Below are 72,089 nucleotides of genomic sequence, written 5' to 3' on the forward strand. Positions count from 1 at the left end.
GATAGAGCTTATCCAAGACTCATCTTATTATTTTGATTTACTTTTTGGTGTCTATAACTGTTTAGAACACTTGTATTAAAATTATATATTTAATGCAATGGATGATGTTGTTTGCTTATTTACTGTTATACTCTGTTGTTATACTTTACATGACGTCCTCCACCTCAGAACGTTTCCGCCGTTCTTGGTTTTGGGATGTGACACACCTACCTTTCAAATATGTTATAGCTTGGATTACGGCATAACTCTTCTAAGTTATAATATATGGTGATTGGATCCTAGCCTTAATATTACATTTGGGTGTTTTATTAAGGACTCTCTTAATATCTAAACTAATCTTGTTCTCTTCTTTCAGATGTCTTCAAACAATGTTGCTTCTGAATCTAATCCTAATGGCTCCATTACCCTTATGAACTTATGTGGGAAAGTCACTTTTGATGGATCCAGATTCAATGAATGGATTAGAAACATCAGGATGATTACCCGCTACAAGGACAAAGAATATGTCCTTGATAAGGAGCTTAAGGAGATTGATGAGACCACTACAACTCCCCAGGAGATTGCTGACTTCTAGGCACATGAAAGGGATGCTACCAAAGTGACATGCATCATGTTGGCCTCCATGACAGCAGAACACCAAAAGTCCTATGAGGACTTCTACCCTTTTGAAATGCACCAAGATTTGATGAAAAGATACCATCAAAGTGCTCGTCAAGATGGGTATGAAATCATCCCCTCCTTCATAACAACCCGAATGAACGATAGTGACTCCGTCACAAGCCACATGCAGAAAATGCAAAGGTATGTGGATCGTTTGCTGAAGCTTAATGTGAACTTCCATTAAGAACTTGCAATAGATATCATTTTGCACTCTTTACCCTCGTGCTATGATCAATTCCGCATGACATATCACATGAATAAGGAAGAGGTCACACTCAGCAAACTTCAGGGACTCCTCAAGACCGCAAAAACAGGTCTTAAAGGTAAGTCGGTTGTTAACACTCCTACTCCTACTCCAAACTCCACCGCTGTCTTGGCAATCGGGAAAGGTAGAGGGAAGAAGAGGAAAAGCTCTTCGAAAGGGTACCAAGGCTAGGAACCTTGATGGCCCTTCTTCAAGTGGAACTAAGAAAGGTTTCGTCACTCTTTCTTCTGACCCAAAAGAGGCTGAATGCTTCTATTGCCATGAAAAGTCGCATTGGAAGCAGAACTGCCCAAAGTACCAGCAAGATGTTAAGGATGGGAAAGTTAAACCCAACCATGCAGGTATTTACACTGTCTTATCTAATAACTCACCATATTCTAACTCTTGGGTCCTTGATACCGATTGCGTGGAAGTGAGAATCTGGAGCATGGAAGAATAAACTTGATCATGGGGAATAGGAAAGCTTTACATGTCACCAAGATTGGAGTTTATACTTTATTTCCAAGTAGTGGGTTTACTTTAGATTTGAATAAATGTTGTTACTCGCCAGAAATGTCAAGAAATATTATTTCCTTTCATGCATTGTATAAACAAGGTTTTACCTTTTCATTTGATACTGAAATTGGTTCGATTAATGCTTTCTTTAATAACATTCTTTATTTTAAAGCATTACCTTGTGATGGTGTGTATGAAACTGTATCTGTTGTAGATAACTTAGGAAATAATGTATTGTGTATTGATTCTGTTATTGATAATAACTTGGATAAATCATTATGGCATTATCGTCTTGGACATATAAGCAAGAAATGCATAGGCCAACTCCAAAAGGGTGGAGTCTTGGAGTCATTTGACCTAAATTCAGATGATAGTTGCGCATCATGCTTACTTGGAAAAATGACAAAGTCACCCTTCACAGGTTCTTGTGAGAGGGGTGAAGGTTTGTTGGTTCTTGTACACACAGATGTGTGTGGACCCTTCAAACATGCCACAAAGGATGCTAATCGTTATTATTTGAATTTCACTGATGATTACAATAGATATGGATATGTCTACTTAATCAAGCATAAGTCAGAGACTTTTGAAAGGTTTAAAGAATTTAAACAGGAAGTCGAGAATCAATTGGTCAGGAACATTAAGATGCTTCGATCCGATCGAGGTAGTCAGTATCTTAGTTTAGAGTTCCTCGACTATCTTAGGGAATGTGGGATTGTCTCACAATTGACACCTCCCAGGACACCGCGGTTGAATGGTATAGCTGAGAGGCATAATCGAACCTTGTTGGATATGGTTCATTCCATGATGAGTCGAGCTTCGCTACCAATCTCATTTTGGGGGTATGCCTTAGAGACTGTCGCCCATATCCTTAATCTAGTCTCTATAAAGAAAGTTGCCAAAACTCCTCATGAGATGTGGACTGGTAAAGTACCCAAACTAGACCACATTAAGATTTGGGGTTGCAAGGCTTTCATGAGACACGAGACTCATAATAAGCTCGAACCTCGAAGTGAGAGGTGTATTTTCATCGGCTACCCACAGAAATCCTTTGGTTACATCTTCTACAGACCTAGTGAAAATGTGGTCTTTGTAGCTAGGAGGGCTATCTGTTGAGAGAGACAGAGTTCATAAGCCAAGGAAATAGTTGGAGGCAAGTTGACCTTGAAGAAATTCAAGATTCAAGTGGTGAAGGAACTTCAAACCCTAGCACTCAACTTGAGGAGGAAACTCTTGTTGATCCAATTGAAATTTTTGTACCTCTGAGGCGTTCCACAAGGGTTAGGAATGCACCTAAACATGGTTATGGTTTCCATATTGCTACAGAACGTGAGACACTTATCAGTGATGATACATTGGTAAGTCTAGATGAACCTAACAGTTACGCGGAAGCCATGGTAGGCCCCGAGTCTACCAAATGGAAAGAGGCAATGGAAAACGAGATACAATCCATGTATGACAATCAAGTTTGGAACTTGGTTGACAATGTACTAGGTCGGAAGACAGTTGGGTGCAAGTGGATCTTCAAGAAGAGGACAAACATGGATGGTAATGTACACACTTATAAGGCACGACTGGTTGCAAAGGGCTTCTCTCAAACTTCGGGAGTTGATTACGATGAGACCTTTTCTCCAGTAGCGAAATTAAGTCTATTAGGTTTATGTTAGCCATAGCTGCATTTCATGACTATGAAATATGGCAAATGGATGTCAAAACCGCTTTCCTTAATGGAAAGTTGGCTAAGGATGTTTACATGAGTCATCCAGAGGGTTTTGTCAATACAAAGTACCCTAATAGAGTGTGTAAGCTTGAGAAATCCATTTATGGATTAAAGCAAGCACCTCGCAGATGGAATCTTTGCTTTGATGAGAAAGTCAAAGAGTTTGGATTTTCTAGGAGTGAAGATGAATCTTGTGTATATGTCAAGGCTACTGGGAGTATAGTTAGCTTTTTGGCATTGTATCTGGATGACATACTACTCATAGGAAATAAAATCCCAATTCTGCAGGAAGTTAAGTCTTGGCTTGGGAAATGTTTCTTTATCAAGGACCTAGGAGAAGCTGCCTATATTCTAGGGATAAGGATCTTGAGAGACCTGAGTAAAAGACTAATTGGTCTTAGTCAGAGTACCTAATTGGAGAAGGTGCTAAAGAAGTTCAGCATGCAGGACTCCAAGAAAGGAGAGTTACCCATCCAGAGTAACGCCAAATTGAGTAAGACACAAAGCCCGAGTACTGAGGCTGAGATAGCATAAATGACTCGAGTACCTTATGCTTCGGCTGTAGGATCGATCATGTATGTTATGACATGTACTCGACCTGATGTAGCCTTTGCTTTAAGCATGGTTATTAGGTATCATGGGAACCCTGGCAAGGCTCACTAGACCGCAGTAAAGAATATCCTCAAGTACTTGCAGAGAACTAAGGACTGGGTCCTTACACTCGGTGGGAGTGATGACTTAAGAGTTGTAGGGTATAGCGATGCTAGCTTTCAAACTGATTGGGATAATTTCCGCTCTCAGTCGGACTGGTTCTTTACCCTAAACGGAGGAGTAATCACTTGGAGGAGTTCCAAGCAGGAGACAGTGGCTGATTCCACTTGTGAATCAGAGTATATAGCAGCAAGCGAGGCAGTAAAGGAGACGATATAGCTAAAGAACTTCATTGGAGACCTTGGAGTTGTACCAGCTATAAAGGAGCCAATGGAAATTTTCTGTGATAGTGAAAGTGCAGTTTCCTTAGCCAAGGAACCAAGGGATCACGGGAGATCTAGACACATCGACCGAAAATATCATTTCCTCAGACATTGAATAGAAGAAGGACTCCTCGTGGCAAAGAGGGTATCATCGGATAAGAATCCAGCAGATCCCCTCACAAAGGGACTGACTCGGGTTAAGCATCTCCAGCATGCTTGGAGCATAAGGTTGAAGGATGATATTAGTTTTAGTAGTAAGATAATTTTGAAATTTGTAAAGTGTATTTGAAATTTGATGATGAATAAAAGTTGTGTTTATTTATGAGAAAAGTGTTGCTATCTCTTGTCAATCGTTTACTATATTTCCTTTTCATGTTTTGACTTCCAAAATAATTATGTTTGGTACATCATATTATTCGAACCTCCACAGTCAGTCATATGTCGGCAGTAGGTATGAATCAAGACTGTCATGAGTGGTTGCAGAGGTCTAAGTTGTTGGACATGGCTACAACACTCTTGAGTGCTCATAAGTTCTGAGCATTGGACTCAACCCACGCTCACTGGTATCACTTCATGGAATTTATCTCGAGTGATCGTGAGACGGTAATATCATATAATTCTTCAAACCTAGAGATATGATTTGTTGCCTATGAGTTGGTTATGCATTGATTGTACGAAAACGTAATGGTAACCCGATGTTATAAAACGTGCTTTTATGTATAATTCAATAAGTAGTAGAGCAAACATATGAGTCGAAGTTTATCTGTTCCTTCTTGGATTAGAAGCTGATATCTGGGCCCCTCGGTGATTGTGTTTTGATCTATGTATCGGGCCGGTCAGAACTAAGTTGATGTGTTCAATTAAGTTCTTTGTCAAACAAAACGGAAATCGGGAAACAAACTGCTGGACAATAAGTAAATCATTGTTCCATGTATTTTTCCGACTGATATCTAGAATAGAGGATTATATGACCACTTATCTTAAACGGCGTATCATCATCTTCTTAGTTCCGAGAGACCTTGAAAGAGCTACAATTGCTGATCGGTTCCATAAGTCATACTTGCAGTTATAGTTATTAGACTTATCAAAGTGGGAGACTGATGGATAAGGTGTCTAAGTCCATAACTATTTCTAGTATGTACTTGACCCAACCCAGCATGGTCCATTTGGGTTGCATGGCATCATGCATTTGGATAGACTAAATGAGAGAAATAACACTTGTGGTTTATTAATATATTATAAGTTCTAATATATTAATAGTATTATTTAATTAGTATTGATAACGAATTAATTTGGAATTAATAAAGTGATCAAAAGATAACTAATTAAATATATGCGTTGATTATGTAAATCATCCATAACTTGTATAGTGGGCTAAAAGGCTCCATGGATTATCAAGTTGGGTTAAACCCATAGGATGCTCCATGGGAGTTACAAACCCATGGGTCATGGAAATGAAGAGTCATGACACATTAGGGTTTACATGGTGTAACCCTAGATGTGTCACACTACATAACGATTATGTTATCTACCAAAATCGGGGACACTAAGAACATACGAGGGTAGGCCAATTTACAAGTGTGTGCATTCTCTCAAAAGTCCTCCCAAAGGCATTTGGTGTTGTGTGAAGCATTTGAGACATCACACTTGGGGTGCTAGGCTCACAAGGTTTCAAGGAATCAAAATCAACTACAAGGTATGTAATTCTAGCCATCCTTTTAGGATAAAAGTTCCCATGTAAGCTAGATAGGATTATGAACCTTGGAAACCATATTTTGCCTGTCTTGTAGACAAACATAGATCCAAAGTTTATTAGGGTTGCATGTACACTTAGGAACTGTTAGAATGCTCAAAACCCATTAGTTTTCACATGCAGCAGACTTCGAGGACGAAGTCTAAGACATGTGGGGGAGATTTGTAAAGCCTGATTCCTGGTACGTATTTAACTTAATTAGCAATTCATATGGTAAGGGCTACTCGACGAGTTGGTGGCCCTAACTCATCCAGTAGAAGGCAACATATGCGTGGGTTTTAAGTAAGCTACTCGACGAGTCGGGGTCTTGACTCGATGAGTAGGACAACCTCGATGAAACCTTAATCTTTAGGGCTTGCACCCCATTTAAGCATCATATATGGCCTCCACCCCAGCCTCTATCACCTCCAAACCCTAATCTCGAAACCCTAATCAACCTTGGGTGATCTTGAGCTTTTCTCTTGCCATTTTTTTGATTTAAATCTGAAAGAAGGAAGCTAGGACTTGGAGTTGCAGAAGGAAGGCTGGAGATCCAGAGATTAGGACTAATTTACAACTTGATTGGGGTATAAAGCTTATACTTTGGCTTCTATTCGCTTAGATCTTCTTATGACCTTGCATATTGTCAATTTTAGGCAATTTCAAAAGTCATTTCCGAGATTTGAACTCTTAGGGATGTAAGGACTTCATATCTGGGCACTCTTGAGCTTTAGAAGCTCAAAGTTGCCACCTTTCTTTAGCCTTGCCCATATTTCATGACTTAGACCTCCATTCTTAGCTTGTGGTGGTGTTTTAGCTTCATAACATCATGCATACACTTAAAGTTAGCAACTTTACGTGTAATGCTTGTCTAAAGAGCCCAGATCTATGAATTAGAAGAATTAGAATTAATTAAAATCGATTGTATGGATTTGGTATATGAGGGACTCAACGAGTTGTTCATGTGACTCGGCGACTCAGGTCATGAAACCCTAACCCCCTTTTTATGTTTTGAGTGGAACCGTTGAGTCTAGGAGATGACTCAGTAAGTTGGGTAAGATTTGGACTCAGAAACTAAAGAACTCGACGAGTCCAAGGAAGGACTCGACGAGTTAATACGTTGTGTCCAGATGTTATGACAGGAAGAACTCGACGAGTCTAGGAAGGGACTCAATGGGTTAACTCGGTTGACCACAAGTTTGAGTAGTGCATGAACTCGCTGAGTTAGGAGATAACTCGACGAGTTGGAGTAGACTGGGAGTTGACCTTAAATTTGACTTTGACCTTTTTGTTGACTTGGATCAAGTGTAAAATGGTCATTTTACCCTGTGAAGGATTCTCAGATTTCTTAATAAGTATTATTGTGATATTGATAGTTGGGGAGCCTTTGGAGCAACTATCAGATATTCCTCACCGCGAGTTTTTGCAGACAACCTTGCAAGGTGAGCTTTCCTCCAATAGAACAGGTCTAAGGCGCCAAGGCGACCCATATATGCATGTTTAGTAGCCGAGTGTGGGCGGGGCTCATATATCATTGTTTAGTTGATTATGGATATATGTTTGACTGATAGTTATAGTTATACTTGTTGTCTGTGTGATACTCATATGTATGTTTAGTAGCCGAGTGTGGGTTGGGCCCGTATTTCATAGCAGCTGAGTGTGGGCGAGGCCCATATCTCATAGCAGCTGAGTGTGGGCGAGGCCCGTATCTCATAGTATTCGAGTGTGGGTAGGACCCATATCTCATAGCAGCTGAGTGTGGGTGGGGCCTATATCTCATAGTAGTCGATTGTGGACGGGCCCGTATATCGTAGTAGTTGAGCGTGGGTGGGGCCCGTATCTCTGAGTTAGCAGAGTGTGGGCAAGGCCGGTATCTCCATTAGTGTGGGCGGGGTCCGTATCTTTTAGTTGCATGTTATATGATTTTGGTATGTGGTAGTTTGGGATACTCACTAAGCTTCGTGCTTAAAATTTTCAGTTTTGGTTTCAGGTACTTCCACTAGCAAGGGGAAGGGATCGAGATGATCGCATGGCGCACACCACAATTTTAGCTTCGGAAGTCTAGACTCTGATATTTTTCTCATATGATTTTGTACAATATTTGACATGATATTTTGAGATACATGATTTCTTGATTTTCCTTATGATGATGGATGATTTATGGCTTTGATATTAGTTTTAAAAACTAAATTTTTGGACAGTATTTTTGGGATGTTTCACTTTGCGGGAAAAGAAGAATGAAGACGATCACAAATGGGGTTTGTACTTAGAGATGTGAAGAATTTTTTGATCTGTTCCGAGATTGAAATATGCGTGCTGTTATCGGATCATCTGGTTGCACCTTCAATTGGTGACTTACGGTTTGCGTTTTCTTCTCGATACTCCTGAGTTTTTATTAAAATGATTCGTTTTGAAGATATTTTTTTATTTTCTTTCTTCCCCATGCACAAATTAGGGGGAGAAATCAGAATACAAAAAAAATTATAAAATCAAAAATAGAAAAATATGTCCTTATAGTTTTTTGTTTGTAGGTGTTATTTGGGAAGTCATATCAAAATTGAGTGATAACAGGCAGTTTAAACAAGTGTAAGGCACTGAAGCTGAATTGTCTAGACTCCGTGTTTAATGTGTTGGTAGGCACGAAAGATTTAAAAGGACTAGTCATAGATTGACAATGAAAGGACTTGATAATGTGGACTTAGATAGTTTCATTTGGACTGACCATATGACGCTCGAATAGATTGAGCAGTGAGATAAACATGGGAGCCTACGTGATACATTAAAGTCATATGTATCTAGAATTATGGCTCAATGTTTCCTCGATGTATGGACTCATGTCCTTAATTCTGGTACTGATAGGGTGACTAGGGGTTCTGATAAAGTAGGTATGTAGGAAATTATTTTCTTGCTTTCTATATGTCAGTCATATGTTGCCTCCTTTGCGCGATTGGAACATATCCGAATAGTTATGTTTGGTACATCATATTATTCGAACCTCCACAGTCGGTCATACGTCGAAAGTAGGTATGAATCAAGACTATCATGAGTGGATGCAAGGTCTAAGTTGTTGGAGATGGCTACAACACTCATGAGTGTTCATAAGTTTTGAGCATTGGACTCAAACCACGCTCACTGGTATCACTTCATGGAATTTATCTCGAGTGATCGTGAGACGGTAATATCATATAAGTCTTCAAACCTAGAGATATGATTTGTTGCCTATGAGTTGGTTATGCATTGATTGAACCAAAATGCATTGGTAACTCGATGTTATAAAACGTGCTTTTGTGTAGAATTCAATAAGTAGTAGAGCAAACGTATGAGTCGAAGTTTATCTGTTCCTTCTTGGATTAGAAGCTGATATCTGGGCGCCTCGGTGATTGTGTTTTGATCTATGTACCGGGCCAGGTCAGAACTAAGTTAATGTGTTCAATTAAGTTCTTTGTCAAACAAAACGGAAATCGGGAAACAAACTGATGGACAATAAGTAAGACATTGTTCCATGTATTTGTCCGGTTGATATCTAGAACAGAGGATTATATGATCACTTACTTAAATGGCGTATCATCATCTTCTCAGTTCCGAGAGACCTTGAAAGAGCTACGATAGCTGATCGGTTCCTGAAGTCATACTTGCATTTATAGTTATTAGACTTATCTAAGTGGGAGACTGATGGATAAGGTGTCTAAGTACATAACTATTTCTAGTATGTACTTGACCCGACCCGGCATGGTCCATTTGGGTTGCATGGCATCATTAATTTGGATAGACTAAATGAGAGAAATAACACTTGTGGTTTATTAATATATTATAAGTTCTAATATATTAATAGTATTATGATAAAGAATTAATTTGGAATTAATAAAGTGATCAAAAGATAACTAATTAAATATATGCGTTGATTATGTAAATCATCCATAACTTGTATAGTTGGCTAAAAGGCTCCATGGATTATCAAGTTGGGTTAAACCCATAGGATGCTCCATGGGAGTTACAAACCCATGGGTCATGGAAATGAAGAGTCATGACATATTAGGGTTTACATGGTGTAACCCTAGATGTGTCACACTATATAAGGATTATGTTATCTACCAAAATCGGGTACACTAAGAACATAAGAGGGATAGGCCGATTTACAAGTGTGTGCATTCTCTCAAAAGTCGTTCCAAAGGCATTTGGTGTTGTGTGAGCATTTGAGGCATCACACTTGGGGTGCTAGGCTCACAAGGTTTCAAGGAATCAAAATCAACTACAAGGTATGTAATTCTAGCCATCCTTTTAGGATAAAAGTTCCCATGTAAGCTAGATAGGATTATGAACCTTGGAAACCATATTTTGCCTGTCTTGTAGACAAACATAGATCCAAAGTTTATTAGGGTTGCATGTACACTTAGGAACTGTTAGAATGCTCAAAACCCATTAGTTTTCACATGCAGCAGACTTCGAGGACGAAGTCTAAGACATGTGGGGGAGATTTGTAACGCTTGATTCCTGGTACGTATTTATCTTAATTAGCTACTCATATGGGAAGGGCTACTCGACAAGTTGGTGGCCCTAACTCATCCAGTAGAAGGTAGCATATGCGTGGGTTTTAAGTAAGCTACTCGACGAGTCGGGGTCTTGACTCGACGAGTAGGACAACCTCGATGAAACCTTAATCTTTAGGTCTTGCACCCTATTTAAGCATCATATATGGACTCCACCCCAGCCTCTATCACCTCCAAACCCTAATCTTGGAACCCTAATCAACCTTGAGTGATCTTAAGCTTTTCTCTTGCCATTTTTTTGATTTAAATCTAAAAGAAGGAAGCTAGGAATTGAAGTTGCAAAAGGAAGGCTGGAGATCCAGAGCTTAGGATGCATTTACGACTTGATTGGGGTATAAAGCTTATACTTTGGCTTCTATTCGCTTAGATCTTCTTATGAGCTGGCATATTGTCACTTTTGGGGAATTTCCAAAGTCATTTCCGAGATTTGAACTCTTAGGGGTGTAACGACTTCATATCTAGGCACTCTTGAGCTTTAGAAGCTCAAATTTGCCACCTTTATTTAGCCTTGGCCATATTTCATGACTTAGACATCCATTCTTAGCTTGTGGTGGTGTTTTAGTTTCATAACATCATGCATGCACATAAAGTTAGCAACTTTACGTGTAATGCTTGTCTAAAGAGCCCAGATCTATGAATTAGAATAATTAGAATTGATTAAAATCGACTGTATGGATTTGGTATATGAGGGACTCGACGAGTTGTTCTTGTGACTCAGCGAGTCAGGTCGTGAAACCCTAACCACCTTTTTCTGGTTTGAGTGGAACCGTTGATTCTAGGAGATGGCTCAGTAAGTTGGGCAAGAGTTGGACTAAGAAACTAAAAAACTCGACGAGTCCAAGGAGGGACTCGACGAGTTAATATGTTGTGTCCCGATGCTATGACAGGAAGAACTCCACGAGTCTGGGAAAGGACTCAATGGGTTAACTCGGTTGACCAGAATTTTGAGTAGTGCATGAACTCGCTGAGTTAGGAGATAACTCGACGAGTTGGAGTTGACTGGGAGTTGACCTTGAATTTGACTTTGACCTTGTTGTTGACTTGGATCAAGTGTAAAATGGTCATTTTACCCTGTGAAGGATTCTCAGATTTTTTATTAAGTATTATTGTTATATTGATAGTTGGGGAGCCTTTGGAGCAACTATCAGATATTCCTCACCGCGAGTTATTGCAGACAACCTTGCAACGTGAGTTTTCCTCCAGTAGAACGGGTCTAAGGCGCCAAGGCGACCCATATATGCATGTTTAGTAGCTGAGTGTGGGCGGGGCTCATATCTCATTGTTTAGTTGATTATGGATATATGTTTGACTGATAGTTATAGTTATACTTATTGTCTGTGTGATACTCATATGTATGTTTAGTAGCCGAGTGTGGGTTGGGCCTGTATCTCATAGCAGCTGGTGTGGGCGAGGCCCGTATCTCATAGTATTCGAGTGTGGGCAAGACCCATATCTCATAGCTGCTGAGTGTGGGCGGGGCCTATATCTCATAGTAGTCGATTCTGGACGGGCCCGTATATCGTAGTAGTTGAGCGTGGGTGGGGCCCGTATCTCTGAGTTAGCAGAGTGTGGGCGGGGCCCGTATCTCCATTAGTGTGGGCGGGGTCCGTATCTCTTAGTTGCATGTTATATGAGTTTGGTATGTGGTAGTTTGGGATACTCACTAAGCTTCGTGCTTAAAATTTTCAGTTTTGGTTTCAGGTACTTCCACTAGCAAGGGGAAGGGATCGAGATGATCGCAGGGCGCACACCACAATTTTAGCTTCGGAAGTCTAGACTCTAATATTTTTCTCATATGATTTTGTACAATATTTGACATGATATTTTGAGATACATGATTTCTTGATTTTCCTTATGATGATGGATGATTTATGGCTTTGATATTAGTTTTAAAAACAAAATTTTTGGACAGTATTTTTGGGATGTTTCACTTTGCGGGAAAAGAAGAATGAAGACGATCGCAAATGGGGTTTGTACTTAGAGATGTGAAGAATTTTTTGATCTGTTCCGAGATTGAAATATGCGTGTTGTTATCGGATCATCTGGTTGCACCTTCAATTGGTGACTTACGGTTTGCGTTTTCTTCTCGATACTCCTGAGTTTTTATTAAAATGATTCGTTTTGAAGATATTTTTTTATTTTCTTTCTTCCCCATGCACAAATTAGGGGGAGAAATCAGAATACAAAAAAAAATTATAAAATCAAAAATAGAAAAATATGTCCTTATAGTTTTTTGTTTGTAGGTGTTATTTGGGAAGTCATATCAAAATTGAGTGATAACAGGCAGTTTAAACAAGTGTAAGGCACTGAAGCTGAATTGTCTAGACTCCGTGTTTAATGTGTTGGTAGGCACGAAAGATTTAAAAGGACTAGTAATAGATTGACAATGAAAGGACTTGATAATGTGGACTTAGATAGTTTCATTTGGACTGACCATATGACGCTCGAATAGATTGAGCAGTGAGATAAACATGGGATCCTACGGGATCCATTAAAGTCATATGTAACTGGAGTTTTGGCTCAACGTTTCCTCGATGTATGGACTCATGTCCTTAATTCCGATAATGATAGGGTGACTAGGGGGTTCTGATAAAGTAGGTCTATAGGAAATTATTTTCTTGCTTTCTATATGTCAGTCATATGTTGCCTCCTTTGCGCGATTGGAACATATCCGAATAATTATGTTTGGTACATCATATTACTCGAACCTCCACAGTCGGTCATATGTTGGAAGTAGGTATGAATCAAGACTCTCATGAGTGCTTGCAGAGGTCTAAGTTGTTGGACATGGCTACAAAACTCATGAGTGTTCATAAGTTCTGAGCATTGGACTCAACCCACGCTCACTGGTATCACTTCACGGAATTTATCTCTAGTGATCGTGAGACGGTAATATCATATAAGTCTTCAAACCTACAGATATGATTTGTTGCCTATGAGTTGGTTATGCATTGATTGTACGAAAACGCATTGGTAACTCGATGTTATAAAACGTGTTTTTGTGTATAATTCAATAAGTAGTAGAGCAAACATATGAGTCGAAGTTTATCTGTTCCTTCTTGGATTAGAAGCTGATATCTGGGCCCCTCGGTGATTGTGTTTTGATCTATGTATCGGGCCCGGTCAGAACTAAGTTGATGTGTTCAATTAAGTTCTTTGTCAAACAAAACGCAAATCGGGAAACAAACTGCTGGACAATAAGTAAGACATTGTTCCATGTATTTGTCCGGCTGATATCTAGAACAGAGGATTATATGATGACTTATCTTAAATGGCGTATCATCATCTTCTCAGTTCCGAGAGACCTTGAAAGAGTTGCGATTGCTGATCGGTTCCTGAAGTCATACTTGCAGTTATAGTTATTAGACTTATCCAAGTGGGAGACTGATGGATAAGGTGTTTAAGTCCATAACTATTTCTAGTATGTACTTGACCCGACCCGGCATGGTCCATTGGGGTTGCATGGCATCATGCGTTTGGATAGACTAAATGAGAGAAATAACACTTGTGGTTTATTAATATATTATAAGTTCTAGTATATTAATAGTATTATTTAATTAGTATTGATAAAGAATTAATTTGGAATTAATTAAGTGATCAAAAGGTAACTAATTAAATATATGTGTCGATTATGTAAATCATCCATAACTTGTATAGTGGGCTAAAAGGCTCCATAGATTATCAAGTTGGGTTAAACCCATAGGATGCTCCATGGGAGTTACAAACCCATGGGTCATGGAAATGAAGAGTCATGACACATTAGGGTTTACATGGTGTAACCCTAGATGTGCCACACTATATAAGCATTATGTTATCTACCAAAATCGGGTACACTAAGAACATAAGAGGGATAGGCCAATTTACAAGTGTGTGCATTCTCTGAAAAGCCATTCCAAAGGAATTCGGTGTTGTGTGAAGCATTTGAGGCATCACACTTGGGGTGCTAGGCTCACACGGTTTCAAGGAATCAAAATCAACTACAAGGTATGTAATTCTAGCCATCCTTTTAGGATAAAAGTTCCCGTGTATGCTAGATAGGATTATGAACCTTGGAAACCATATTTCGCATGTATTTTAGACAAACATAGATCCAAGGTTTATTAGGGTTGCATGTACACTTAGGAAGTGTTAAAATGGTCAAAACCCATTAGTTTTCACATGCAGCAGACTTTGAGGACGAAGTCTAAGACAAGTGGGGGAGAATTGTAATGCCTGATACCTGGTACGTATTTAACTTAATTAGTTATTCAAATGGGAAGGGCTGCTCGACGAGTTGGTGGCCCTAACTCGTCTAGTAGAAGGCAGCATATGTGTGGGTTTTAAGTAAGCTACTCGACGAGTCGGGGTCTTGACTCGCCGAGTAGGACAACCTCAATGAAACCTTAATCTTTAGGGCTTGCACCCTATTTAAGCATCATATATGGCCTCCACCCCAGCCTCTATCACCTCCAAACCCTAATCTTGAAACCCTAATCAACCTTGAGTGATCTTAAGCTTTTCTCTTGCCATTTTTGTGATTTAAATCTAAAAGAAGGAAGCTAGGACTTGGAATTGCATAAGGAAGGCCAGAGATCCAGAGCTTAGGACTCATTTATGACTTTATTGGGGTATAAAGCTTATACTTTGGATTCTATTCGCTTAGATCTTCTTATAAGCTTGCATATTGTCACTTTTGGGCCATTTCCAAAGTCATTTCCGAGATTTGAACTCTTAGGGATGTAAGGACTTCATATCTGGGCACTCTTGAGCTTTAGAAGCTCAAAGTTGCCACCTTTATTTAGCCTTGGCCATATTTAATGACTTAGACCTCCATTCTTAGCTTTTGGTGGTGTTTTAGCTTCATAACATCATGCATGCGCGTAAAGTTAGCAACTTTACGTGTAATGCTTGTCTAAAGAGCCCAGATCTATGAATTAGAAGAATTAGAATTGATTAAAATCGAGTGTATGGATTTGGTATATCAGGGACTCGACGAGTTGTTCTTGTGACTCGGCGAGTCAGGTCGTGAAACCCTAACCCCCTTTTTCTGGTTTGAGTGGAACCGTTGAGTCTAGGAGATGACTCAGTAAGTTGGGCAAGATTTGGACTCATAAACTAAAGAACTCGACAAGTTAATACATTGTGTCCCGATGCTATGACAGGAAGAACTCGACGAGTCTAGGAAGGGACTCAACGGGTTAACTCGGTTAACCACAAGTTTGAGTAGTGCATGAACTCGCTGAGTTAGGAGATAACTCGACGAGTTGGGGTTGACTGGGAGTTGACCTATAATTTGACTTTGACCTTGTTGTTGACTTGGATCAAGGGTAAAATGGTCATTTTACCCTGTGAAGGATTCTCAGATTTCTTACTAAGTATTATTGTGATATTGATAGTTGGGGAGCCTTTGGAGCAACTATCAGATATTCCTCACTGCGAGTTTTTGCAGACTACCTTGCAAGGTGAGTTTTCCTCCAGTAGAACGGGTCTAAGGCGCCAAGGCGACCCATATATTCATGTTTAGTAGCTGAGTGTGGGCAGGGCCCGTATCTCATAGTTTAGTTGATTATGGATATATGTTTGACTGATAGTTGTAGTTATACTTGTTGTCTGTGTGATACTCATATGTATGTTTCGTAGCCGAGTGTGGGCGGGGCCCGTATCTCATAGCAGGTCAGTGTGGGCGAGGCCCGTATCTCATAGTAGTCGAGTGTGGGCGAGACCCATATCTCATAGCAGCTGAGTGTGGGCGGGGCTTGTATCTCACAGTAGTCGAGTCTGGACGGGCCCGTATGTCGTAGTAGTTGAGCGTGGGTGGGCCCGTATCTCTGAGTTAGCGGAGTGTGGGCGGGGCTCGTATCTCTTAGTTGCATGTAATATGAGTATGGTATGTGGTAGTTTAGGAGACTCACTAAGCTTCTTGCTTACAATTTTTAGTTTTGGTTTCAGGTACTTCCACTAGCAAGGGGAAGGGCTTGAGATGATCGCATGGCGTACACCACAATTTTAGCCTGGGATGTCAAGACTCTGATATTTTTCTCATATGATTTTGTACAATATTTGACATGATATTTTGAGATATATGATTTCTTGATTTTCCTTATGATGATGGATGATTTATGGCTTTGATATTAGTTTTAAAAACAAAATTTTTGGACAGTATTTTTGGGATGTTTCACTTTGCGGGAAAAGAAGAATGAAGATGATCACAAATGGGGTTTGTACTTAACGATGTGAAGAATTTTTTGATTTGTTCCGAGATTGAAATATGCGTGTTGTTCTCGGATCATCTAGTTGCACCTTCAATTGGTGACTTACGGTTTGCGTTTTCTTCTTGATACTCCTGAGTTTTTATTAAAATGATTCGTTTTGAAGATATTTTTTTTATTTCTTTCTTCCCCATGCACAAATTAGGGGAGAAATCAAAATACAAAAAAAATCATAAAATCAAAAATAGAAAAATATGTCCTTATAGTTTTTTGTTTGTAGGTGTTATTTGGGAAGTCATATCAAAATCGAGTGATAACGGGCAGTTTAAACAAGTGTAAGGCACTAAAGCTGAATTGTCTAGACTCCATGTTTAATGTGTTGGTAGGCACGAAAGATTTAAAAGGACTAGTCATAGATTGACATGAAAGGACTTGACAATGTGGACTTAGATAGCTTCATTTGCACTGACCATACGACGCTCGAATAGATTGAGCAGTGAGATAAACATGGGAGCCTACGGGATACATTAAAGTTATATGTATCTGGAATTTTGGCTCAACCTTTCCTCGATGTATGGACTCATGTCCTTAATTCTGGTACTGATAGGGAGACTAGGGGGTTCTGATAAAGTAGGTCTGTAGGAAATTATTTTCTTGCTTTCTATATGTCAGTCATATGTTGTCTCCTTTGCGCGATTGGAACGTATCCGACCTGGAATGCAACATATGCAACTTTATTTTTATGCACCTTCTTATCTATGCAACTCTTTCTATCTGTTAGTCATATGTTGTCCCCTCTGCGTAATCGGAAGATCCAACCTGGGACACAACATATGCATCCTACTATCTCTCTAACCCTTCATCTATGTTAGTCATATGTTGTTCCCTCTGCGTGATTGGAAGACAGCCGATTTGGGATACAACATATGCATTTCTATATCTATCTTCTCTCATAATGATTGAATACTTACCTAAAGTAAAGAGTTCTTTGGAAGTTCTTGATTATCGGGGTATGTTGGGAAGTGGGGAACTCATTCTACTGCATCTAAAATTGAACCAATTAAAAAGGTTATTTGTAGATCATGCTGCTGAATTTAAGTGGACAACAATATCATTGGTCGTCATCAACTAAATGGTCTATTTAGGAATATAGGTACAATGTCTTTTCACTTATAATTTATCCAATTTTTCAATATCCTTTGTGTTTAAGTGGATCACAATACCAGTGATTGATAACATCTAGACATGAGAGAAAACTGCAATAAAGTCTCTACATATTGGCCTCATAATCGATTTAGTCTGTACATATTTTTTTATTCAATTAAGTCCCAAATACCGGTAATCGTATTCAATTTAACCCTTTGACCCGGTCAACAGGTCATCCAACTTTTAAAAATTACATTTTTGGCCCAGATTTCAAAATTTATTATAAATTTGGTCCAAAATTTACACTATTGGCCCAGATTTTAAATTTTCTTACAAATTTGGTGCAACCTTTACCCTTTTTCCCAAATTTTAGAATTTTATTATGAATTCATCCTAACTTTAGTTTTTTTTACAACTTTTTTTTCTTAAAGAATTGTTTCTAATATGCGTTTTCTTTATAAAATCATATTTATACAAAAAAAACGTATTTTCACTTAAAAATCTTATATTTTCTATATAAAAATAATTTTTAAAAACTTTTTATATGAAATATCTAGTTTTTTATATTTATTTTTTATTCAATTAAGTCTCAAATACCGGTAATCATATTCAATTTAACCCTTTGATCAGGTCAACAGGTCAACCAACTTTTAAAAATTACATTTTTGTGACGTCTAGGTATTTTTTTATGCGTTATTAGGGTTTTGCATCTAATTCTTCCCTATATATATATATATATATATATATATAAAGATGATAGGTGTTTGTATACATTTTTTTTGTAAAATACGTTTTAGTATACATTTTTTTTTATAAAAACGGATTTGTATATATATTTATATACTTAATAAATATATATTTTTATAACTAGATACTTCATATACAAAAAAAAAAAAAAAAAAAAAAAAAAAAAAAAAGAACTTTTATATAGAAAATATAAGTTTTTTATGAGAAAATACGTTTTTTTGTATAAATATGATTTTATAAAGAAAAACACATTAGAAACAATTTTTTGAGAAAAAAAAGTTGTAAAAAAAACTAAAGTTAGGATGAATTCATAATAAAATTCTAAAATTTGGGAAAAAAAAAGGGTAATGTTTGGACCAAATTTATAACAAAATTTAAAATATGGGCCAAAAGTGTAAATTTTAAACCAAATTTGTAACAGATTTTAAAATTTTCGGGCAAAAATGTAATTTTTAAAAGTTTGCTGACGTGTTGACATTTTCAAATGGTTAAATTGAATACGATTACCGGTATTTGGGACATAATTGAATAAAAAATAAATATAAGGACTAAATTGATTATGAGACCAATATGTAGGGACTTTATTGTAGTTTTCCCTATTTATGTTACTACAAGTAATTTATAATAACCATTTAAATTAAACAACTTTCTATTTATATAAATATTTTACAAAACTTCTAACGTTGACAAACTCTATTACAAACACATACGCCCCTAAACAGAAAGTATTTTACAAAATTAAGGAAAAAAGAAGGGATAACAGGTGTGCAATAGGAAAAAATGGAAAATAAGAAGCATAGAAGGAGGAAAAGCAAAAGGAAAGGTCACTACTTTTATATTTAGAATAGATATATTGAGAACTATCAGCTTATCTACAAGGACCATTTGTGTAAATGTATCTGTTAGTTTCATTTGAAAAAAGAAAAGAAATAAAAAAAACCTTTGTATTATTCGGGAAAGACTAAAGTGTACAAATGGTCCATGTGGTTTGCTCAAAATTGCCACTTTGATCCAAAAAGTTTGGACTAACACCAGAGGTCCAAAGTCATTTTGTTGCTTGTTTGGTCCAATCAATTCTGATTTTTTTTTAAATGATGGATTAGCCGTTGTTAATATGATTTTCTCTTTTTTCTTAATTGTTTTAGTTATTTTCTAATCTAAAAAAATAAAATTAAATCTCTCTCTCTCTCTCTCTCTCTCTCTCTCTCTCTCTCTCTCTCTCTCTCTCTCTCTCTCTCTCTCCATTACAAACCACCACCGGAAAAGATGGTGTCGTCGTCGCCACCACATCTCCCTCTCATTATTCATCTTCATCTTCCTTACCTCCGTCGAAGCTGGTTGAGCTTGATATCTCGCAGAACCTGTTCGTTGGAAGGTGGCATCAGAGACATTGATTTATAAAAAGGGAAATAAAGGGATTTAGGTTTACCTATGGAAAATTGATTCCGTAACTGATACTAATTTGCTTAGAAGGGAAGACTGATATTACAGAATCTCCTTTTGACACATGAACAAGTTGAGTAAGATATGGTGCTAATTTCTCACAATTTCTTCCATTGGAATCCATAGCAATTGCAACCCTAACTTGCTCGATAGCTTCCACCCATTCCTTCACCGATCCATCGAGAATGGGAACCTGTAATTGCATATGAAACCTATCAATCTGACTGAAGATTTCTATAACATCAAGATAAACAAACACACACACACACACACAAATACCACACAATCCAAGATTTGGTTATGAGTTTACAAACCTAAAAATTTGCAGAAAATCAAAGAGAAAGAAATATGTAGAAAATCTAACGAAAACGTATGCATTATGTACATCCTTTCAAGATCCAATTTTATATTCATGATGTTTTCAAGAAAACCCCCATGTTTGCAGCAGATGCACAATCTCACCGGTACTCTCTCCTCCGATTAGGGCTTGAAACGATTTCGACTTCATAACTTTGGGTTGTGTTATATCTGATTTGGGTTTTAACCTAACACAAAATATAGAGGAGGAAGAATGTAGAAGTGACATTTGAAAGGAGGATGTAGAAGGTGAAGGAGAAGGGAGAATATAGGGGTGACCATGGCTGATGGTGGATCTATGCATCGTTCTTCGACATGGCTATAGAGGACCATACTTCAATCACTTTGTTGAAGGTATGAGGGCTCTCACTCGATTTCTTAGGTTTGATTTTGGATTTTAGAAATATGTCGATGAAGGTGATGAAGATGAAAGGTAGTAGAAGATGGGTGGTTAATTTTTTGTGAGGGTATCTCTGATTTAGATGAACCCATCTTTTCTGGTGGTGGTTTGTAAGAGAGAGAGAGAAAGAGAGATTTAATTTAATTTAATTATTATTATTATTTTTATACATCTGAAAATCAGAAAAACAATTAAGAAAAAAGAGAAAATCATGTTAACAGGGGTAAATCCGTTATTTAAAAAAATCAGAATTGATTGGACCAAACAAGCAACAAAATGAAAACTTTGGACCTCTGGTGCTACTCCAAACTTTTTTTTGACTAAAGTGATAATTTTGAGCAAAACCATAGGGACCATTTGTATAGTTTAGTCTTCCGAAAATAAAACGGGCAATTTACAAGGTCCATTTTTGCAAATTACAAAACCTTTTTATTTAACTGGTCAATGGTTTTTCAAAATAATTTTAGCCCAGGCCCAGCCATCACTAGTCACTATAGGGGTGAGCATTTGGACCGGTGGACCAGACCAGACCGGTGAACCGGACCGGATCGGACCGGACCGGACCGTTTTTTTGGACCCCCGGGCCGGTTCTCGGTTCTAATATTTCTCGCCGGTCCGGTCCGGTTTTTTTCCTGGTCCGGTCCGGTTTTTACCGGGTTTAGAACCGGTTGGACATGATTAAGATTTTTATGACGTTTTTTAAACGCACATAACTCATTCGTTTTAAGTCGGATTGATCTGCGGTTTTTCCAACATTTAGTTTACAGTTTGTAGATGAATTTAGACTATAATTTTGTTTATTTTGGTATTATATTCACCGTGTTACAATCCTTCAAAGTAGAGCTATCAAAGCTGAAAAAATTCAGCTTTTCAGCAACATTTTGTAAGCTGTGACGTTTTTTAAACACCTATAACTCATTCGTTTTAAGTCAGATTGACCTCCGATTTTTTCCAACATTTAGTTTACAGTTTGTAGATGAGTTTAGACTATAATTTTGTTTATTTTGGTATTATATTCACTGAGCTACAATCCTTTAAAGTAGAGCTATCAAAGTTGAAAAAATTCAGCTTTTTAGCAAGATTTTATAATCTGTGACGTTTTTTAAACACCCATAACTCATTCATTTTAAGTCGGATTGACCTACGGTTTTTTCCAACATTTAGTTTACAATTTGTAGATGAATTTAGACTATAATTTTGTTTATTTTGGTATTATATTCATTGAGTTACAATCCTTCAAAGTAGAGCTATCAAAGCTGAAATATTTCAGCTTTTTAGTATTATTTTATACTATAATTCCGAGTCCGCGTTTAGCACTTGCGGTAGAGTTGTAAGTGAGTATCAAACTAGTTTATCGACATTGATAGTTGAAGCTTTGTTATACACCCAAGATTGGGTGATAAAGTTTACAAATCCGATAGTTGACAACGTTGGTGACATCTTGAACGATGATGATATAGCTTTGGGTAAAAAAAATTACAATCTTTATTCTTTTTTTATACAATTATTATTTTTTATTCAATACTAACAACATTTTCATTTGTGTTTAGTAGAGATTGCACAAGCTTTAAATATGTTACATATGGATGACAATGATATGGGGAAGAGGCCAATGGAAGATCAGATTATGAGTTTATGAAATTTGTTAGTTTGATTGATTTTAAAGTTTAAACTATGATTTTTGTTGTTACGGTAATACTTTTGTATGATTGTCTTAAAATTGTTTAACTTTTGTTGGTGAACTTGATTTATATGTTAGTTGCTTTTATTTGGAAAATTAATTTTTGCAAATTACACGTTATAATATTATACATCAATGTAGATTAGTTAGGCATGAAACAGAAACATATTAATTTTGCAAGTTATAATATTATACATCAATGTAATTACTTATTATAATCTATGCAATTAAAGTTGTACCGGCCCAAACGGGTCCAAAAATCGGAAAACCCGGACCTGGACCCGGACACGGACACAGACACAGACACGACTCATCCGGTCCGGTCCATGGTCCACAAAATTCTCCATAACCGGTCCGGTCCGGTTCGGTCCGGGCCGGTCCAAATACTCACCCCTAAGTCACTACAACCACAAAAAACGTGGGTTGTCCCATATACGATTTTGTTATCTTCCTAACCAAAAAAGGACATATATCTTTCTGTCGTTTTAAAAATTTTGAAACTATAATTTTTATTTGAATATATTAAATAAAATTGCCGTGATTCTTGTACTAGATAGATTTATTAAAAAAAAAGTTAATATGAGTATCTATATATTTAAAAAGTTTGAATTTATATCGAAAGTGAGAAAAATGTTACAATACTAAAATTGAAGTCTTCATTTCTCTTATAAATTTAAATAAATAAACAAATGCAATAATTGAGAATCAATTTTGAAATTTTAAAATATAAAGAAAATTTGACTAATTAATATCTATTTATTCTTATATTTACTAAAATTATATATTTAAATACTTTATGGATTTAATAACATATAAAAACCATAAATGACATGAAGAAAAAAAAAATTTAATTTAAAATAACTACAAAATAACATATGACAAAATAGAATGAGAATGTAAAATGTAGCAAAAATGATATTTATTTATTAGAGTAGATATATAAAAATCATCTCTGATTATTTCCACTTTCTACTAACGTAAAGTCGTATACCCATAAAATAAGTTTTATTAAACAATCAACACCTGTGATTAAATTCATCATGTGATATCAAACACTTTATATTCATTTTCTCTTCAAAATCATCATTTTATTCATACCTAAACCATGAAACACATAATCCAAAGCTATATGTACAACTAATTTGAGCTTAACTTAGAAAAACATACATTTCTTCCTCAAAATAACCCCGAATTTTTCAAGAGTTTCTACCTCCGAATTCTTCTTCGATTCTATACATATTTTTGCAGTACATTAGGGTTTTCACTAGTTTTATGGAGCTCTATAAATTGCCTAACCTTCTTACTATTATAACCCTTCGAATCACTCAAGTTTACTCTCTCATCATTGAAGGTGATGGGTTTGATGTTAAGTCCTCATAATTTCCTACTAGTTGTTATCATTAGGTATAATTAAAACAGTTATTATGATATGATATAATTTTTGTATTGAGTTATCGCAATTGTGGACGGTAACGTTGCGGTGAAAAAGGTTCTTCGACGAAACTGTTTTATTGTGGAAGAATTGATTTTGTTTGGGGATTTTTTGAAGACACTTCGTAGTAAAAGTGTAATATGTAGATGTGAAAAAATAAATGTTAGTGAAAATGGTTATTTATATTGATAGAAAGTGCAAAAATAAATAAATAAATACTTTTATTCTTAGATGGCAACGACTAATTTTTCTCTTTCTGGGAAAAGAAAGAATGGTCCGCCGAAAAAATGACGTTCCTTGGGCATGTTGTCCATGGATGGAGCTAGTAGGAGCTACCGGATGTTTTGTCCCCCTCAATCTCCATTACAATTCAAACTATATTATAAATAAATAATAAACTTATCACTGATTTGAGACCATGTTGGTTTTTTTGTTACTAGGGCCCTCTATCTTTTAAGATTTCAATTATTATAAAGAACACTAACGAGGCTATACTAGGACTAAAATTGAAGCTCACAACCAAAATTCCACATTTATATTAGTTTAAGTCATTAATAGCTTTTTTAACTCCTTATTAACGGGCATATTAAGTTAATTTTTTCTTTTTCTTCGTAATAGTTGTTTAATTAAAAAATATAGTATTTAACTTTTATTTATACGATTTTTTTTCTTAATCATTTATGTTTATAATTTTTTCATTATTGTCCAAGACCTTTATTGGGTATAATATAAGCCCCTTATCCACAAATTCTAGCTTCTTCCCTGTTGTCCCTAGGTGTTGTTTTCTCTCTTTTACCATCTATACCATGCTCTTGCCATCCCCACTTTGTTATACTAATAAAGAACACTAAATTGGTTAATCGTTAACCCCGCACTAGAACATTACATTTTTATTTAGGATGGTGTAATATATGTTTTTTATTTTAAAGAGGCAATCCAAACTGAAAATTGTCGTAGAATCTTTGGTATGTCATAAAGACAACATTTTTTTTGATTGGGATAAACTTCAAGAAATAAATTATAGATAAACTTAATATAAATTATAAATTTATAATTAAACTTATTATAATTTTTACAAGAAGTCTACAAATTTGTTACTTAAGAAGGTTAAAAATTTATAAATGACAGAACTATAAAAACGGTACTTCTGGTTTTTTATTTTATGTGGCTAAGGTCCAAACCTTTGAAAAGTTGTAGATTTGATCATTTTCAACAAGTTTAGTTGTAGTTCTGGTCTCTGCTCCGTTAACTTTAACAGTCTGACCGTTAACTTTTTTAAAATGACTATTTTACTTTTAAGGACCATTTCTACAACCAAACTACAATCACCATTACTATATATCTTCTTTTTACTTTTGTTGAGATATTATATATCAATAAATGTTATTTTTAATATATATTATTCATATATTAATAAATATTGTTTTATTAGATTATTAATTTCTTTTAATTAAAATTTTTTAATTTCTTTGTTATCAGATATTTTAATGAGATTATTATATATGAATAAACATTATTTTTAATATATAATATTTATATATTAATAAATATTATTATATTGGATTTTTAATTTAATTTAGTTAATTTTGTTTATTGGAATAATTCTTTTGTATTCGATTATTATATATTAATAAATATTATTTTTAATTTATAATATTTATATCCTAATAAATATTACATTATCAGATTATTAATTTTTTTTAGTTAATTTTTAATTCATTTTTTTGGATTAATTCTTTTTTATTGGAATATTACTTTTAATTTATTATTTTTTTATATAATAAATATTATTTATTATATTATTAATTTATTTTTATTGTATAATATTAGTTATTTTTAATTTTATTAGTTCCACCACAAAGTTGTTGGAATACGCAAAAAATCATCGTTTGCTCATCAACAAAATTTGCCGGGATCACCGCGAAAAACCTTTATCCGAAGTTCGACATACACCCTATTAACTTTTTCCACCCAACATCTCTGATAGCCACCTACGACAACCTCTTCACAATCCGCTGGAATCCTTGATATCTCACACAACGACCAACAAGCTCCTATAAACATTAAAAGTGGTGGTGGTGATCGAGTGATGGTAGTGGTGTTATCTGTAATAACTCACAAATATATATAAACAAATATATATAATCGGATTATAATTAACTTATATATAGGTTCTTTTTCTGTAAATAAAAGCAGGAGTAATTAGTCTTGATTAGGCAAAAATAATGAGGTTTAAGCCTAAAACCCGTCATCTTCAATGGAGGAGTAAATTGAAGCAAATCATAAGTATTTAGCAGTTACAATGTTAGGCACTATATAAAGCTCGAAAAACCCTATGAAAACCCCACTGGAATTGCAACAATCGACTGAGGAAGAAATAGGGTGTGGAAGTTTGTGAAGATTTTCAGTCTTTTGCTTTGAATTGAGATATGTTCTTGGATTTAAGCTCGAATTAGTTGTTTGGATAGGTTTATATACGAGTCTTTCATGTTTTGTTTCCACCTCATGTGTCCGTTCGGCCCAATTTTCGTGAGTTAGATGGAAAAAAAAAAACATAAGTTGAAATTCATCTTGTCAGTGATTGCTTTCGATAATTGGTAATGAATATATGATATAAGAAAGTGGAGACGATCGATGGTTAATTTAGATATTTATTTGATTAAGTTTTGGATAAAGATCAGTTTACAGTTTTATGGAAAATAGCAGAAAGCTTCGGGTAAGGAAGATGACTATTTGGGTTCTTTTTTTTCAAATGGGCTTAACGAAAATTAAATTTAAAAAAATGTAAAAGCTGTTAAATAACATATAGGTCACGTGATTTAGTGCAAGAGGCATTGAGCTTCGGAGCTGCATCCTTTTCAAGAAAGTAGATTTTACTTTTCCGTACCTAATGTTTGATAATATATTGTTTATTTCTAAAATTTATCTATTTTAATTCCATATCCGTGGTACAACAGTTTCTCAATTTCTTTGAAACTAAAGTTACATAAACGGTCCTTGAACTATCAATATTTTGACCAATTCCAATTGCTTTTATAACTGTTACGAAAAAAAATTCAAAGATGGTCCAACTTTTTGTTGAAATCAATATTTCATGTTTTTAACGGTTTAATTATTTTGATACTAGATGTTACTGTTAAGAGAGAAACTTTATTAATTTGAAAAAAAAAAGTTAATATAACAAAATATTATACTTGTACAAAAAAAATATTATGGGCATTTTAATCATTGTAAATGAATGATTTTTGTTGTTTGGCCGAACGATACATGTGGACAATGGAATCAAAATGAACTCATAGGATGCTTTTTAGGATCATAGTCTTAGAAAAAAGTGTTGGTGAAATGTAGGGTACAAGTAGCGTGACAAGCTTGGTTAAGACCTAATGCCAAAAATGTGAGTTTCGTGTGAATTTTGTGGTTGTTGCATGAAAAGTTGATTCTAAATTATTTGCAATTATGTGTTACTGTTGTTATTCCAAGGAAGGCAAATGTTGTAGCTGATGCACTAAGTCGTAAGGAAAGAAGAGAACCACCTAGGATTCGAATGATGAAGATTAGCATAACCACCAGCTTACTAGATGATTTGAGAAAGAATCAAGAAGAGGCCTCGAAGGAAGAGAAATGGAAAAGTGAAAGGGTGGCGGTAGTAATATAATCATTGGAAAAGGATAGTCGTGGCTTGAAGTGTTTCCAAGGAAGGGTTTGGGTACCACGAGTGGGTGAAGTGCGTAACTTACTTCTCAAGGAAGCACACATGTCAAAGTACTCAATCCATCCGGGAACAAACAAGATGTATCAAGACTTACGAAAATCTTACTGGTGGCCTGGTATGAAAAAGGATATAGCTTATTTTGTTGAAAGGTGTTTGACGTGCTTGAAGGTGAAGGCTGAACACCAAAGGCCATATGGTCAGTTACAGTCAATGGAGATTCCAGTGTGGAAATGGGAACACATCACAATGGACTTTGTGACTAAGTTACCAAGGACACCAAAAGGTTATGACGCGATTTGGGTAGTTGTGGATAGATTAACCAAATCGGTGCACTTCCTTCCGATTCAAGAGACGTACCTGTTAGAAAGGCTAGCTAAATTATACGTTGACGAGATAGTGAAACTGCATGGAGTTCCATTATCTATTATTTCGGATCGGGATAGTCGTTTTACGTCGACATTTTGGGTAGCTTCCAACGAGAAATGGGTACTCGAGTAAAATTGAGCACGGCATACCACCCGCAAACAGATGGGCAAAGTGAACGGACAATACAGACCTTGGAAGACATGTTAAGGTCTTGTGTTATTGATTTTGGAGGGTCGTGGGAAACTCATTTTCCGTTAATAGAGTTTTCCTACAACAATAGCTATCATGCAAGTATAAAAGTCGCACCATATGAGGCTCTATATGGCAGGAAATGTAGAACTCCATTATGTTGGAATGAGGTAGGGGAGAAACAGTTGGCTGGACCTGAGCTTGTTCAGCAAACTACTGACAAAATCCAGGTGATTAGGGATAACATTAAGGTTGCTCAGGATCGGCAGAAAAGTTATGCAGATAAGCGGAGGAAGCCAATAGTGTTTCAGGTTGGTGATAAAGTTATGTTAAAAGTGTCCCCATGGAAGGGCGTTGTGCGTTTTGGTAGGCGGGGGAAGTTAAGTCCTCGCTACGTTGGACCCTTTATAATTAAGGAACGAGTTGGAGAGGTGGCCTATCGATTGGAGCTACCAAGGGAAATGCAGGGCATTCATAGCACGTTCAATGTCTCTAATCTAAAGAAGTGTCTAGCGGACGCCGCCATGGAAGTGCAACTTCAAGAAATTAAGGTTGATGAGAAGCTACGATACATAGAAGAACCTGTTGCAATTGTAGATCGAAAGGTCAGAAAGTTAAGGAACGTGGAGATACCTCTAGTGAAAGTTCAGTGGAAGTATCATAAAGGTTCAGATGCAACATGGGAGACCGAGCGAGATATGAAGGCTAAATACCCTCATTTATTTGATTAATTCAAATTCCGAGGACGGAATTTTTCTAAGGGGGGAAGTTTGTAATAACTCACAATATATATATATATATATATATATATATATATATATATATATATATATATATATATATAAACAAATATATATAATCAGATTATAATTAACTTATATATAGGTATAAAAGCAGGAGTAATTAGTCTTGATTAGGCAAAAATAATGAGGTTTAAACCTAAAACCCGTCATCTTCAATGGATGAGTAAATTGAAGCAAATCATAAGTCTTTAGCAGTTACAATGTTAGGCACTATATAAAGCTCGAAAAACCCTATGAAAACCCCACTGAAATTGCAACAATCGACTGAGAATCAAGGGAGAAATAGGGTGTGGAAGTTCGTGAAGATTTTCAGTCTTTTGCTTTGAATTGAGGTATGTTCTTGGATTTAAGCTCGAATTAGTTGTTTGGATAGGTTTATATACGAGTCTTTCATGTTTTGGTTCCACCTCATGTGTCCGTTCGGCCCAATTTTCGTGAGTTTGACGAAAAAAAACAAAAAAAAAAACATAAGTTGAAATTCATCTTGTCAGTGATTGCTTTCGATAATTGGTAATGAATATATGATATAAGAAAGTGGAGACGATCGATGGTTAATTTAGATATTTATTTGATTAAGTTTTGGATAAAGATCAGTTTATAGTTTTATGGAAAATAGCAGAAAGCTTCGGGTAAGGAAGATGACTATTTGGGTTCTTTTTTTTTTTTCAAATGGGCTTAACGAAAATTAAATTTTAAAAAAATGTAAAAGTTGTTAAATAACATATAGGTCACGTGATTTAGTGCAAGAGGCATTGAGCTTCGGAGCTGCATCCTTTTCAAGAAAGTAGATTTTACTTTTCCGTACCTAATGTTTGATAATATATTGTTTATTTATAAAATCTATCTATTTTAATTCCATATCCGTGGTACAACAGTTTCTCAATTTCTTTGAAACTAAAGTTACATAAACGGCCCTTGAACTATCAATATTTTGACCAATTCCAATTGCTTTTATAACTGTTACGAAAAAAAATTCAAAGATGGTTCAACTTTTTGTTGAAATCAATATTTCATGTTTTTTACGGTTTAATTATTTTGATACTAGATGTTACTGTTAAGAGAGAAACTTTATTAATTTGAAAAAAAAAAGTTAATATAACAAAATATTATACTTGTACAAAAAAAAATATTATGGGCATTTTAATCATTGTAAATGAATGATTTTTATTGTTTGGCCGAACGATACATGTGGACAATGGAATCAAAATGAACTCATAGGATGCTTTCTAGGATCATAGTCTTAGAAAAAATTGTTGATGAAATGTAGGGTACAAGTAGCATGACAAGCTTGGTTAAGACCTAACGCCAACAAGGTGAGTTTCGTGTGAATTTTGTGGTTGTTGCATGAAAAATTGATTCTAAATTATTTGCAATTATATGTTACTGTTGTTATTGCTATGAATATTTGTGTGAAATTTTGTGAATTATTTCATATAAAAGGGTGAAAATTGTGGGTGACATATAGGGAACATGTGTATTTACACGGTCTTATTATTAGTCGTCGTACGGGGTGTTAGTACGCGGCGGAGAGCTTACGCTCTGTTTATCTAGCCGTAAGCATATTTGTTGTGCCCAGCGGAGGGACTCGTTCCTTGGAAGTGACAGTAGTTCCCTAATGTGTCATTAAGGGTGGAAAGAAATGAAAAGATTTATATTGATAAATTGTTGCATTATTTTTATTTTATTGACGTCAATATGCATGAAAACCACGAACTCACTAGGCCCTAGGCTTACCCATTAGAATCTTTAAATGCACGCAATCCAGTAAATAACGTAGCAAGTGGCAGCGGGAATGGAAAGGATAAAGTTCAGACTTGAAGAAGGCGACAAGTTTTGAGGAAGACGTAGCGTACCAAGTGTTTAATTAAATTTCTATTTGCTTCCGCTATTATTATTAATAATTACGTTAATATTTAAATCTTGAATTTTGGAAGTTTTGGGACTATGTTAAGTTATTTTGGTATTTGAAATTTGGGGCGTTACATTATCGCAGGTGACTACCATCATCATTAGATGGAAAAAGTTGGTGGGTTTCTGTCCGACCTCCGATGAAGATGTTTTGTGGTGATCCCGACGATTTTCGATGATGAGAGACAATGATTTTGCGTATTCTGACGACTTTGTGGTGGAAATAATAAAATTAAAAAGAATTAATAGTATACATTAAAAATAAACTAATAAACTAATAATCCAACAAAATAATATTTAATATATAAAAAAATAATAAATTAAAAGTAATATTCCAATAAAAAAGAGTAATCCAAAAAAGAAATTAAAAAAATTAACTAAAAGAAATTAATAATCAGATAATGTAATTTTTATTAGGATATAAATATTATAAACTAAAAAAGATTATTTATTAATATATAATAATCTAATAAAAAATAAATACTCCAATAAACAAAATTACCTAAAATACATTAATAATCCAATATAATAATATTTATTAATATATAAATATTACATATTAAAAATAATATTTATTCATATATAATAATCCAATTAAAATATCTGATAACAAAGAAATGAAAATTTTTTAATTAAAAGAAATTAAAATTTTAATAAAACAATATCTATTAATATGTAAATAGTATATATTAAAAATAATATTTATTAATATATAATAATTCAATAAAAATAAAAATAATATATATAAAAATGGTCATTATAGTTGGTTGCAGAAATGGTACTTAAAGGTACAATAATCATTTTAAAAAAATTAACAGCGAAATTGTTAAAGTTAGCCAAAACCACAACAATAAAACTTGTTCAAAATTATCAAATCTACAACTTTTTAAAGGTTTAGACTCTCACCACATAAAATAAAAAACCATACATACCATTTTTCCAGTTTTTTCTTTATAAATATATAACATCGAAACGCATACAAGGTATAGGTTGCAACATAGAAAATTAAAGCATTTGCGAAATTACAATTACCTATTAACATTAAATTATTATAAACCACTTTTTATGATGTGTATATATAGCTGATCAATTTTGTCTTTGTTATTACACTCCATTTTATGATGTGTATATATAGCTGATCAATCCCAACTTTGTTATTACACTCCATATTTAAGTTTCATTTCGATACATTCTTTCCTTCACGTGCACTTGCCAATTTTCCATACATGATGGAGCCTATTACTCTTATCAAACTTTCATACTCTTCATTATGGCTCACTATCATCTTCTTCTCTCTTATTTTCTTTGGTGATCATGGTGGAGCTAGGATGACATTGCCAGAAAATGTGATAGTGCCAGCAGTTATAGCGTTTGGGGACTCGATTGTGGATCAAGGAGCTAATAATAATCTAACGACTTTGTTTAAAGCAAATTTCTCTCCCTATGGAAAATCAACCGGAAGATTTTCAAATAATAAGACACCAGCAGATATGATCGGTAAAACGTGCATGTTTAATATTTTTAATGACTTAATTACAATAGCTCTTGTGCATTCATCAATTGAGACACTAATTCAAATTAATAAGAACTACAAAAATATTAGAAAGCATGGAAATCGATCATTTACAGTTTAATAATCATATTTTTATTTTGTTGTTTTAAATATTTTTTTGTTTTGTTTATAAACATATAGCTGCTATTAATATTTTTTACTCATTAAAGTGTTAATTTTGTAACATACTTTTTTTATTTACAAAAAATATAGTTTTAGACGAATTCAAACACATCATAAAACTGCATAATATTTACCATGTATTTTTATTAAGAGAAATTTAAAAAAAATGTGAAAAAGATCACCAAAGTTTATTTTGTAAAATGCTTCATTTGCATACGTTTTTATTCGGTTTAATCGGTTTAATTTAACCGGTTCAACCGGTGTTTTGTAAAACCGACTGGTTCGTTCTGATTCATAAATAGACATAAAATCGGTACTAGTTGAACCGTTATTTTCTTCGATTCTCGGTCCAACCGATTCGATCTGGCAATTCAAATTGGTTTTTAAAACATTGCCATAAACAAATCAACAATACATATGATGTTATTTTTGGTCATTTTACATATATAAACAAAATTTACCAAACATTAAAAAATAACTTATCAACTTATTACTTTTTGGTATCCGATTATAGAGTAAAGTTAGCCTCTAAATACTTCTTTTAGTGATGCACAAGCTCAAAATTTCTACGCACTTTCTTCAAAAGCATTTTTCTGAATTTAAGATAAATACAAGTCTAGCTATTGATACGTTTATGTTAATTTACCTAAGATCTTAAATGTGGTTCTCTTATTTTGGTCGAAAATATAAGTTCTAAGTATAATAAACTTCATGGCTCTTATTTTTATCAAGTGAACAGAACCAATATCCTTTGCAAGTTTTGCCACTTCGATGGTTTTCCAATTTTGAACTAGTTCTACGAAAATTTTTATTATTAAAAAAAAAAAATAAGCATATTTTCATTGAATTTTCAGCTGAAGAACTAGGAGTAAAAGAAATTTTGCCCGCATATGATGATCTATCTCTTAATGATAAAGAGCTTCTAAGTGGTGTAAGTTTTGCTTCTGCTATATCCTGAAACTCCCAAGACAGTGGTAATATGCCAATTATATATATTTCATTAGCTTTTATATAAAATACCATCTTATGCTTATATAATTGATTTTAATGAGGGAAAAATACATAAAATTCAGTGTATTTTATCATTTTTATGGTTTAACCATTATATTTCAGTTTTATAAATGAAAGTCACCTAAGTTTGATAATATTTATGTGTTGACCATTTTGACTTGATGTGACTATAGGAGATTAATTAAAGTGGATACAATAGAAAGTTTTATGAAATTTAATAGCTTGAATGTAATTTTTTAACACTAAATCTGTTACACTTAAATGAGTTTCATTGACGTAGTTGGAATATAGTTGTTAAACCATAATAATAGTAAAATACAATGATTTTCAATGATGAAAATAAAAAAAAAACTTTTGTATCAGGGGGTTTTGTCTATGGTAGACCAGTTAAAACAATTTTAAAAAGTATATTGCGAAGCTCAAGGGTATTGTGGGGGAAGAAAGAACTCAGATTATACTAGCGAATAGCTTGATTACGGTGGTTGCAGGTAGCAACGATATTGCTAATACGTATTTCACACTCCGCATAAGGAAATTGCATTATGATATCGCCTCTTACACGGATCTGATGGTATCATCAGCTTCCAACTTCATACAGGTATATATATTATTTAATTAGTTTTTTTTTAGTCTATCCTAAATTGGCAAATATGTTTTCTACATCTAGTAAGATTTAAAATTATAACCTTTTTATTTGATTTAAACATTAATATGCAAGTGAGTCGATTTCATACAACTCGGTTATCTAATATATTGAGTTGAAAAAATATATAGACCGGTCAATATAAAGTCGAAAGTCGATCTGGTTATCTAATCGGTGATGTAATCTTGTAAATCTCAACATGTTTAATTACACATTAAGTTCAATTAATATTATATAACCGATTTAAATAGAGAGGCCAACCGAACTCAACTTAACCCATTGTAAGCTCCACTAAAGACCACGTGAGTCCCTTAATAGATAAATTTATATTTAAAAGTAATATGGTTATTAACATATTTGAGTTACACTAAAGGATATATACAACCTTGGATCGAGAAGAATCGCAATATTTGGTGCACCTCCATTAGGGTGCTTGCCAGCACAAAGAACACTTAATGGTGGTGGACTTAGAGATTGTGTAGAAGAGCAAAACAATGCAGCACTATTATACAACAACAAGTTACAATCAGAAGTTGAGTATCTCAATAGATCTCATGCAGAATCCAAGATTGTCTACATCGACATATACAACTCCTTGCTTGATATTATGCAAAACCCAAATCAATATGGTATTTGATATTTCTCATTTTAATGCTCATATCTATATCATTAACATTTAACTTTTTATTTTTTATGCCCTATGTCATAACTTAGTTGATTTTGGGATGATATATTTGAGATTTGGGATAAAACAAATGAAAATAACATTGGTAGTATTGGGTGTTTACTAATTTTTGGTTTTCCATATATGAGATTTTTAGCTGGTTGTTGAGTCCTAATTTTGCCTCTCACATAATAGACTTACTGATGTTTTATAGACATGAATCGAACTTTTTTGTTTGGAATAAAAAAATATTAGGTTAATGTCATATATGGCCAACAAAGTATTTTATAGTTTCAAAACACAACATTAATTTTAAAACACGTGCTATCATAAGGTAATCAACCAGAAACTTTAACACACAAAAGACATTTATTTCAATGGTATTTTTTAATCACTTACCTTCACATATTACCTTTTTTTAAATGCTTAGTATTGTTTTCTCAAAAGTTTCCTGTTTTACATATCAGGACTAGAAGTTGTGGATAAAGGTTATTGTGGCACCGGAAACTTAGAGGCTGCCATTTTATGCAATCGATTTCTCCCAACGTGTGTTGATCCTTCAAAATACCTGTTTTGGGATAGTTATCATCCAACCCACAAAGGATACGCCATCCTCATAAACCAAGTCATTGGAAAATATGTTAATGATTTATTTTAGGTTCATATCTAGGTGTTACTAAAAATTCGTATCATAGAAGTTTGAATGCATTATAAAACTTAGTGGGCAAGCTTGCATGTACCAATTTCCATATAAGAATCATATCTATTCAAATAATTAAATCTATTCAAATAAATGAAGGTTTTTTTGCTACATGTCACACTCTCATTCAATTCGCCAAATGTCATTTTGTGGTTATTTTGAATTATTTTTTTCACATGTCATTTTATGAGTTTTTCTATTTTATTAAATTCAACATAATATTTTAATGTAATAATTACAATAAATCTATTCTAAGACTGGAGGGTATGGGAGAGATGTTTCCCTCACTTTTTGTGGGCCATGCCACCCTTCCCCTCATTTTTCTTTCCGTCAGCTAAAACCCAAGGAATGGGTGGGAAGAGCTTCCCTCACTATTTTTTTAAATAAAATTAATTTATTTTTTTGATTTATAATTTTTAGATTAAAATTAACCAAAAATTTAATTAAAAAGAAAATGCATTTCATTAATTAAAATAAAAATTACTATAAACCTAAAATTTAAAAAACTATAAAATTAAAAAAAAAACAAAAAGAAAAAACACAAGCTAAAAATCAAACAAACCAACAACGACCTACGGAAAATATTTTTTCACAATTTTTTCTCTCTTCTTCATCACGAGCTTGAGAGCCGGTCCCGAGAAATGATCGGTGTTTTCCATGAAAAACTTCACATCCTCCATTTCTTGTCTCTCCGCTAGCTCCTTTTTCCTTGCTTCTTCTTTTTCTTTGTTGAAAGCCAAACGTTCGGAGATATTAAGATTATATCGATCAAACGACGATGTTATTTTCCGTATTTCGTCAACGTCCATGCTGAAATCAGATGCACCCTAAGAAGCCCCTTTTCCCTTTCTCTTCGCTTTGTCCCTACTCATTGGGCGGACAATTTCTTCTAACTCGAGTTCGTCATCCTGATTTAAATCTAGAATGACCCGAGCATCAGAGGAGGTTGTGTAACCACTAGAGTCTTGTTGAGTCTAATAGATTGCGTCATTGGGCTTAGCTTTTGGTCCATTTGTATACTCGGTTTAGGCCTGTCCAGTCGTGTTTTGTTTTAGGGTTTAGTATATATATATATATATATATATATATATATATATATATATATATATATATATATATATATATATATATATATATATATATATAGTGCATGCATGCATTATATGTTTTGACACTTCTTGATTATTATTTAAGAGATCTTGTATTGTAACCCTAACACACCTCTATAGTAGCAATTCACGTTGAATTCTTCTAAGGTGGAGCATATTAATCATTCGACACTCGTTTGATTCATCTTGGTGTTTATCATTTTCTATTATTGTTATTGTCTTGTTGATATCTGTTTGAATCTATCGATCTTAGAGTATATTATACTCTTCTATTGGTATCAGAGCAAGAGACTGTGTAATACATACGCATCTCTTCTGTTGGAAGAATAATTCTAGGGTTTCCGCTTTTATCGAATCTATAGGAGCCGTCATCTCTTCATTGACGTTGTTTCTTGCTTTTGATAAAACCCTAATTCAATCTTTACAAGTCTGCTTCTAAGCAGATATCTGAAAAAGGTCATCATGTCTCTCGATGATTCACAAACCAATCCGATCAATATCTCCAACAACATTGGATCCACAACCAGAATCCCGATTCTATACACTCAAGACTATGAAGTTTGGACGCATCACTTTGAGAATTATGTCGTTGGTTCTGAAGACAATGGTTATCTTATCTGGGAAGCAATAACATTGGGTCCTTTTTTTCATTCTGGAACAAATAGAACCACTAAGACTCAAAAGGAGTGCAACAAACTCTTAACTGACGAGGAGAAGATTCCTCAAGACGAAAAAGAGAAGTTGTTGTGTAATGTTAAAGCCATGAGAATGATTAGATCTGCTTTACAGTCCGATACTTTTCGTCTGGTAAGCTCATGCACCACGACAAAAGAGATATGGGATAGACTCAAGGAGCTGTATTCCACTGATGAGGACCTAGAACATTCTATCCAAACTCTATTGCTTTCTGAGTTAGGTGCTTTCCAACAAAAGCCAGATGAAAAACTTATTCAGGCATTCGATCATTTCAACCATCTTTTGAGCAAGATGATCAAGCACGATATTGGAAGAGAAGTGATCGAACAGAAGGTCACATTTCTAAATGGTTTAAGACTCGAATGGATGGCTGTGGCATCAACTATGAAGGCTCACGAGCAGTTTAAAACCTATTCATTGACGAAGATGGTGGGTATTCTCAAGTCTCATGAAAGTGTTGTGATAAAGGAAGCGAAAGTGGTGTCTAGTATGGGATCCTTGGCCCTTCTCTCTAAGGCGAAGAATGTGGCAGAAGATGAATAAGAGTCAGAAATGTCAGAATGTGATCTGACAAGCGAAGAGTATGCAATGATGGTTTTCAACCCGAAGCGGTTTGCTCGCAAAAAGTTCCTTGTTGCCAAGAACCGAAACTGGCAGGGAGGCTACAACTCAGAAAAGGTGAAAGAGGAAATTAAAAATAATCCTCAGAAATAAGAAGAGAAGAAGGAGAGGAAATTGGTAGGAGACTCCGGATACGATTGCAACTTCTGCCATGGCAAAAACCACTTTGCCAAAGATTGCATGTTAAGAAAGCTATCGGAGAAGAAAGAGGGTGAAGATGATGAAGCATACCATATGTGCAAGCTGGAGAAGATAAAGAAGAAGAAAGCCTCTAACAATTCTATGAATGCTTTGATTGTGCAGGAGAACACGGTTGATGATAAGTTTGGTGACGTGGAGGTCTGGTCTACGGACTCTAAAGATGAAGAGGTACGTAAACCCACGCATGGCATGACTTTTATGGAAAAAGAAGATGGAGCTGAGTTTGCTGGGAGATGATTGATTGTGACAGCTGGAGTGTCACAAATGAGGGGCTATACAACCGAAGGTGAGTATGATGAGGCGAATCAGAAGGAAGATAAGTGTTTTGCCACCAAACCTGTGAGCAAAAAGGATCAACCATTGGAGTTACCAAGAAGCAAACAGTTGAGCTAACTTCTTTGGTAGAGGAAGACAATGCTGATGGGTGTGATAATTTTTTCTGGTCAGCTCCCATTGACAATGCAGATGAAACAGTAGGTTTGTCAGAGCAAACCTCATGGGGAGTAAAGTACAAGCGGTACTAAAGAAATTCAAGGCAAACCAGGAAAGGCATCTAGAGAATCATCTCCAGGTGAAGCTCGTGAAGATGAACCGAAACTTAAAGCAAAAATTCACAAATCTAAAAAACAACTAGCTGAGAAAACACGTCAAAGGAACAGAAGGTACCAGAAAAATCTCAAAGAGAGAAAGTAGTTTTGGAATTCTCAAAACACTAATCACATTCACAAGGTATCGAATCCATAGGAGAAAGTAAGCCCTCAGACAAACAAAGGTCCATGCACTCACTGTCAGTCTTGTAGTCAAACGAACCAGAAGACCAGTTTCGGTCCTAAACTCCATCACACTTATCAACAACCGAAGCCGAAACCAGTCAAGGACATCAAAGGAAAGGGAAAGCTAGTCTCGCACCCTAAAGTTCATGTCAAGAAGATGTCAGCTAACCCTAGGAATCTAAAGACTAGTTTAAATTAGAATCAAAACAAAAATAAACAGTCTAAATCAAATAAACCAAAACAAGAAAACAATAAAATCAACGTCTTTACCATCAAAAGAAAAGATGAAACCACTTTAATAAAAAGAACATATTTGGTTGATCTTTCTGTTGCAATTCCCTGTCCTATAAAAGGATCACGAGGACCCAAGAAACTTTGGGTTCCTAAATCTGCTTAATTTTTACAGGTTATAAGTGACGAGATGTTCGACGACGAATGGTACATCGATAGTGGTTGCTCACATCACATGACATGAAGGAGGGAAGAGCTAAGGGAGTTTCGATCCCTTAAGGATAGTGGATGTGTCAAATATGGGAATAATTCATATGGCATGATCAAAGGCTATGGAGTGATCACAAACGGTGAATTCTCAATCTGGAATGTAGCATATGTAGAGGGATTGTAGCACAATCTCATCAGTATCTCTCAACTAGTTGTGGGAGCAGGCTTGAAGGTTTCGTTCGATGATGAAGGCTCTGAGATTGTTGAAAAGAAGATGAAGACTGTCGTGTTAAAATCCAATAGAAAAGGAGAAATGTATCCTCTAAATCTTAATCCAATTAGAGGAAATCCAGCTGTATACCTTTTAACAAAAGCACACTCTGACGAAAGTTAGCTATGGCACTAAAGGCTCTCACACATTAACTTTAAGGATATCAACAAGTTGGTTATCGATGATCATGTACGAGGACTTCCACTTCTCAAATTTGATAAGGAACACTTCTGCGCTGCATTCAAGATGGCAAAGCAAAGCCGAAAGAGTCATCCCACACGTGTTAAAACAAAGATCATTGAACCACTTGAACTTCTACACATCGACTTGTGTGGTCCTTCAGCAATCGAAAGCATCGGTGGTAGTAAGTACATTTTAGTAATTGTTGATGACTTTTCACGTTTCACCTAGGTTTTCTTTCTTATACAGAAATCAGAGGCGACTCCAAAGCTCAAAGCATTTATAAAGCAAGTGGAACTTCAACTGCGAAAGGTGGTTACAAACGTCCGAAGTGACAACAGGTTGGAATTCAAAAATCAAGAGTTCGAAGAATTTCTTGTTGTTAAGGGAGTATCTCACAACTTCTCGGCTCCCTACACTCCACAACAGAACAACATAGTTGAAAGGAGAAACCGCTCTTTGTGTGATGCAGCCCAAACCATGCTTAGCTTCGCCTCCTTACCTTTGTAATTCTAGGCTGATGCAATAGCTGCTGCCTGCTATACCCAGAACTAATCCTTCCACAATAAGTGATTTTTCATCACTCCATACGAAATCTTGAATAATTGCAAGCCAAATGTCAAGTTCTTCCATGTGTTCGGTTCAAGGTGCTTTATTTTGAACTCCAAAGAGAACCGAAACAAGTTCGATGTAAAGGATGATGAAGGGATCTTTCTTGGTTACTCGCTAACTTCAAAGGCATATAGAGTTCTGAATAAGCGTTCCAAGAAAATTGAAGAAACGTACTATGTCACCTTTGATGATGATTCCGTGAAGAAACTTCAATCAAGTAAAGGACAAATGGAGGAAATCTTTCCAAAATCAGGTCAAGTCTCGGTCCCAGTTTCCAATCTATCTGAAGAATACATGTTGCTCTTTGATGAACCAGAGAGAGCAATTAATTCTAAGACTAAGGCAACTGATAACAAGATCGACAACTTGACGAAAATTATCAATGAAGCAGCAAAAGAAATGGAAAGCGAACATCAAGGACCAACTGATCAGCCAGGCCCAAGCGAACCTCCAAAAGAAAGTTCTATATTACAGGGGGGTTCATCCACATCAGATAACCCTGATTTGTCTTTCCAAGGGGAAAATTCATCACCAACAAAGACACATGAAATTCCATTCGAGGGGGAGCATTCTGAACCTGATGTTGAAATCGTCTCATCATTCGAGGGGGGAATCATAATACGAATGATGATTCAGACACTCAATCAGAATTGGAAGAGGAAATAATTGTCGAATTGGATCTTGCCTATGATCCAAACTACCCTCCTCTCACAAAATGGACAATAGATCATCCAAAAACTCAAGTAATCTGTGAATCATTTAAGGGAGTTCTTACTCGGTCTCAATAAAAGCAAAGCAAACTGCTCTGTTCTCTCAAGTAGAATTTTGCATGTTTAATTCGTTCGTCTCAAAAATAGAACCGAAAATGGTTACTATTACACTCGATCACTCAGATTGGGTACAGGCAATGCAAGACGAACTCCATGAGTTTGAGCGAAATCGAGTTTGGAGATTAATTCCCACACCAAAGGATGCATCTATAGTTGGCTTAAAATGGGTTTTTAGTAACAAAATGGACAAAGAAGGGAATGTGATTCGTAATAAAGCAAGGTTGGTTGTGAAGGGATATTTTCAGGAAGAAGGTATAGACTATGAAGAAACCTTCGCTCCTATAGCAAGGTTAGAATCAGTGTGAATCTATCTGGCATATGCCGCACACAAAAACTTTGAAGTATTTCAAATGGATTTCAAGTGTGCCTTCCTAAATGAAGAAGAGGAAACTGAAGAAGAAAGGGAGAAAAGAGAGAAAGATGCTCATGACACTTTGGTTTGTAGACAAGCTCTCTTTCCACTGTGGTCATTGGAGAAATTGATCAAGGAAGAGATTGAGTCCCCTAACACTCGTTGGCTTGAACCAGTTGTTTCTTTTCACTGTGAGAATACAAGGGATTCTCAATTTGACATGCCTATCACCCGAAAAGCCTTTGTATTTCACCGTTTCGATTCAACTGTCAACATTCATTCTCTTGATCCGAAGGTTGATCAAGAACTAATCAATTACTATCTTGAATTCTCTCAACCACAATACCTGACGTGGAGTGCTCAAAATATTACATCAGTTAGGGTATTGAAACCGACTCCTGGGGGTTCGTTTATAAATGTCAAATTCAAAGTAACCCGAGTATCAGACAGTTCGGTTCATATGATCTCATTGGCAAATCTACCGAATCTAAATGCACTTGATTGGATCATTCTCAGGAACATTTTGCTGACTGAGTAGCAACAGTATGAGCCGATTATTACTCACATCAAGAGAATGTTATCCTCTTACATCATGGAGGTTGCAAAGATGGATTAAGAGATTGCATCCGTTTTAATGAAGAAGCCAACTGTCAAACCGATTGGGAAGATTGGCGATGCAAACAGAATGCAAATGGGAAAAATTGATTCGAAATATAACATCGTCATGTTCACTAGAGGCGAAGGCCAAAGATTTGTGTTCTCTCTAAACGATAAACACCTGTTCTCCACTTCATGTTTGGAGCATATCATACACATGTGCAAACTGAATAGTGAAAGTGATAAGAAGAATTTCACGGATATGCTTCGGTGATACATTTCGTTTCGTCAAAACTCTTCTTGCCATCATACCAATGTTATTCAAGACGGTGAAGAAAAACACTCTTGCTAAACCAACTTGATTTCTCGCCCCAATTGACGCAAAGGGGGAGATTATTGAGTCTAAGAGATTGCGTCATTAGGCTTAGATTTCGGTCCATATGTATACTCAGTCTGGGCTTGTCCAACCGTGTTTTGTTTTATGGTTTAGTGTGTGTGTGTGTGTGTATATATATATATATATATATATATATATATATATAGTGCATGCATGCATTATATGTTTTGACGCTTCTTGATTATTATTTAAGAGATCTTGTATTGTAACCCTAGCACACCTCTACAGTAGCAATTCACGTTGAATTCTTCTGACGTGGAGCATATTAATCATTCGACACTCGTTTGATTCATCTTGGTTCTTATCATTTTCTATTCTTGTTATTGTCTTATTGATATCTGTTTGAATCTATCGATCTTAAAGTATATTATACTCTTCAAGTGCGTTTTCGTTCGCTTTGATTGTTGGACTCCAAAAATAAATTCTTGCTCGTATTTTTTCCACCCAGGACATCGGACCAATAATTCCCAACAATCGTGCCACTTGAATGGTTTCCCTACTTCCTCAAGGTAAAACTGCAAAGCTTCTTGAAGTATTTGTTCGTCGCCTTGGCCGCTTTTTCGTTGGGTTTTTAGGTTGTTGTACAACCCATTTATTTTTGAAACCCCCTTTGCTATTTTTTGAAACTTCGAATCCTTTGATGTTTTGTACGGTAGTCATCACCATTTTCTAGCTCCTCTCGAAACTGTTCTAAAATGCGAAACCAAAAATGGTCTCCCGGTTGTGCGTTTCCTTGAATCGAATCCTCAGAAATGTCAGCCCAACCTTTGACCAAAACTAGATCTTCGTGTGGAAGCCATGCTGTCGGCTTTTGTCTTCCAGGTTGTGTGACACCCTCACGTGCTTGTTATTTATCTTTACGTCTTTGTGGGGGTGGTGTGGGTTGAGTTTCAGGAACCATCTCTTCTTCTTCCGAGTCACCAACTCATCGACAAGTTGGCGTTGTTGTTGGGTTTGAGTTTGGGTTTGGGGTTAAGGTTGATTTGACGATTGTTGATCCGGAAACACAACAATGTTTGAAAACATTTGTGGCGTAACATTTGGAACTTGGAGCGGGTAATATTGTCCAAGATTTTGGTACTTAAATTGTAGTGGAGATTGAATGAGAGCATCGACTTGGGGGCGATAAACTCCTTGTGGTGATGAATCGATAGCAAAAATGTTTCGAGTAGGGATGTTTAAACTCGAACCATGGCTTTTTTTTCTTCGATTGGAAGTTGGGGTTTGATTGTCGGGATTCATTTATTTTTTAGAAGAAAATAGAGAGAATAAAGGGTTTGTTTGAATGTTGATTGAAGGTAAATAGTTGGGTATTTATAGGTGTTTAAAAAGGTAAAAAAACAAAAAAAAATTGGGTTTAAAAGCATATATCCGTTGGTAAAAAAAAAATTATTATTTTTACCATTAATCAAAAAAAAAAAAAAACTTCGGCCAATGATAGAGGGAGAGAGAAAGCGGGGTATCTTCCCCCCCTTCCCGCACCCCTGCCTCCCGCACGACGGTCCGGTGTTCCGTCGTGCGGGAAGGCTTCCGCTCCTTCTTCCCGCTATGATTCCGTCCGGCCTAATAAATAAAGATTTTTTTTAACCACATGTCACACTCTTATTCAATTTGCCAAATGTCATTTTGTGGTTATTTTTAATTAATTTTTTTTCCACATGTCATTTTATAAGTTTTTTCTATTTTATTAAATTGAACATAATATTTTAATATAATAATTGCAATAAATATAGTAATAAGTAAATCTCAATTTTATTAATGAACTTACCTTTTAATTTCAAAATTTTCAAATTAAAAGTCATTAGTTTCTTTTGTTTATTTATTTAAATTATTTGTTCAAATTTAAAAGATAAAAGACATTTCAATTATAATAATTCATTATTTTTCTTATTTTCTTATAAATTGAAAGTTCTCAAACATTTTGACATTTTTATACATATTTTTTTAAATTAACCCATGTATTACATGAGTTTCACAACTAGTCTCTTTAATAAGTAAAGAACTTTTTGTCATATGTCACACTCTCATTAATTTGACCACATGTTATTTTGTGGTTATTTTCAATTAATTTTTTCCATATGAAAATTTGTGGTTATTTTATTTTATTTTATTAACTCCCACATAATATTTAAATGTAAAAATTGTAATAAATGTAATAATAAATGCATATCAATTGCATTAAATGACTTCTTTGAATTTCAAATTTTATAAATTAAAGTTTATTAGTTTCCTTTGTTTATTTATCTAAATTATTTCTTTAATTTAAAAGAAAAACAAACAATTTAATTTTAATAATTAATATTTTTCATTTTTTTTATATAAATTTAAATTTCTCAAATGTTTAGAATTTCATATTTTTTTCATTAAAATAAACCCATGTAATACATGAGTCTTACACCTAATGCTTTAATAAACTCATCCTCAAAGAATAATAAACGTATAAGAATATTTTTCTACTATGCAATGTGTAACATAAATACCATGAATGTATGAAACATTAGTACTTTAAAAATACTTTATGAAGCCTAAATTTTTTTAGTTCAAATATTTTAAAAGTTTTTAGGTGCGGAAATAAAGTCCTAAAAGATTATAAATTTTAACGTGCAGGATAATAACAATCATAAAAAAAACATTGTTCAAATGCTACCACACAAGAGGTGGCCTTCACAATTCACCTCTCTACAAATATCTAATTTGAATGCATGTCAAAATAATAGCCATAGTTTTGGATAGCCTAATGAGTATTTTAGATCTAAAATTCAAAGCAAAAATGTTTAGTAATAGTTTTTAGATATTTTAAGTTGCCAAAATTTCAATAATCCAAGGTAAAGGGTATTGTAGACCCAAAATTTATTTTCAAAGTGTTTAGTAACAAATAATCCAAAACCAATGTGTATACAAATCCATAATGTAGGTAAAAGGTTCAAGAGAAACATATAAGCCATAATGTAGGTAAAAGGTTCAAGAGAAACATATAAGCCAACAACGGTTAACTAACAAAGATCATTCAATTTACAAGATTTTAATATTTTGAAATGTGATAATTAAATCAACAACAAAAATAATACATATTCATTTATTATAATATCTACTAAATATGATATTCCAAACCTCACAAAATTGGTTCCTGTGACACCCGTTTTAAAATGTTGCATTGGTTAAATTGGTGGTGAAATGTTGAAGAACATAACTAGTTGTATAAGTCATGTATTTTAACTAAAAAGGATATACCGGTCATTTTGAGGATTTTATGAGTTTTCAACCAAAATTCTTTATAAAATTGAGTTAGTATCTTTGTTATGGTGTATAATCGTTGATTAAAATGGAAATTCAGACGTCGAAGGGAATTTTAGTTATTTTTGGGATTTTTGTGAGTAATCCTCAAGAATCTTGTAACTTGTATCGGTAGATATATGTTGATGCATTGAACCATGAGTTGAACATGTTATGATATGAATTATGATTGTAGGGGTGATTCTAGAAAAAAATAGGAAAATGTATGAGTTTGAGATCATGCATGACGTGTCCATGTAAGTAATACATGGCGTCCAAGAACACAATACGTAGAATACAATGCAACACATAGGACCCATTTGATATAAAACAGTACTACGTTGATATTTCATGTAAGCGCATTGCACTTTCATTTGACGAGACGCATATGAGTGTGAGATGTAATGCGTCCATAGTATGATGCTATAATAAAATATAAGGAACACGAAGCAGTTTTAGGAACGTGACATGTTCAATGGTAAGATACATTGTGTCATTTCCGACTACAAAAAACAAAGTAATTAGGCAGGGTCGCTCATTTAGCTCCGTTCAAAACCCCAATCAAATTTACAGCTTATATGATGATTTTTGAAGGATTTGAGGCCCAAGACTAGAGTCTTGAGCTAGAATTAAACAAATGGTATAGAAATTCACACCTTCACTTGATTCAAAGGTAATCCAATCTAATGATTAAGGTTTGCTTGGATATACTGTGGGCCACCCTGCCTATCCGGGCGATCACACAAAACGATCCAAAATATAAAGGGGACCCAATTTTCCCAGGTACTAAAAAAAACTAAATTATAATACCAAAAAGAAAATATAATTTTAAATGAATATAAACACATAATAAACATGCATAACATTTACTATGTATTTTTATTTAGAAAAATCTAAAAAAAATGTGAAAAAGATCACCAATGTTTATTTTGCAAAATGCTTCATTTTCACGTGTTTCAGTTTAACCGGTTGAACCGTTTTTTTTTTTTTTTTTCAATTTTTTGTAAAAACCGACCAGTTCGTTATGGTTCATAAATAGACATAAAATCGGTGGTGATTGAACCGCTCTCTTCTTCGATTCTCTGTCCAATCGAATAATTCGATTGGGCGATTCAAACTGCTTTTTTAAATCTTTGCCTTAAACAAATCAACAATACATATGATGTTATTTTACCAAATATTAAAAAATAAGTTATCAACTTATTATTTTTTGGTACCCAATTATACAGGAAAATTAGCCCCTAAATACTTCTTTTAATACGCACTTCTTCAAAAGTATTTTTCTGAATTTAAGATAAATACAAGTCTAGCTATTGATACCCTTATGTTAATTTACCGAAGATCTTGAATGTGGTTCTCTTATTTTGGTCGAAAATATAAGCTCTAAGTATAATAAACTTCATAACTCTTATTTTTATCAAGTGAACGCAACAATATCCTTTAGAAATTTTGCCACTTAGATGGTTGTACAATTTTAAACTAGTTCTACGAAAAGTTTTATTATTAAAAAAACGTAAATAAGCATGTTTTCATTCAATTTTCAGCTGAAGAACTAGGAGTAAAAGAAATTTTGCCCGCATATGATGATCTCTTTTAATGATAAAGAGCTTCTAAGTGGTGTAAGTTTTGCTTCTGCTGGCTCTGGATATGATCCTAAAACTCCCAGCTTCTAAGTGGTGTAAGTTTTGCTTCTGTTTGCTTCTGTTGGCTCTGAATATGATCCTAAAACTCCCAAGACAGTGGTAACATGCCAACTATACATACTTCATTAAAATACCATCTTATCCTTATATAATTGACTTTAATTATGGAAAATTACATAAAATTCACTGTATTTTATCATTTTTATGGTTTAACCATTATATTTCAGTTTTATAAATGAAAATCACCTAAGTTTGATAATTATTATATGTTAACCACTTTGACTTGATTTGCCTATATGAGATTAATTAAAGTGGATATAATAAATTTTTTATGAAATTTAGTAGCTTCAAAGAAAAATTTCACACAAAATCTGATAAACTTAAATGAATTTCATTGATATAGTTGGAATATAATTATTAAACGATAATAGTAGAAAAATACAATGATTTTCAAGGATGAAATTAAAAATAAATAAATAAATAAATAAATAAATAAATAAATAAAACTTTTGTATCAAAGGGGTTTTGTTTATGGACGACTTAAACAATTTCAAAAAATATATTGAGAAATGAGAAGTTCAAGTGTATTGCGGGGAAGAAACTCGATTTATAGTAAGGAATAACTTGATCATGGTGGTTGCCTTAATACTTATTTCACCCTAATTAGGGAAAAATACATAGAAGTCGCTGCATTTTGTTATCTTTATGGTTTAACCATTTATATTTCGATTTTATAAATGAAAGTCACCTAGCTAAGCTTAATAATATTTATATGTTGACCATTTTGATTTGAAGTGACTATAGGAGATTAATTAAAGTGGATATCATAGAAAGTTTTATGAAATTTAATAGCTCCAATGTAATTTTTTAACACTAAATATGCTACAATTAAATGAGTTTCACTGACATAGTTGGAATATAATTGTTAAACCATAATAATAGTAAAAATTCAATGATTTTCAATGATGAAAATAAAAAAAAAACCTTTTATATCAGGATATTGTGGGGGAAGAAAGAACTTAGATTATACTAGTGAATAGCTAGATTACGGTGGTTGCAGGTAGGAACGATATTGCTAATACGTATTTCACACTCCGCATAAGGAAATTGCATTATGATATCGCCTCTTACATGGATCTGATGGTATCATCAGCTTCCAACTTCATACAGGCATATATATTATTTAGTTAGTTTTTTATAGTCTATCCTAAATTGAAAAATGTGTTTTCTACATCTTAGTAAGATTTAAAATTATAACGGAGTATAACCTTTTTATTTGATTTAAACATTAATACGCAATTGAGTTGATTTGCATACAACTCGGTTATCTAATATATTGTGTTCAAAAAATATATAGACCGATCAATATAAAGTCGAAAGTCGACATGGTTATCTAATCGGTTATGTAATCTTGTAAATCTCAGCATGTTTAATTACACATTAAGTTCAATTAAAACTATATAACCGATTTAATTAGAGAGGCCAACCGAACTCAACTTAACCCATTGTAAGCTCTACTAAAGACCACATGGGTCCCTTAATAGATAATCTTATATTTAAAAGTAATATTGTTATTAACATATTTGAATTACATTTAAGGATATATACAACCTTGGATCGAGAAGAATCGCAATATTTGGTGCACCTCCATTAGGGCTCTTGCTAGCCAGGGGCGGAACACGGGCATTAGAGTCGGAGGGGCCGAAGGATATATAACGAAATAAATTAATTTGTATGACAAATTAAAATAAAAATAAAATTTATTAATGATAAGATAATTAAAATGTAGGTTTTTGATGAATATGAGAAAAAACATATTTTATAAATGTTTTTTTGAAGGTCTTTATATTATGATTTTTTATTCTAACAACACCTTTTAATTTGCTTATGTTTTTGTTTATCTCCAAACAATTTAATAATCGAAAAGATGAGTACATCAAAATTAAAAATCATGAATTATTTATTAAATCACATATCATAATCCTAATGAACATGGACGATTACAGCCTAAACATAAACAAACTTAATAATCTCATAGTTTATTTATTTCGAAACAAATTTATAATCTAGTTTATAACAACTAACAAGTAAATAAATAAATATATTAATTGAATATATATTTTTTTGGGGAAGATAGTAGGCAAATAATCTTAAGTGTTAAGTCTTTCTTATGTTCCCAAAGTTTTTTGCCTTCATGACAGCACGTAGAAAGAGAAAAATGGTAGCTTTAAAACACAAGCAATGAATATCAATTTCATATAAAAAGAACACACCTAAAAAGATATAAATAGAGATATGGCGAGAGTGAGTGAGTATGCAAGCATTAGTCAACAGGAGGACATACATCGATCCAAAAGGCCGACCGGCGAGATGCCGGTGACTTCGACTTCGACCGGTGATGGGAGGGACAATATCCGTCAAACCATATTGCCGCCGTCGAACGAGTGACAACACGAACCCTAGGCGGTAACTAGAGACGGAGTCCATCTGTTAGGTATTCTGAGTTTACAAATGTTTGAGATTTGGTTTTTAATTTTTTCTGGATTTTATAGAAATTTTGGTAGATTCCAAAATTAGTTAGGATTTTTGTTTTTTTATATGAATTCAATGTTACGGAAATTCCGATAATACCTCAATCGTTTTTATGATTTGCTAAAACTTTGCTTTCCATAGTTCGGATTGATTTTCATTTTATGATTTGGCTTTGAAATTCTAAAAATTTAGTTTATCTTCCTTATGATATTAAATGTTATGATGTTATGCCAAAAACCTGGGGGGCGATGGCCTCCCCTGGCCCCTTAAAGGATCCGCCACTGTTGCTAGCACAAAGAACACTTAATGGTGGTGGAGTTAGAGTTTGTATAGAAGAACAAAACAACGCAACACAATTATACAACAAAAAGTTACAATCAGAAGTTGAGTATCTCAATAAATCTCATGCAGAATCCAGGATTGTCTACGTCGACATATACAACTCCTTGTTTGATATTATGCAAAACCCAAATCAATATGGTATTTGACATTTCTCATTTTAATGCTCATACCTATATCATTAACATTTAACTTTTTATTTTTTATACCCTATGCATAACTTAGTTGATTATGGGATGATATATTTGGGATTTGGGATAAAACAAATGAAAATAACATTGGTAGTATTGGGTGTTTACTAATTTTTTGTTTTCCATATATGAGATTTTTAGCTGGTTGTTGAGTCCTAATTTTGCTTCTCACATAATAGAATTCATAATAGACTTACTTATGTTTTATAGACATGAATCAAACTTTTTTGTTTGGATTAAAAAAATATTAGGTTAATGTCATATGTGGCCAAGAAACTATTTTATATTTTCAAAACACAACATTAATTTTAAAACACATGCTATCATAAGGTAATCAACAAGAAACTTTAACACACAAAATACATTTATTTCAATGGTATTTTTTGAACAAAATTTTTCAATTACTTACCTTCACATATTACCTTTTCTTTTAAATGCTTAGTATTTTTTTCTCAAAAGTTTCCTATTTTACATTTCAGGACTAGGGGGTGTTTGACTTATCTTTTTGAGAGACGAAAGTTTTTTTTTTGGAAAAGTTACAAAAAGTCGTTTTCCTTTTATGTAAAATCCAAAAGTAGCTTTTAAAATCTTTCTACCAAACATCTTTTACCTTTTATCTTTTCCAAAAATGACTTTTGCCTCTCAAAAAGACAAGCCAAACACCCCTAGAAGTTGTGGATAGAGGTTGTTGTGTCACCAGAAACTTAGAGGCTGCCATTTTATGCAATCGATTCCTCCCAACATGTGTTGATCCTTCAAAATATCTACTTTGGGATAGTTATCATCCAACCGACAAAGGATACAACATCCTCATAAACCAAGTCGTTGGAAAATATGTTAATGATTTATTTTAAGTTCATATATAGGTGTTACTAAAAAAATATATCATAGAAGCATGTCTGGTCCTGAAAAATGAAATATTCTTAAAGGCCTAGGACAAACAAGAAAAAAGGGCCCTTATCTTTATTATAATTTTGTATTTTCAAATAAAAATATATAATGAAAAAATTGGGCCCTATGCAGCTGCCCACTTTGCCCCCCCCCCCCCCCCCCCCCCTCTAAGCCTTCCATGCATAGAAGTTTGAATGCATTGTAAAACTTAGTGGGCAAGCTTGCATATACCAATTTCCATATAAGAATCATATGATTTAATAAACTCATCCTCAAAGAATAATAAACGTATAAGAATTTTTTTCTACTATGCAATGTGTAACATAAATACCATGAATGTATGAAACATTAGTGGTTTTAAAATACTTTATGAAACCTAAATTTTTTTAGTTCAAATATTTTAGAAGTTTTTAAGTGCGGAAATAAAGTCCCAAAAGATTATAAATTATAATATGCAGGATAATAACATCAATAAAAAAACATTGTTCAAATGCTACCACACAAGAGGTGGCCTTCAAAATGTCCATGTCATCTTCAATTCATCTCTCTACAAATATCTAATTTGAAAGCATGTCAAAATAGTGGCCTTGGGTTTGGATAGCCTAGTGAGTATTTTAATCCAAAATTCAAAGCCAAAGTGTTTAGTAGTAGTTATTAAATATTTTAAGTTGCCAAAAGATCAATAATCCAAGGTAAAGGGTATTGTAGACCCAAAATTCATTTTCAAAGTGTTTAGTAACAAATAATCCAAAGCCAAAGGTTATACAAATCCATAATGTAGGTAAAAGGTTCAAGAGAAACATATAAGCCAACAATGGTTAACTAACAAAGATCATTCAATTTCCAAGATTTCAATATTTTGAAATGTGGTAATTAAATCACAACAAAAATAATACATATTCATTTATTACAATCTCAACTAAATATGACATTCCAAAGCTCACAAAATTGGTTCCTATGACACCCGTTTTAAAATGTTGCATGGGTTAAATAGCTGGTGAAATGTTGAAAAACATAACTAGTTGTATAAGTCGTGTATTTTAACTAAAAAGGACATACCGGTTATTTTGAGGATTTTATGAATTTTCAACCAAAATTCCTTACAAAATTGAGTTAGTATCTTTGTTATTGTGTATAACGTTGATTAAACTGGAAATTCAGATGTCGAAGGGAATTTTAGTTATTTTTGGGATTTTTGTGAGTAATCCTTAAGAATCATCTAGCTTGTATCGGTAGATATATGTTGGTGCATTGAACCATGAGTTGAACATGTTATGATATGAATTATGATTGTAGGGGTGATTCTAGAAAAAATAGGAAAATGCGTGATTTTGTAGATCATGCATGACGTATGGCGTCCAAGAACATAATATGTAGAATACAAAGCAACATGTAGGACCTATTTGTTGTAAAACAATACTATGTTGATATTTCGTCTAAGGGCAGTGCACTTTCATTTGACGAGATGCATATGGGTGTGAGAAGTGATGCGTCCATAATATGGTATTATAATAAGATATAAGGAACACGAAGCAGTTTTAGGAACGTGACACGTTCGATGGTAAGATACATTGTGTCGTTGTCGACTACAAAAAGTAAATTAGTTATTTGGGGTCGCTTATTTAGCTCTGTTGAAAACCCCTATAAAATTTAAAGCGTATATGGTGATCTTCGAGTGATTAGAGGCCCAAGATTGGAGTCTTGAGCTAGGATTAACAAAATGGTTTAGAAATTCACACCTTCCACTTTGAAAAAGTTAATTCATTCGTATGGTTAAGGTTTGCTTGGATATACTGATGGGTGTGATTAATCCTGGATTTCAAAAGTTTCATGTGTATTATGTTATGAAAAAAATTCTAGAAGTATTGGAAACAAGTTGAAAAACATATATTGTCAAAGATTCATGATAAAAGAATGGTGGATTCTCAAACTAAATTGGGGATGAGCATAAACCCAAGAAATTAGAAGTTAAGAGTTTGATGAATTGGGTTTGTGTCTACACCAATTAAGTCATGCAGATGATAAATTCATGGAATATAGTCAAATTAGATGAATGGATTGAGAATTTATGATAAATAATGAATAGTATGGTTTATAGGCCCATAAATTGGTGAAATGATGGTTAAATTGAAATGCAAATGATGTCTGAATGCATGGATTAAGACACAAGAATAAACAAAATCATGGTGTAACTTCCCATTTTCACAACCAAAACTTTTTCCTTTTAATTAAGGTAAAACTTCACCATTATAAAATTCATGTTAATAAAGCATTTGCTTCAAATCATATTAGAAAAATTAAAGTGATATAACAACCATGGAATCCTCAATCTTGTTGATGGGTGTGTATAGTCACTCACACCCCAAAACCGGAACGGCGGAAACGTTCTGGGGTGGAGGACATCATGTCAAGTATCACAACATATGCAGTATAGTAATCAGAGTACACTAATCATTGCATTAATAGTAATAATTTTACATAGGTTGCATTTAACAATGATATCAATGTAAATACAAAGAATATCATAGAGTGCAACTTGGTACAAGGCTGTCTTCGCAAAAGCTCCCGGACTGTACCTGCCTATCGATGACCTGAGAATACAAGTTATTTTGAAAGCGAGTATCAGCATTTTTAAATGCTGGTGAGTTCATAAGTATTTAATGACATTAGTATAAATACAGGGTTTTCTTCAAAATAAACTCAGAAAAGGTGGTGATTTAGAATCTACTGAGTGTTAGATTCTTTCCAGAAAATCCTACATTTTCAAATTAAAAGCAGTCTTCTACCAAGACCCAATCGTTCTACGTTTAAACCAAGGAGTATCTCTATCCAATGCAGTCTTCTACTAAGACCCGAAGGTTTTATGTTTTAAGGAGTAATTTCATCAAAAATACTATCATTATCAAATTATAGTTTTTACTTTAAAGGAGTTATGAGAAAAATCACAAGTAAAAACAATAGGGGAAAATAATATTATACCTTAGTAGTAATACTGCTAGCTAAAGTAATAAAACATAGACTCCAGGAGGGTATCAAATGGATGATATGCCTGACTCAGTCTAAAGGGAGTAAAACATAGACACCAGGAGGGTATCGAATGAACAATACACCCGACTCAGTCTAAAAGGTGAATAAAACATAGATTCCAGGAGGGTATCAAATGAACGACACACCTGGATCAGTCTAAAGGGAGTCAAGCATAGACTATAGGAGGGTATCGAATGAACGATACGCCTGGCTCAGTCTAAAAGGGAATAAAAGGGTTGAATGTCAACTCGTATATAACCGTGCTGATTGACATCAAATCCTTGATGACCCTCCAGGTCACGCTTAGAGTTAGTAACATTATGTCACCCATGGGCCTTACCGACTCAGACTATAGCTAGCTGTCAGGATGCGGGAGTTTCTCTCCCGTATATATCGATACACATGATGTCCACTCTCCCTCCAGGAGACTCTGGTTACACGTCGATGGCGCTATGAAGCGTCGTATCAGGAAATAGTGTGTCACATTCTATTTAAAGTATTATAATAATAGTATAAACTCACGAATGAACTGACTCCTGAGTAATTCTTCGTACTAGAGAGAGAGAGACCGAGAGAATGAGAGTGAGAGAGAGAGAGTGAGAGTGAGAGAGAGAGAGAGAGTAAATAGAATCTCCTAACTATTCCTATAATAGTTACTGGTGTTCTAGACATATTAATAATGGAAAATTGCATTTGCTACCCAACAGAGATGAACTGGCTGAGAGAACTTTTATGACTACATATGTACACATGATATATAACCAATGTTTAGACGACCTTCAGACGGATAATCGATACTCTAAACCCATCAAAACAAGCAAAAGGAATTTAAGAGAAGTTAGCGTTCCTAAGTCCTTCAAACATTGCTTATATAACTATACATATATAGGCATGCACTTTACAATATACAAGCATAAAAGAACTTTTGGTAAAACCTTTGGAAAATCTATCAATAAGAACTTATGACCTGATGTCAGTTTATAAAACAAGCTTTGAAAACCTTTGGAAAACCTTTAATAATCTAAAAGGGGATATTCATACTTTAACGAGACTCGAAAACATGATTTGAAAACCTTTAGCTGGATAAAGCAGTTTAACATGCAAAAATCTATTTTGCTATACAGTTATTAATCACATGTGATTTCTCTACTAACTGTATAGTTCAACTTGTATTCCCCCCATAAAAGTAGTTAAAATCATTTAAAAAGTTTAATTCAGGGGTATGAACTCACCTGACTTGGGTGATTCGGATGAATGGACGGTATAGGATGCTATGTGTCAATTGGGGACTTGAACACACACTCAGATCCTATTTAACAAGTAATGATACATTTAAGTATCTAATTAGTCATTTAATAACTAATTAAGCAAGTAAGGATGTCCTAATACATGAAAACACTTTGCTACAAGTGCTAGGAGTACCAAGGGTTACATATAAGGAGAGTGTATGGACTCACATTGGAGTTTACTCTTCAAATGATGGCCCTTAGGGTGTTTACAGTTTCTGGACCATAACCCCCATGAGTTTACGACCGTAAACTCATGGTAGTGGTGCCATGGGGTGTTTAAAGGTCTTATCTCACTCAAGGAATTATGATAGACTCGAATCAAGGGTTATGGAAGTGACTAGGGCTTAAAATGGACACTTTATAGAGTTTACGGTCCTTGGACCACTCCTTGAGGAGTTTACAGTCGTAAACACATGATTTTACGGCCGTAAACTCATGTTTGTCCATTTTTCTTGTGTTTTGGTGGTCCTAGGTTAAGAATGCAAAGTTCTAATCCCATATACAAGCCATATAAGGTGTTAAGGGCATCAAAACACCCTTTGGGAGGTGTTTACGGTTTTGGGAGGTCCCCAAACCGTAAACTCATGTTCTTGAGGGATTTTCGGTGTTTTCAAGTGTTAAACTTATCAAGGAAAAGATCTATTCTAGTTGTCAAGGCTTAGAATGAACCAAGGCACACTTTGGCACCCATTATAGGGTTTACGGTCCAAGAACACCTTGGACTGTAAACATCTTGTTCTTGGTGTTTCTTGGGTGATTTCTTTCCATATGGAAGTATAACAAGCTTTAATATACTTTAGGATAGAAGTACTTACATTTTGGCGGATTTAACGGAAAAGAAATATGATACTTGATAGGATTTCTTGAGTGTTCTTGAGGTGGAGGTTGGAAAATGAGAGAAAATGACTAAGTGTCATATTTATACTCTCAGGGGTTGCGGTCATAAACTCTGAGTTTACTCCCATAAACTCCAAATTTTTAGAGTTTCACGACTTACATTAAACACGACAACTCTAAATTATACTTCCTTATTTTTGGTTCGCTTGACGGATATTATTTAACATATTCCAACGGGATTAAATCCGGCCAAAAATGTTTTGAAATAAATTTGGCTAATTTTTGGATTGCTTAATTGCGGAGGTTATACAAATCAAAATTTCGGGTTGTCACATCATACCCCCGTTAGAGGGCATTTCGTCCCGAAATTAGAGTTTAGGCAAGGAAGTAAGCTTGAACAATCGAGTAAAGAGATGAGGGTACTTCTTATTCGGTTGGTCCTTGTGCTCCCAAGTGAACTCCGGTCTTTGCTTGGCGTTCCAGCGAACCTTCACTTGACGGGATGCGGATTCGTTACGCTCGCTTGATCTCTCTGTTCGTGATTTCCTACAAGTTCTTCTACGCAAAGTTGGGTTCCCATAGATTTCGATCTTGACGAGTGGGATTTCGAGTGTCACGTCGAGCAAGCACTTTTTCAAGTCTAAGAAGTGGATCGATTTGGGTGGAATTTATGGAGTTCCAAAAGTAGTCGGAGTCTGACAATGATTGGACCAATTCTTATAAAGGATCTCAGATGGTCCTAAGCTCTCAGGAAGATAGATCTTTTCAGTACTTAGAACATAAAGTACTTCCATGGTGAGATCATCACTGGCGTGATCGCCATTTTGAAGTTCCAAGAGTTCTCTTTTAATGAGGGCGTAGTTCCCGGGTTGGTTCTTAGAAGGCTCATGTCGTCTTCAGATTCGTATTCCCTACTGGTTTGCTTTCAGAGGTTATCTGGAAAGAATCATTCTGTTACTCGCTTCGCTGTTTCACGGATAATAGTCTCAGATCAGGGCTAACTTAGCCCTTAGAGATTTTCTGAGGTGCTGGACTATTTCAGGAGGTGGTTCTACCATTTCTTTAGAGATAATATTCTTTGGAACACCTAATAGCCCAATAAATCTCTAGGACATGCCCAAATAAGGTGTCGGGTCTCTTTATAGTTCATAGGAAGCGCATGTTCTTGTATAACCCATCGCCTAGCACCTAGACTGGTGTCGAGTCTATAATCTCCTTACGACCTAGGTTATATAGCTTGACACAACTTATCGCTTACTATCCTCGAGTACTCTCGGTCGCGATGGTTATCCTATGGTTCTTGGCAATCTAGTATTCACTCCGATGAATGCGGTCAATCATCTAAAGGGTGTTGAACTTCTCTCGCATTAGGAGGCGGTGTGTCCTAGGCACTACTCGTCTGTAACAGGATGGACGAAGTGCCTGAGCAGTGCGAGTATCTTCTGCAACTACTCTTCCGGTGTTTCAGAGTTTTCTCGTTCTAAATTAAATCTAGGGAGTAGAGGGTTCCGTCACTCGGAACTTCTAATCTCCTCATCCACTCTTCTCAGAGTTTAACCTATCATAGATTCCAGGTTTTCGGGATCTTTGCTGAGATGCTTAAATCGTGGGATTAAGCGCGAATGGATGCTCATAGTCAATGTCCTTGACTCTTATGAATTAAGTTACTTTCCTAACCGAGGATGTTAGCTACTATGTTGGCCTGACCGAGATGACAACAAATTTCCCATTTGTGGTCATTTTAGTAGCTCAACCCGCAGTGGTTCTCTTGACTCAAGCTCCTTTTCTATGGGATAGGATGAAGGGTCTTATTATAAGGTTCGTGGTAATCCTCATACTCAGCTTAATCACTAATACTCGATGTATTCAAGTCGTATATAATTGAGACTGACGGGGTGTTCAGATGTGTGGCCCCACCCCAGACCCACAACCAAACAGGGAAAAGGGGGTAGGGAGGAAGCACACATCTTAAATCTTATTGATCTAAATTATATACCGCTCTAATGCATATACTCAGTAGTAGCAAGTTAATCCCACAAGTTCTTTCTCTTGATTCACGAATCTGGTTGAGAGGTGCTAAGGGTGTTTCAGAGGGATCTACTGAGTAGGCTTCGGGCGGTTATTGTCTTCTGGGATACCTGCAGTGCCTTTCGCTTCGCGTTCTATTTGTCTAAGAGGGGTTGGTCAACAGCGCGTGGTGCCCTTCTCCTGGGTACTTCGGATGGTTTGGATAAGAGAGATGACTGACGGTTCGCAATAGGTTTTCTTATTAGGTTCGGAAGAATCTTTATTTGTCGTAGAGGCTATGGTGAAAGTTCTCTTTACACAGCACTAGGAAATTTTCACATGGTCGCACCAAGTCGAACCATGATTGACGGTAGTGTCGAATTTAACAAATATCGACATGATATGGAATGAAGATCGATAGGACCATGTGCTGAACGGGCACACAAGTTCTTGGTCTCTCGGGTTTTATCCATGGCGTCACTGTCGCGGATACTTGGACCGATAGAATCGACGCGGAACTCCAGGGGGGTCCTGATGTTTCGGAATAAAGTACTTTTCATGAATGGATTTCTCACGAGGTCTCTCTATAATCGCCTAGTATACACTAGTCATGGATAATTAAGGTTAAAAGGATTGTTGGCTGAGCGACTCCGCCCTAAATGCACAACCCAACGAGGAATAGGAAATAAGGCAGCATCACTCACTCGAGGTCTATCTATCTTAATTATACATGACCTTAATGTATATATCGAGCCATTATAGCTTTACCTGATGGATTTTTGAATTTTTACTACAGTGCTGCGACTTTCACCTTAACGAGAGAGTAATTACAATTAGAATTTACTTATTAAAGCTCTCGGCTAGCTACTTAGAATTTAGAGACGTACCAAAATTCTATTGGGTTTCTTGATGCTTCTGCCTAGGTATTAGGGTTAGAATCCTCCTCCTGCGCCCTTGTCATTTCTTTCAGTTGGGCATTCGCTTTTGAAGTGTCCAATTTCACCACATAGATGGCACATTGGACTGGTCCCCACATTGGTGGTTGATGTAATGAACTCAACCGGGGTTCTGCAGACACGAGCGGTATGCCCCTTCATGCTGCACCTAACACAAAAGAGTTCTCGACAGATACCATGATGATGGTAGACACACTTGCTGCAACGGGGGAGGTTTCCTAGGTATGGTCTTCTTGGAGTCGAGATAGAAGGGTTGACAGAGGCATTGACCACTTCAACTCGTTTCCCTTCGGAAGGTCCTTGAGTCGAGGTACTTCCCTCCTCGTTCTTAAACTTTCTCTTTAGTGGATTTGGTTGGGGTTCTTGGGTGGCTTTTATATCTGGTGTTGGTTTCTGCAGTCCATTGCTAGGATCAGAAATCCCGATAGGGCTCCTGCTAACATTGGCATTGTTATCATTCAGGTGAGCCATGACAGCTGCTACGGCTGCTGAGACTGCAGCTTGAAACGTAGCTTCATCGAATAGGAGGACCGATGTCTTACTAACAGGTTGGTTGCGTTTCTTCGGAGGCATGATTTAACCTATACGACAAGGAGCACAAGGTGATGAGAGACGATGATTAACCCTAGACGTATCTTTCATTAGTATAATAGGCATAAATTTTTCCCGTGCCTCGTGTTATGGTTATCTGAGTGTCGACCTACATTCCTATGATGCAGTCCGGGTAACAGGGTAGGAGTGAGTGTACCGGAAAGCCATAAAACGGGGGTCGTTCCTACTAAGTTATCTTTATACTGGAGAGGTTCACTCTCCGGTTTTGAAAAGATTTGAGAGAAGTTCAGAACGAAGATCACAGAAGAAAAGGCTCATGGAGACTTATGGCTAAACACACTCAATCGAGGGTTTGAGATCCGATCTATTCATATTACTTGCGACGGGAAAGACGATTTGCCTAGAGCATATTGTGAGTAGTGTAATCACTAACTCACTAAATTGTATTATTTTATGGATGTATTAGCGTGACGATAAGGAGGAAAAGATATTTCTTGGGTTCCATGCATTGGCTCCCTCCGTCCACCTCTTATCCCCGACTGTAATAGGCGTTGGTTTTCTTCGGGTACTTACTTAGGGTTCTCTTCTCTTGTAGATATACTGAATCTCTACTTCGCCCTGCTTCTGATTCTGGCCCTGAGTGTCATCACCTGATGATAGATTACTGGAATCTCAGAAATTCAGGCGAATTCCCCACCGATGTCCCTAAAAGGTATAGGTACATGGGGCTTCTGTAGTCTCGACCCTGTTCATAAATTTCCAAATTGGAAACCTTCTCAATGAACCTCTTCTGGCTCTGACTCGTCTACCGATCACTGAAGTGGATAAGGTTTTCTAAAGGGTTTCGTGCGAGAATGGAAATGTCTAAAGAATCCTAAGAGATTATTAAAACATTTCACTGAGTGATCCATATCGAGTCCTGCTACAATTTCATAGTGTATACAAATCATATATAACTTACATCTGATAGGCCTTCGAATATGTGATACTATTCTCTACCCACATCCAAACAAGGAAAAGGGAAATAGAGCGAAACCATACATTCTTATCCTATGAGATCCTTACTATATATAATCTTGGAAGCATACACTTTGTAATCATAGGTATATCAATAAGGATCTTTTTAGTTTTTCACACAAGGTTATTTATGGTCCCTAAAATACCCCCAGGGTAATTTAATTACATGTTTGATTCTTAACTTCTAAATATGATTATGGGATTAATGCGAGTCTTTTAGTATCCTAAAATACTCCCATAGTATTTTAATATTTATGTTTGGCTCTAACATTCCTATTTGGTAAGTTTCAGATTTGTTGCATCATCACTATCACTCCCAAGCACACATTAGTCGCATCTCGAATAAATGTAGTTGATCAAGTTACATTTATTCCATCTTATGATTCCATAACTACCCAGGTTTGACGGTAATGGTCAACATCCAAAGACTTTTATTCTTGTTCTTCTTGTGATACTTTGTTCGGGTATTTAGATTCTGGATGTTCTTATACTTTGGTAAAATATGGCTATATTTTAAAATATAATTCTTGGTCAGAGTGTTTTATCCCAGATGTATTTATAGGTTGTATCTCTTTTATGATTAGATATACTGAGCTCACTATAAACAATGCTCTGATACCAATTTGTCACACCCCAAAACCGGAACGGCGGAAACGTTCTGGGGTGGAGGACATCATGTCAAGTATCACAACATATGCAGTATAGTAATTAGAGTACACTAATCATTGCATTAATAGTAATAATTTTACATAGGTTACATTTAACAATGATATCAATGTAAATACAAAGAATATCATAGAGTGCAACTTGGTACAAGGCTGTCTTCGCAAAAGCTCCCGGACTGTACCTGCCTATCGATGACCTGAGAATACAAGTTATTTTGAAAGCGAGTATCAGCATTTTTAAATGCTGGTGAGTTCATAAGTATTTAATGACATTAGTATAAATACAGGGTTTTCTTCAAAATAAACTCAGAAAAGGTGGTGATTTAGAATCTATTGAGTGTTAGATTCTTTCCAGAAAATCCTACATTTTCAAATTAAAAGCAGTCTTCTACCAAGACCCAATCATTCTACGTTTAAACCAAGGAGTATTTCTATCCAATGCAGTCTTCTACTAAGACCCGACGGTTTTATGTTTTAAGGAGTAATTTCATCAAAAATACTATCATTATCAAAATATAGTTTTTACTTTAAAGGAGTTATGAGAAAAATCACAAGTAAAAACAATAGGGGAAAATAATATTATACCTTAGTAGTAATACTGCTAGCTAAAGTAATAAAACATAGACTCCAGGAGGGTATCAAATGGATGATATGCCTGACTCAGTCTAAAGGGAGTAAAACATAGACACCAGGAGGGTATCGAATGAACAATACACCCGACTCAGTCTAAAAGGTGAATAAAACATAGATTCCAGGAGGGTATCAAATGAACGACACACCTTGCTCAGTCTAAAAGGGAATAAAAGGGTTGAATGTGAACGCGAATGTAACCATGCTGATTGACGATCAAATCCTTGATGACCCTCCAGGTCATGCGTAGAGTTAGTAACATTATGTCACCCATGGGCCTTACCGGCTCAGACTGTAGCTAGCAGTCAGGATGCAGGAGTGTCTGTCCCGTATAGATCTATACACATGATGTCCGCTCTCCCCCCAGGAGACTTTGGTTACACAGCGATGGCGCTATGAAGCGTTGTATCGGGAAATAGTGTGTCACATTCTATTTAAAGTATTATAATAATAGTATAGACTCACGAATGAACTGACTCCTGAGTAATTCTTCGTACTAGGGAGAGAGACCGAGAGAATGAGAGTGAGAGAGAGAGTGTGAGAGAGAGAGTAAATAGAGTCTCCTAAATATTCCTATAATAGTTACTGGTGTTCTAGACATATGAGTAATGGAAGGATGCATTTTCTACCCAACGGAGATGAACAGGCTGAGAGAACTTTTATGACTACATATGTATACATGATATATAACCATTTTTAGATGACCTTCGGACGGATAACCGATAATCTAAAACACATCCAAACAAGGAAAAGGAATTTAAGCGATGTTAGCCTTCCTAAGTCCTTCAAACATTGCTTAGATAACTATACATATATAGGCATGCACTTTACAATATACAAGCATAAAAGAACTTTTGGTAAAACCTTTGGAAAATCTATCAATAACAACTTATGACCTGATGCCAGTTTATAAAACAAGGTTTGAAAACCTTTAATAATCTAAAAGGGGATATTCATACTTTAACGAGACTCGAAAACATGATTTGAAAACCTTTAGCTAGATAAAGCAGTTTAACATGCAAAAATCTATTTTGCTATACAGTTATTAATCACATGTGATTTATCAAATAACTGTATAGTTCAACTTGTATTCCCCACATAAAAGTAGTTAAAATCATTTAAAAAGTTTAATTCAGGGGTATGAACTCACCTGACTTGGGTGATTCGGATGAACGGACGGTATAGGATGCTATGTGTCAATTGGGGACTTGAACACACACTCAGATCCTATTTAACAAGTAATGATAAATTTAAGTATCTAATTAGTCATTTAATAACTAATTAAGCAAGTAAGGATGTCCTAATACATGAAAACACTTTGCTACAAGTGCTAGGAGTACCAAGGGTTGCATATAAGGAGAGTGTATGGACTCACATTGGAGTTTACTCTTCAAATGATGGCCCTTAGGGTGTTTACAGTTTCTGGACCATAACCCCCATGAGTTACGACCGTCAACTCGTGATAGTGGTGCCATGGGGTGTTTAAAGGTCTTATCTCACTCAAGGAATTATGCTAGCCTCGAATCAAGGGTTATGGAAGTGACTAGGGCTTAAAATGGTCACTTTATAGAGTTTATGGTCCTTGGACCACTCCTTGGGGAGTTTGTGGTCGTAAACACATGAGTTTATGGCCATAAACTCATGTTTTTCAAATCTTCTTGTGTTTTGGTGATTCTAGGTTAAGAATGCAAAGTTCGAATCCCATATACAAGCCATATAAGGTGTTAAGGGCATCAAAACACCCTTTGGGAGGTGTTTACGGTTTTGGGAGGTCCCCAAACCGTAAACTCATGTTCTTGAGGGATTTTCGGTGTTTTCAAGTGTTAAAATTATCAAGGAAAAGATCTCTTCTAGTTGGTAAGGCTTAGAATGAACCAAGGCACACTTTGGCACCCATTATAGGGTTTACGGTCCAAGAACACCTTGGACCGTAAACACCTTGTTCTTGGTGTTTCTTGGGAGATTTCTTGGCATATGGAATATAACAAGCTTTAATATACTTTAGGATAGAAGTACTTACATTTTGGCGGATTTGACGGAAAAGAAATATGATACTTGAGAGGATTTCTTGAGTGTTCTTGAGGTGGAAGTTGGAAAAATGAGAGAAAATGACTAAGTGTCATATTTATACTCTTAGGGGTTGCGGTCGTAAACTCTGAGTTTACTCCCATAAACTCCAAATTTTTGGAGTTTCACGACTTACGTTAAACACGACAACTCTAAATTATACTTCCTTATTTTTGGTTCGCTTGACGGATATTATTTAACATATTCCAACGGGATTAAATCCGGCCAAAAATGTTTTGAAATAAATTTGGCTAATTTTTGGATTGCTTAATTGCGGAGGTTATACAAATAAAAATTTCGGGTTGTCACATCATCTCCCCGTTAGAGGGCATTTCGTCCCGAAATTAGAGTTTAGGCAAGGAAGTAAGCATGAACAATCGAGTAATGAGATGAGGGTACTTCCTATTCGGTTGGTCCTCGTGCTCCCAAGTGAACTCCGGTCTTCGCTTGGCGTTCCAGCGAACCTTCACTTGACGGGATGCGGATTTGTTACGCTCGCTTGATCTCTCAGTTCGTGATTTCCTACAAGTTCTTCTACGCAAAGTTGGGTTCCCATTGATTTCGATCTTGACGAGTGGGATTTCGAGTGTCACGTCGAGCCAGCACTTTTTCAAGTCTAAGACGTGGATTGATTTGGGTGGAATTTGTCCAAAAGTAGTCGGAGTCTGACGAGGATTGGACCAATTCTTATAAAGGATCTCGGATGGTCCTAAGCTCTCAGGAAGATAGATCTTTTCAGTACTTAGAACATAAAGTACTTCCATGGTGAGATCATCACTGGCGTGATCGCCATTTTGAAGTTCCAAGAGTTCTCTTTTAATGAGGGCGTAGTTCCCGAGTTGGTTTTTAGAAGGCTCATGTCGTCTTCGGATTCGTATTCCCTATTGATTGGCTTTCGGAGGTTTTCTGCATCATTAGATGTATTGGCTATGTACTGGTAACTATTGGTTACAGTGCATCTATCTCGATTTAGTGAAAAAATGGAACTGGACTTTTGACTCTCGAGATGTTTCTAATGGAAAATCTCAAAGTCAGTGAGATAGGCACACTTTGGCACCCATTATCGGGTTTACGGTCCAAGAACACCTTGGACCGTAAACACCTTGTTCTTGGTGTTTCTTGGGTGATTTCTTGACATATGGAATATAACAAGCTTTAATATACTTTAGGATAGAAGTACTTACGTTTTGGCGGATTTGACGGAAAAGAAATATGATACTTGAGAGGATTTCTTGAGTGTTCTTGAGGTGGAATTTGGAAAAATGAGAGAAAATGATTAAGTGTCATATTTATACTCTTAGGGGTTGCGGTCGTAAACTCTGAGATTACTCCCGTAAACTGCAAATTTTTGGAGTTTCGCGACTTACGTTAAACACGGCAACTCTAAATTATACTTCCTTATTTTTGGTTCGCTTGACGGATATTATTTAAAATATTCCAACGGGATTAAATCCGGCCAACAATGTTTTGAAATAAATTTGGCTAATTTTTGGATTGCTTAATTGCGGAGGTTATACAAATAAAAATTTCGGGTTGTCACATCATCCCCACGTTAGAGGGAATTTCGTCCCGAAATTAGAGTTTAGGCAAGGAAGTCAGAATGAACAATCGAGTAAAGAGATGAGGATACTTCCTATTCGGTTGGTCCTCGTGCTCCCAAGTGAACTCCAGTCTTCGCTTGGCGTTCCAGCGAACCTTCTCTTGATGGGATGCGGATTCGTTACGCTCGCTTGATCTCTCGGTTCATGATTTCCTATAGGTTCTTCTACGCAAAGTTGGGTTCCTATTGATTTTGATCTTGATGAGTGGGATTTTGAGTGTCACGTCGGGCAAGCACTTTGTCAAGTCTAAGACGTGGATCGATTTGGGTGGAATTTATGGAGTTCCAAAATTAGTTGGAGTCTGATGAGGGTTGGACCAATTCTTATAAAGGATCTCGGATGGTCCTAAGCTCTCGGAAAGATAGATCTTTTCAGTAATTAGAACATAAAGTTCTTCCATGGTGAGATCATCACTGGCGTGATCGCCATTTTGAAGTTCCAAGAGTTCTCTTTTATTGAGGGCGTAGTTCCTGAGTTGGTTCTTAGAAGGCTCATGTCATCTTCGGATTTGTATTCCTTACTGATTGGCTTTCGGAGGTTTTATGGATCATCAGATGTATTGGCTATGTACTGGTATCTGTTGGTTACGGGACATCTATCTTGATTTAGTGCAAAAATGGACCTGCACTTTTGACTCTCGAGATGTTTCTAACGGAAACTCTCAAAGTCGGTGAGATAGGGTTTTACCAGGCGATGTTTAGAATGTTTTTAATTTTCATTATCGTCTAATGGATGCTTTCACAGTATGATTCCTAACTGGAAAGAATCATTCTTTTACTCGCTTCGTTGTTTCATGGATAACAGTCTCAAATCAGGGCTAACTTAGCCCTTAGAGATTTTTTGAGGTGCTAGACTATCTCAGGAGGTGGTTCTACCATTTCTTTAGAGATAGTATTCTTTGGAACACCTAATAGCCCAAAAAAGCTCTAGGACATGCCCAAATAAGGTGTCGGGTCTCTTTACAGTTCATAGGAAGCGCGTGTTCTCGTATAACCCACCGCCTAGCACCTAGACCGGTGTCGAGTCTATAATTTCCTTACGACTTGGGTAGCTTGACACAACTTATCGCTTACTATCCTCGAGTACTCTTGGTCGTGTTGGTTATCCTGTGGTTCTTGGCAATCTAGTATTCACTCCGATGAATGCGGTCAATCATCTAAAGGGTGCTGGACTTCTCTCGCATGAGGAGGCGGTGTGTCCTAGGCACTACTCGTCTGTAACGAGATGGACGAAGTGCCTGGGCAGTGCGAGTATCTTCTGCAACTACTCTTCCAGTGTTTCAGAGTTTCCTTGATGTAGATTAAATCTAGAGAGTATAGGGTTCCGTCACTCAGAACTTCTAATTTCCTCATCCAATCTTCTCAGAGTTTAACCTATCACAACTTCCATGTTTTCGGGATCTCTGCTGAGATGCTTAATTCATGGGATTAAGCGTGAATGGATGGTCGTAGTCAATTTCCTTGACTCTTATGACTTGAGTTACTTTTCTAACCGAGGATGTTAGCTACTAAGTTGGCCTGACCGAGATGACAACAAATTTCCCATTTGTGGTCATTTTAGTAGCTCAACCCACAGTGGTTCTCTTGACTCAAGCTCCTTTTCTATGGGATAGGATGAAGGGTCTTATTATAAGGTTCGTGGTAATCCTCATAATCGGCTTAATCACTACTACTCGATGTATGCAAGTCGTATATAATTGAGACAGACGGGGTGTTCAGATGTGTGGCCCCACCCCAGACCCACAACCAAACAGGGAACAGGGGGTAGGGAGGAAGCACACATCTTAAATCTTATTGATCTAAATTATATACCGCTCTAATGCATATAATAAGTATTAGCAAGTTAATCCCACGAGTTCTTTCTCTTGATTCACGAATCTGGTTGAGAGGTGCTAAGGGTCTTTCTGAGGGATTTACCGAGTAGGCTTCGGGCGGTTATTGTCTTTTGGGATACCTGCAGTGCCTTTCGCTTCGGGTTCTATTTGTCTAAGGGGGGTTGGTCAATAGCTCTACGATGGATAAAGTTTCAAACTTTATCCATTAGGATGGTCCAAACAACCAAGATCTAGTCTTTATGTCTCAAAAGGACCAAGGGTGCATCTCTACCAACATTAAGTCCAAATATCAAACCTATAGATCTGAATCAATAATATGTTTAGATGGATAAAGTTTCCAACTTTATCCATAACAAGGTCACAAACTTTCATGATCTAAACTTTATGCAGTAAAGTGACCAAAAGCTCATAACACCCAAAACTAGCTAGATCTAACAAATACATCATCAAGATTCAGGCTTTATACCTCTAGAAGAAAGATCAATGTAAATAGGGTCTGGATCATGTAACACTCCCAAAAAGCAAAATAAAATTAAACTTTTCAAAACCAACCGTAAATCAATTTTGTTTACAAAAGTGTCATTATTTCAAAAGCATTATTTCAAATAAGAGTTTTCCCCAAGTCCCGGAAACATAAAACAAGAAGCTGTGTACGATCACGCCTTTGCCTTCACACGATCCTATGAAGTACCTGAAACGATACCAAAAACTGTAAGCCAAATCTTAGTGAGTTCCCCAAAAGTACCAGCACACCACATAACAAACAAGCATGCAATATGAGCACCCAATCTAACTGGACCGCCTCGCATGACCTACAACCTATCTGGACCGCTCTACGAGCCTTTAGCACGATTGGACTGCCTCATAGGGCCTACAGCCTGTTCAGACTACTCCACGGGCCGACGACCAGACTGGATTGCCTCGCATGGCCTACAACCTATCTGGTCGTCCCCGGGTGTCATGGCCTACAACACAAAGCACGACTGCCTCAACCCAACACGACATGTCGATATATGCAACAAATAAACATAAACATAGAGCCATCTAATACAGATAATCATACGGTTCTATTGAACAAATACAATCTATCATATCATTATCCTGGCTAGAATAAATAATCTAGTGGGCCGACATTGGTGCCTTCGACCTACGGGTACAGTGAGGACAACTCACCTCTTAGTTTGAATGTAAGCTGATTAAATCTCGGTCCTAAAAATCGGCTCAATGATCACCTAACCAAAACCAAGGACCTAATCTCAATTAATCCGCTCAAAATACCTAAAATACCCTTAGGTCAATTTGGTCAAAACCCTGGTCAAAGGTAAAGGTCAACAAGTCAGCTTGGTGCACTCACCTAAGTACGCTGGGCGTACTCAGCTCCTATGTTGGGCGTTCTCAGGCTTGACTGGAGTTGGGCGGTTAACCCCATACGCATGATGTATGCTAGGTTACGCACTACGTACGCTCGATATCTCTTTTCCTCAATAATCGCTTAATGAAATAAACTCTCACATCCTAATTCTAGATCCATGCCAAAATACTAGTAAGAGTCATAAAGTTTCCAACTTTATGACATTACACAAAATCCTAACTTCTTAACACCTTAAGACCTTCTAGACCATGCATTAGGAAAAAGGAAGCATCAAGACCATTGCCTTATCGTCCAAAGGGACCACTACCTCATTGTCCAACACACACTTAAGCAATTGCAAAACATGGAAAGTGCTACGGATATGGCTGAGCTCACTCGGTAATCCAACCGGTAGGCTACCCTTCCTACCCTGGCGACCACATGGAACAGTGCAATATACCGGGGACCCAAATTTCCCTTCTTCTTGAAGCGTATCACACCCTTCCAGGGTGAGACCTTCAGTAGCACCATATCGCCGACCTGGAACTCCAACTCTTATCGACGCTAGTCGACATAGCTCTTCTATCGACTCTGAGCTGTCTGCAATCTCTACATGATATGATGGACGAGATGTATATTTTGGAGGTCCACCTTAGTCCTTCCCATGACTCTGTGACCCACCTCCCCCAAACAAACTTGGGTATGACATCTCTGACCCTAAATATGCTTGTAAGGGGGGTGCATCAATGCTATAGTAAATAATTGTTGTTGAAGGAGAACTCCACAAGGGGTAGGTAGGAATCCCTACTCCCACCAAAATCTAAGAGACAATCCCGCAACATATTCTCAAGTGTTTGGATGGTCCACTCACTCTTGTCGTCAGTCTGCAGATGTTAAGTTGTGCTTAAATGTAGCATCGTACCCAATTCCTCGTGGAACTTCTACCAGAATCGGGAAGAGAACTGAACATCTCGATCTAATATAACGGAAACCGGAACTCCATAACAAGCAACAATCTCAACATACACATTGGCCAAGTTCTCGGCTGAAGAGCTCTCCCGGATTGCCAAAAAGTGGACACTCTTGGTTAGTCGATCCATGATAACCCAAATAGCATCATGTCCCTTGGAAGTCTTCAATAGCTTGGTGATAAAATACATGGTGATCTATTCCTACTTCAACATGGAAACCTACAAAAGGATGCAGCTTGGCATACGGCCTCTGATGCTCAGCCTTGACCATCTTACAAGTAAAGCACCTCTTAACATACTAGTCCATCTCTCTCTTCATACACGGCCACCAGTAACTTAGTATTAAATCCTGCTACATCTTAGTGGCTCCCGGATGTATCGAAAATGGAGAATTATGTGCCTCCTCTAGAACTATCTTCCTAAGCCCTCTAGAAATCGGAACCCAAACCCGTCCACACCGGATCAAAAGTCCCCGACTATCAAAGAAAAACCTTTCAATCTCACCCTTGATCCTCTCCTGTATCCAGTTCTCCTTCTTAACTCCTTCTGCTTGTGACCTTCTGAACAAATCCAGAAGTGGAGAATCAATGGATATTCTCATACACGTATCCCCTACTGAAGATCCAGCTGACTTGCGACTCAAAGCATCCGAGACTACATTTGATTTACTCGGATGGTAAAGCATCTTGCAGTCATAATCCTTGACCACGTTAATATTAGATTTGTGTCTAAGCCCATAACAATAACTGGGATGTACTTGACTCGATAGTAGCATGGTCCTTTTGGGTTGCCTTCACCAGTGCAATTTGATAGGATGGATTTTTGAGAATAAGGTTATTTATGATTTATGAATATATTTCAAGTATAATATATTAATATGAAATCATATTATTTAATTTGTATTGATCAAGAATTAATTTGGAATTAATTTTGTGGTCAAAAGAGACTAATTAAATATATGGGGATTGATTATCTAAATCAATGACACTTATAATGTGGGCCAATGATCCATGATTATTTAGATGGGCTAAACCAATAAGATAATCCATGGATAGTCCATGGAGGTTAATCCCATGGAGCATAAGAATGTGAAAAGTATGGAGCATTAAGGTTCACAAAGTGTAACCCTAGCATTTGCCACATTATAAATAGAACCGTCATGAGCCAAAATTGGCTACACCTTCTTTTGAGTCAAGTAACTTATTCTCTCAAAGCCTCCTCTTGCATAATGGTGTTTGTGAACCATTAGAGGCATCACACTTGATGTGCTCAAGCTTTCAAAGGTCAAGAACTCTACACTACTCAAGAGGTAAGCATCCAAACTAAGTTTTTATGTTAGATAACTCCAATTGTATGCTAGCTAGGGTGAATGCTCAAAGCCCAACTGTGGTATCAGAGCCTAGGATTGTTTTCTATTATAATTGATGCTTACTAGTTTTTCAAAGATGAAAAAGTCAAAATTTTGGCCTCTGACTGGTGAACTCGTCGAGTCCATGAATAGATTCGACGAGTCCAATTAGTAAACAGAGCAACTCGGCGAGTCAGTTCATGCACTTGATGAGTTGAATGCTCTATTTGCAGAATTTCGAATTTCTTGGCCTGGTTTGGATTGGGAACAAGATCATTGGAAATGTTTTTTATGATACGGTAGTGCTTGTACTCATCTAACCACAAGATTGTTGTCAAAGTTATAAAGCAATTGTTGTTTATATGATAAATAAAGTTGTTTTCAAATTGTTGACATGAGATTATCTTGATTATGAGTATAGTTAGATCATAAATTATGTGATAATTTTAGTTGTTAGAATATGATCTAAATGAATTTTAATGACCTCCATAACTTATCCTCAAGTTATGGAAAATGAAAGGTCTCATACATTA

General features: G+C 35.7%; 1 protein-coding gene and 1 pseudogene across 1 annotated transcript; both read left to right on the plus strand.

Annotated features, from left to right (window-relative positions):
* The first annotated feature begins 31,904 nt into the window (after window positions 1-31,904).
* Window positions 31,905-35,988, plus strand: LOC111889154 (GDSL esterase/lipase EXL3-like; annotated as a pseudogene).
* A 5,551-nt stretch (window positions 35,989-41,539) lies between these two features.
* On the plus strand, window positions 41,540-51,367 carry LOC111889149 (GDSL esterase/lipase EXL3-like). Its single transcript, XM_023885290.1, has 5 exons — window positions 41,540-41,971; window positions 48,496-48,621; window positions 49,051-49,123; window positions 50,275-50,464; window positions 51,178-51,367. The coding sequence occupies exons 1-5, from the start codon at window positions 41,540-41,542 to the stop codon at window positions 51,365-51,367; spliced, it is 1,011 nt and encodes a 336-aa protein (XP_023741058.1).
* Window positions 51,368-72,089: the final 20,722 nt, after the last annotated feature.

This window comes from Lactuca sativa, chromosome 3 (assembly GCF_002870075.4).
Source record: "Lactuca sativa cultivar Salinas chromosome 3, Lsat_Salinas_v11, whole genome shotgun sequence".
Lineage (NCBI taxonomy): Eukaryota > Viridiplantae > Streptophyta > Magnoliopsida > Asterales > Asteraceae > Lactuca > Lactuca sativa.

Bases quoted from the DNA above. Each gene is read 5' to 3' on its own strand.
- LOC111889149 (XM_023885290.1), top strand. From the start codon at position 41,540: ATGGATTTCAAGTGTGCCTTCCTAAATGAAGAAGAGGAAACTGAAGAA. The intron at 48,622-49,050 runs GCATATATATTA...ATTACATTTAAG, and splicing joins CAGCTTCCAACTTCATACAG to GATATATACAACCTTGGATC. The intron at 50,465-51,177 runs TATTTGACATTT...AAGCCAAACACC, and splicing joins CAAAACCCAAATCAATATGG to CCTAGAAGTTGTGGATAGAG.